The sequence below is a fragment of the Cryptomeria japonica genome, chromosome 9 (genome assembly GCF_030272615.1).
Source record: "Cryptomeria japonica chromosome 9, Sugi_1.0, whole genome shotgun sequence".
NCBI classification, from domain to species: domain Eukaryota; kingdom Viridiplantae; phylum Streptophyta; class Pinopsida; order Cupressales; family Cupressaceae; genus Cryptomeria; species Cryptomeria japonica.
The window spans coordinates 22,808,840-22,880,928 of record NC_081413.1 but is presented as its reverse complement, the minus strand read 5'-3'; the positions used below and the strand labels follow the sequence as shown (position 1 = coordinate 22,880,928).

At 35.8% G+C, this 72,089-nt stretch overlaps 1 protein-coding gene across 1 annotated transcript; it reads left to right on the top strand.

The window, feature by feature from the left end:
* The first annotated feature begins 11,635 nt into the window (after window positions 1-11,635).
* On the top strand, window positions 11,636-49,539 carry LOC131858250 (uncharacterized). The gene is made up of 8 exons (XM_059211432.1): window positions 11,636-12,778; window positions 46,941-46,991; window positions 47,149-47,409; window positions 47,583-47,917; window positions 48,143-48,704; window positions 48,788-49,015; window positions 49,172-49,273; window positions 49,423-49,539. The coding sequence occupies exons 1-8, from the start codon at window positions 11,636-11,638 to the stop codon at window positions 49,537-49,539; spliced, it is 2,799 nt and encodes a 932-aa protein (XP_059067415.1).
* The last annotated feature ends 22,550 nt before the right edge of the window (window positions 49,540-72,089 follow it).

The following is a 72,089-nucleotide window of genomic DNA, read 5'->3' as shown; positions in this document are numbered from 1 at the left end:
ACGTAATGTGTATGAATAGTGGCCAAAATTAGAGGCATATCCCCTTCTTAGGTTGCCTTAGGTACAAACAAATTTTGAAAAAATAGCAGTAGACCAAGGGTTCACTAAGAGAAATAGAAGGGTAACTAAAGGTAATTAAGTATGTTAACATTATGGGAATAATATATTACAATATTATTTCTCTTAAATTCTTTCTAGATTACATTAACCTTTAATTTTAACCCTAAATTGTACTTCACATTTTCGCCATGTTACATAGAGAAGCACTTGATACACATCGTTTGTATAAAAGAGTGGATAGACTCTTCTTATCAAAAAACCATAAAGTGCATTTTCTTAGCTTGTCATAAAGTGCATTTTCTTAGCTTGATTAAATGTCACATACATAATTCTTAGTGGTTCTAGTTTGTCTTATTTTAAAACTATGCCAGTTTATCTTGTTTTAAACCAAGTTCATATGTAAAGGTGGTTTGTTTTCTAAATTAGTTCAAGTTTGTTTCTCACAAAGAAGAATTGTATTTTTATTTGCTTTCCTTATAATTCCATGTGGAGGAAATAGGTCATGTCTCTCAATATTGATTATTTTTAATTTTGTTTTCATTTCCTTAACAAAAAATTAATTTAATAAGTGGGGCCCTCCTCCCAATTTAAATAAATTAAAAAGTAATTATAAGAAAATCCCATGAATTATTCTGAATTAATGATTTTAATTAAATAATTGTCATTATTGGGCTAGGAGTGTAGCTCGTTTGGCGAGAGTTTCCAAAGGTAGAGCAAGAGGTCATGAGGTCTAGTCTCCCTCCATTATATATTCTTCCATTATATAATTGCATTTATGTGTATATGCATTCATAATAAATGAAAGATTATTATATTAATGGTATGGTATTTAATAATTCGCTATTTCCTTCAAGAAGATAGGTTGGTGTGTGTAGGGAAAGGCGAATAAATCTTGACAAGATAGGTAAGCGTCCTCAAACCTTGAGGGAGCCTACTTGCAGACTGGTTTCCAAGTGCCTTATGACAACAAATCCTCATCCTCCTTCAAGGTTAGGAAAGTTCAGTAAGGATGAGATCTAAATTTAATAATTCTTAATTGTATTATGAATAATTAATTATTCTCTACTTTCAATAATCTAAATTAAGGAATGATAAGGGATGATAATGTATTTTTAATTATGGGAAACATGCTTACTCCTAGTAAGGGACATTGCATAGCATTAGCCACACTAAATATGTGACCTACATTTTCCCAATAGATTTCTCTTTGCAAATAGTTTATATTTATTTTATGTTTAAATGTATCTTATTGATGCAAGACAGGGTTCTTCCACTCTTCCTACCAACTTAGAAATTAAAAAACACACAAAATAAAACAAAGACTATTTCCATTCAATTGCTAATTGTAGACTAAAACAAAAAGTAGTTTATTTCCAAATCAATCACATGGACATGCACAAAAATTTTGTGATCACATGGCCTTTCAAAGGCCTCCCTCCCTCTACATTATTTACCTGTCTACTCTTCACATTCTTAGTTTTCAAACTTTATAGCTCCTCAAATCTCCCTTTACTGCAGCCCTTCTCTTCCTTTGGGATAATCCTTACTACATAGTCACAATGTTATCTACCATTTATTAATCAACTTCTTCAAATTTTTAGGTTTGATCTAAACAGAGGGGTCTTTTAATATGAATTCAATAGGTTAGTTGGGTCATCTATTTTATTATACATCACTCATTAATTAGCCAGTTGCTTGTATCTTTTTTGTTGGCCTTTTTAATCATACTTATATAATTTGTTTGCTTTTATTTGTTTCTACTTTTATTAAACTTTTAAAAAAATATTTGAATTCTAAGTTTTGCGCAGGGTGATCGAGGTTATATAATTGGCAAATGCAGATTTGGAGGAGGAGGGTTGCATCGTTTCGAAAAATTTTAATCCTTAATGAATGGTTTGAATATGGAAAGATTTTTAATTTTGACTATAAAATTTTGAATAATTTAAAAATTTAATATATATTTTGATATAAATATTATGATAAATTTGTTGAGATAGTTTTTTCAATTATATATAATGATTCCCTTAATTTATTATACCTTTTGATAATTTATTAATATAGTATTTAAAATTTATCATATATAATATTTAAAATGTGTCATATCAAATATTTTTATGTTGAAAGGGATTCACTAAAATATTATAATTCTTAGGATTTTAAAGTAGAGATAGGGAAATTTTCATACGTGGCTTTTTTTTAATTTGTTTTTAGGTTCATTTTTTACTTAGTTTGTCTTCTATAAACTAACTAATATAAAAGTAGTATACTTTTACATGTAAAAACAGCTAATATATAAGTGGTATACTTTTAAATTCAAAAGTTGATCATTAGACATAATGCATAATTATTTGTCATGGATTTGATCATTATTCAAAAGTTGTTAAATTGGACTCCTGAGGAGTTTGATTGAGGAGAAGATGACCCTCACATAGCAAGTTCCTTTAATGTGTTTGTGTTTGTCATCATTACTAGTCAATCAATATAGGTATAGGTCTAGATATCTACGTGAATAAGTAATATATCACATAACTCAAAAGTGAGATTTTGTAGACATAAGATTTTTTTTTTAGGAATTAAAGTTAGTTAAATGTGGTACAATGATATTGATATCAAATATAGAGCTAAGTGTCTTTATTTTTATTATAATTCTCCACATATATTTATAAATACCAACCTCATAGACATATCTATTAAAATATAACTTGATTAATGTCCTCTATGATCTTAATGTAAAGGATTACACTTATTTCTTCAAATTTTTTGTGAATATGACATCCCTACATCCACTAATTTTTTTCCCTTAGGGTTTTCCCCTTCTATATTACCAATTAATATCTAATTAAAGGTTGGATGCATCCCTCTCTATGTTCACTTGTATATCTTCCTCAATTTTTAACTTCTATTGTTATCATCTATTTGATTCCTATGGACTACTTACCCTTAGATTGTGTATTATAGCTAAAAAAATTCTCACCTTTAGCATCTATCCATGCTCATCTTGCTAATCCTAATGCATTTATAAATTATGTTACATCTTATGCTTCCATCATTGAGAATTTCATATTGTTTATCGTATAGTTTAAATTTTATATTTTATGGAGGCATTTTTTATTCTATATGTAATTTTTCATAGAGTGGGTTATTAATTTCCTTTCATTGCTTCAAGCACATATTATAGTCACACATGGATTTAAAAATGTGCATCCATTGATAAAAACTAGAAGCATTTAATTTGATGTGTTTGTGACAATAAAATGCATGACAAGCAAAAAAATAAATTATTATTATTATTATTTCAATTTAATTTAAATTAAAAATTAGAGAGGCGGTATGAAAATAATGATGACCGACTAGGGTTTTCTTGCTATCATTGTACTATTGGTATGCATATTGTGTTGTCTACTTTTATACCACATTTATTGTAGGAGTTTAAGCTTTTTTATTATGGCTTCAGCCATTCCCATCCCAGCAGTTGATGTTGGTGCCGGTGTTTTGGCATAGGGCACTTGGAAACCAATCTACAAGTAGGCTCCCTCAAGGTTTTAGGACTTCGTCCATACCCCATCTTGGGCTTACCTATCTTGTGAAGATTTACTCTACCTCTCCCTACACACAACAACCTATCTTCTTGAAGGAAATAGTGAATTATTAAATACCATACCATTAATATAATAATATTTCATTTATTATGAATGCGTATACACTGAAATACAATTAAGTATAAACATAATCTCCCTATTATTAACAAATGCAAATCTTATTAACAATACTTCTTTATACATCTTGATACTCAAATAAATATAATAATTTGTATGGTAGCTATATATATTTGATCGTTATTCCTAATAGATTGCAAACATAACATACCATAAATGTAAATAAGAACATGATCATAAGTAAGCTACAATATACCAATATGTTGTTATGATAATGATAGTATTTGAGTTTGATTTCTTCTTTGATGTGAACTTAACGTCCTTTTCCCTAATCTCCTTTAATGCTCGAAAATAGTTGTTATTATAAACTGAAGGTATATTTATCTAAGTTCCTTTTTATGATTCCCTCTTCTCAAATACATAACCATTATATATTCTTCCATTAAATTGTTAATTATTATTAATCTAATTATATCAATTTCATAATCATTCCTCTTTACTCAATTTTATTCCATGATTATTGTGTCAATATTTAGTAAATTAATGTTTGTTTCTTCCTAATAGACCATTGATCCTATGCACCTTCATTTGTCTATTTCAGTTTTACTAATCTTAATTGCTATTGTAATCATATTAGATCATTATCATAATGGTATCATTTCTTATAACACTTGTTGATATAATTACATGAGGTCAAGCTTATTTTTTTAATTAGTTCCTTAATCATGTGTATGCATCTCATCTTATCAATGAGTATATATTGCTCTAGCTATAGGTTTTGAATCAAGTTCTTAATATTTGAAGGAATAAATTTTTATTTTTTTCTATATTTACATGTCTAACAGAGGTTGTAAAAAATTATGAAATCTTAAAATTAAGATAATTTTGTGAGTATATCACCTAGTCAATGTCCTACTGGTGTTGGGAGTCCCACTAAGGGGATTCCTCATGCTCCCCCTTGTGTTGGTGTTCCAAATGATAGTATTGTGTGGATTGTTGTTCATCAATAAAGGAAAGATCGCTCTTCCTCTTCTTTCCAAACTCTTCCTTGAGTTGTGGGTGAAACTTTCACCCACCCTAGATATAGATTATTAGTTGCTCTACTAATTTGTTGTAAGTGGGTTGTTTTTGCCCTTGTTGTCAGAGGTTTGTTCTTGATTAGTTGTTTGTAGCCTTTTTGGTTTGTCTTTGTATAGGGTCAACACCCTTATTTGTTGCTTTATTATTAAAAAACACCTCTAAAATCAAATATTAGATAATTCATTCTAGTAACCCTCTCAATATCACCATTCCATAAGAGAATTATCATAAATATGATTTCTTAAATAATATCATCAAATAGTATTAGCTCATAGATGTATTACAAATGAAATGTTACTAATATTAATTATTTCTTTGCTAATTTTTTACCACTTTTCCAAGGGTGCACTATAATTTATTTTCTTAATCTTATCTATGATAAATATGATTATATGATTACTCTTTAGTAATATTGCTAAAAATATAATTTTAATTAATGAATAAGGTTAGAGGGAGTCACATCTGTATTGAAATAATGAAAGCAAGAAATTGAATGTAGAGCATCTAGGCACTATATAAGATAGACATTAAACCAATAAAACTATGACATGCAAGGCAATCATTTATACCTCATACATAGGCCATAAAACATTAGAGCCATTGTAACATAGGAAGGATAAAGCATATTGTCTAGATCAAAACCATATTTGATTGTGTCTATTTTTTTTCTTTTCTTTTCATAATAATCTATTGTGCTTTATTTCACTCATCATTAGGAGCTATAAGAGGTAGTTAGGATCTTTCTATTTCAAAGAGATTTGGCCCAAAATAACCCCCATAGAAGGTGAATTTGATTCACATTTAATAAGGGATGAATCTTTCTATATAGTAAGAGGTTATAACAAATTTCTTATAGTTCAATGATATAGAGTTAGCATTCAAACCATCAAGTAACTCAAAGAAGGAAACAGTAGACTATTAATAATAAAATTTTGGGGAACAACATCTTTTCCTCATTAATTTTGACTATCTAATTTTCATCTATACTTGTGCATTTTATAGTAATTTGTACTAAAATCTAATACTTCTAGTAATGCAATAGCATACAATTAGAATAAATACCATGTTTAGGTATGCTCTACTACTTTCAAAGAAATGTCAATGTAAAACTCATACAAAATATCAAAATCAACGAGGATGTAAGCAAATTTTTTATGTGTTAATTAGATGTATTTATGTTTGTAACTAGGAAGCATCCCAATAAATTAACAATTTCTAAACCATGAATAAATTGAAAACTAAAAAAGGAGATTTAAAAGTTGAACCTAAATATGCAAACAATAAAAGAATTCATACTATGATTGAAATCAAACTAACATAGATTGTACATAAAAAAATATTATTTGTATATCAAAAAAATCTATAAAGGACTACATCCAACCTTTGATAGAATTAAAAAACAAGAAATTTCTAGGTTATCTTTAGTAAGGGAGCACCAAGTTTTAAATAAATATTTATATTAATAAAAAATGGTATGTTAGCAGCTATAAAAATAATAGATTAAGCAAATAAGAAAATTATATTCTCAAAGCTCTTTATGGCCAATAATGAAAATTGGGGAAGTACACGTGTGTGAGGATTAATCTTTATCTTGGGTGATGCTTGCAATAAACCTAATTTGAAAGGTTTATTTTATTAATTTAATAATACTTAATAATTATTAATAATAATAAATGTATATATTTTAAAATATAAAGCACATTTTCGTTCAACAAGTGGGACAATCGGGTCCTCTCCCTTGCTGGCAGGAATCAAGTCTGGTAGAAAATCCTCTCCTCCTACATCATATACTATTCCTCTATGTGTATGTTCAACAACTACCAAGTTTTTGAAATCCAAAAGGCTATCAGACGATTCCTATGGTCTGATGGCAAGGGTTGAAGGAAAGCTCACACGGTCAAGTGGACCTGGTGCCACCTAGACAAAAAACTTGGTGGGCTACGCCTCAAGGATCTTAGGCTGCAAGGAATCTCCCTCATGGCCAAATGGATATTCCACGCACTGGAAGGACAAGAACCTTGGAAAATTCTCATTAGAAACAACATACAAAATGGTGTTCCCAAGACTACCAAATCCTGGAAAGCCCTATTGCTCAATGACTTGATTGCAGGCAGTTTCCCTATGTCTGTCCAAGGCATCTGGGTGTTTAAATCCATCTGGAAAGCCTAGGAGCATGTGCATAGACCTATGAACAACTCTAGCATTAACTTTGATAGTGCCCTCCATGGTGAAAGGTCAATATGGTGGAACCTATATCATAACTCTAAACCCCTTGCCTTAACCCAAGGTTGCTCTGCTAAGTACTGGCACAATAAAGGAATTAAGTATCTTATGGATATCCTACAACATGATAATCTTATCAGCTGGGAGAGTCTTAGCAATAAGTATGATCTCCCTGCTTCACATAAGAGGACCTACAAAATGATTAAAAATGTGTGCACTCCCTTTAATCTCCATAGGAGCACACATGTAGATGCTCATAGGTACCTTACATTCCTATGGAAAGATGGCTCCACCCTCCACAGATCAAAGCCAAATCTATCTATAGCCTGCTCAATAATGATACCTCGGTGATCGAGCATATTAATACTCTATGGTACATTGACCATAACCCCCACACTTGGAAAAAAACCTTTGAGAAGCTATGGTGATCCCCCATCCCCCCTAAGGTCAAATGCTTCAGGTGACAACTTATACTGGACAGACTACTTATTAGGAATAAATCGGCTGCATACGATCTATGCTCTATTTGCAAAAAACCTGAGACCGCGTGCCACATCTTTTTTGATTGCCCTTTTGCTAGAGAAATTTGGTTAATGTTTGGAATTTCTATCATAGAACATGTTTGTACTCTTGATATAATTACTGGTTTTATTCATGGATTGAGGAAAGATGCTAACCTAGTTTGGCAAATTCTATCTTCCTTCATACTTTGGTTTATTTGGAAACTTAGAAATGAGGAGAAGTTTCAAGGTAATGCAAGGGAACTTACTGGTTTTTTTTAAAAACTCACACATTACAAAATTGATGTGCAGGTTTGCTTTTTGATGAACATTGAGAGGAAAAAACTCTTGCGTTTCCTCAAAGACGACAAAGCAACCATGTTTGTCTATGAGATGCAAGATGGTTATGAATGGGCCAGGCTTGCAAAGAGTCAAACATCCTTTGATAAAGCAGTAAAGAAGCTGATAAAGGAACTGCAGGATAGCAGGCCTCCTCCCTTCAACAAGATAGAGATGTGCTCTCAGATCCTGGCGAGAAAGAAGGTGGTGTGGATGGAAGGAGCACAAGGATGGACCACATGGCTGGAGGATTAGGATGAGGTTCTGCAGTAGTGCCCCATGACAATAACCTATATACTCTTCAACGTCCCCATATTTTGTTGTGATTAGGAGATAACTGTATATGCTACTTGCTTAGTCTCTCTAGTTTCACAGTTTGGCCGTTGAGGCTTTGCCTCCCGTACTCTTTTTTTGTATAAACTCTCCGATTCCTTTTTGGACTCTCGATTTCTAATACAAAAAAAAATATAAAGCACATATATTTTAAATAATATAATTTATAATAAATTATAAAATTCTCTTTAATAAACTAGTCTCATCAAGCAATATTTTTTTTCATTTGAAAAAACTAAAATAAAACTATGTTAAGGGTTCTTTATAAATATGAAAATTTTACAAGAAAAACAATATTCCAAAAGATATTCCATAATTACATTATTGAGCAAACTATTTACAATTATCCTCTAATTCTTCCAGATCCGAAAAATAAAAAATAAATAAAAACGCTTGACAACAACCACAAAGAGTTTTCTTTATATGCAAAAGAAAGAAGGAACACAGAAAAAACTTAAATCTGTCAAACAGCTCACACATTTTGCATATATGTCTGCAACGACATTTTTACCTATATCTTCTTTAAAATAACTCTTACCGGTTATTGGGTGACGGATGTCTATACCCTGTTCCACAGCTCCCATTTTCGAACTGGCTGTGAGGATATTGACAAGGTTTTTTCACTGCCAATAGCATTTGCTTGAAAGTGTGTTTTAAATGCTTTTCAAAAGACGCATTTTGTGTATATCTTGCAATCATACGACATAAAGATCATAGCCCCAGTCACCGCTGAGTCTGCCGGATGTACTTCTCGATTCCATGTGATGGCAGCAAGATGCTCCCATTTGACACAAGCTGGGATCACGCTGGGAAAAATAAAATGACTACAAGCTGTGATCAAACATTTATGAACATCCACTAAGATTTGGGCGGGATAAATGTTTAAATTTGAAAATTCACGAAAACGGAAAGGGCAACGGACAGAAGCAGAACTTGTCAAAGGTAATGGGCCCACAATTGCCACGTAAGCAAGGTCAAAGGCTTAGTGTGCGATGTTTAAGCCGTCCCTTCGTTAAGGATTAAAATTTTCCGAAACGATGCAACCCTCCTCCCCCAAATCTGCAATCGCCAATTATATAACGTCCATCACCCTGCGCAAAATATAGAATTCTAATTATAACTGTTTAAAAAAACATTTATCTGTTTATCATCCGTGGAAAGGGCTATAAGTTGGAGACTTATTATAGTGTGCCAACCTTTGAAGATCTATTTTCTGTAAAAAAATTTGCTAAACAGCAGAAGTTCTCCAGTATTACATTTGGGTATGTGTTTCGAATAGCATTTCTATTATAAATTTTTCGAGGTTGAAACATCTTTATATAACAAAATAAAATTGAATCAATGTCAGTAAAATTTTACTGTTCATGAGTCTGAATGTGTAAAAACATAATTATTAATCTGTTATGGCTATAAAGATTATCAAATCTTCATCTTCATGGATCACAGTAAATATTGTATTGGGGTTAGGGTTCTCCTGATGGAAATGGCATGCCTATTCTAGAATGCTTTCAAATGTTTGAAAGACGTAGGTTTTAATATGCAAATGGGAATGGAATACTCTTGTGAATGGATCTGATCAAACTGATTTCTTTCTTGTTTACCACATGAATTTATTGACATATAGCTGGTTCTTTTATGGCAGGAATTATCGCAATATGACAAGAGGAAACGTAAAGAAAGGAAAACAAAATACCAAGCAGGTAAAAGCTGAACCTTAACTAATGAAAGAAATGTATAGAATAGCATGGAATGTAATAATAAGTCCATAATGGCATGATATATTTGCAGGGTCAAAAAGCACCAACAAAAGTAAATGCAAGTGATGATAGAGGTGATGAGGTGAAAAATTTGAAGAGATTGAATCAAACTTTACTTATTGCAATCACCAATGAAAGAAAACAAATAGATGAGTTGAAAAATACGTTGCAATTGAGTGATGCTGCTTCTAAGGAATTACTTGTAAAAATTAATAAAGACAAAAGTCAGTGTGAGGAAGCCATGAAAAACACAATTGAAGAGCTAAAGAATGAGCTTACCGAAACAAGAGTCAAGAGTGAGAGTCATGAAAAATTATGTACTCAATTGACACAAGAAAAGAATGAGCTAGAAAATAAATTGAAAGAACTGGAAAATAAGTTCAAAGAATGCAATGAAGAGATTAAAGAATTACAATATTTGAAAAATGAGCTTAATCAAACAAGAATTTTGAGTGAGAATCATGAAAAATTATGTACTCAATTAGCACAAGAAAAATATGAGCTGGAAAACAAGTTGAAAGAATGCAATGACGAGATTCAGAGATTACAGGTGGTGAAAAATGAGCTCAATCAAACAAGAATATTGTGTGAGTGTCATGAAAATCTATGCTCTCAATTAGGACAGGGAAAAATTGAGTTGGAAAATAAGGTGAAGGAATGCAACCATAGGATTGAGGAACTACAAGGAAATAGAAATGAAGATAGATGCTTGTGGGATGCTTGTAAGGCAGATATGCACACAGAAATTGTAAAGCTAAAAAATAAGCTTGATTCTGCAGTTAATGAGAAAAACTTGTTGAATAAGAAACATGAAGAATTGCGCGCCAAACATAGAAATGATAAAAACAAGTTGAGAAAATGCAATGAAGGGGCTAAGAAATTGAAAGTAAAGATGGTCGAGGATCAGAAATTTTGGGATTCTAGTAGGGTGAGTTTAAAAGGAAAAATTACAGAGCAGCAAAATGAGATTGATGAAGCAAGAAAATTGAGCAAGAAACATGAAGAATTGTGCACTCAGTTAATGCAAGAGAAAATTAAAATGGAAAAAGATTTGGAAAAAATAATTGATGGTTCTAAGAAATTGAATGCAAAGATGACCGAAGATAAGAAGATGTGGGATTCTTGTATGACAAAGTTGGAAGGCAGGGTTGCAGGGCTGCAAAATGAGGTTAATGAAAGACAAGTATTTAGCCAAGGACATGAAGAACTGTGCACAAAGTTAAGAAAAGAAAAAAATGATTTGGAAAACAAGTTGAAAGAGTTTACTGATATAAATAAGAAATTACAAAATAAAATAACTGAAGATGGATTCTATTTTGATTCTTGTAAGGTAGAGTTGAAAGGAAGAGTTGCACAGTTACAAGATGAGCTTAATGAAACAAGAAACTTATGGCAGAAACATGAAAATTTGAGCACAGAATTAAGACAAGAAAATATTGAGCTGGGAAATAAGTTAAAAGAGTCCAATGATGAGTCTATAGAATTGAAGGAAAAACTTATTGAAGACCGTTGGTTGTGGAATTTGTCTAAGGCAGAGTTAGAAGGCACAGTTGTAGGGCTGTAAAATGAGCTCAATGAAACAAGACTGAAGCATGAAGAATTCTGCATTCAAGTAAAAGATGAAAAGAAACATTTGGAAGAAAAGCTGAAAGAGTTCGATGATGAAACTAAGGAATTGAAGGTAAAAATGACTGAACATAGGTGCTTGTGGGAATCATCTAAGGCAGAGTTGGAAGGCACAGTTGCAGGGCTGGAAAATGAGCTCAATGAAACAAGACTGAAACATGATGAATATTGCATTCATCTAAGACATGAAAAAGAACACTTGGAAGAAAAGTTGAAAGGGTACGATTATAAGAATAATGAATCTGAAAATTCCTCTTTTTGGATTACTTGTAAGGCCGATTTAGAAGAAACAATTGCAGAGCTGCAAAATGAGCTTAATGAATCAAGAATTTTGTGCCAGAAGAACCAAGTATCTTGCAATGTAATAAGTAAAGAAAATATCGAATTGGAAAATAAGCTGAAAGAATCAGTTAATGAGGCTAAAGAGTTGAAGGAAAAAATGGCTGAAGATGGGTACTTGTGGGAGATTTGTCAGGGAGAATTAGAAAACAAAGTTGCAATATCAGAGAATGACGTTAAGGAGGCAATAATGTTGAGCCAGAAACATGAAAAATTGTGGTCTCAATCAAAACAAGAAAAAAATGAGTTTGAAAATAGGGTGAAGCAATGCAACCATATGATTGAGGAATTAGAAGGAAAGATGAATGAAGATAGATCCTTATGGGATGCTTGTAAGACAGATATGCAAGGTGAAATTGTAAAGCTACAAGATAGGCTTGATTTTGCAGTTAATGAAAGTAACGTTTTGGAGCAGAGATATGAGGAATTGGAATACAAGTTGAAAGGGTTTCATTATAAGAGCAAAGAATTGCAAAATGAGCTTATTAAGAAAAAACTTTTGTGCCAGAATCATGAAAAAAAGTGCACTGTAGTGAGAAAAGAAAAGAGAAGCTTGCAGAAAAAACTGAAAGAATGCGATGAAAGGATCAGAGAATTAAATGTAAAATTTGGCTTGTCGGATAATTGTAAGGAAAATTTGAAATGCAAAGTTAGAGGTCTGCTTGATGAAAATAGGATAATGAGTCAGGAACATGATGAATTGTGCAACCATTTAACAGATGAAAAATATATGCTGGAACATAAGTTGAATGAATGCAATGACAGGAAGAACAAATTGCATGCAAAGATGAATGAATGCAATGATAATAAATCTTCCAAGGCAGATTTTAACATCTCTGTTAAAATCTCTGTTACAAGGAGGAATGTTTGCAAACAAAAGTGCAACTGATTAGTATTGAACAAAAGAACTGAGCCAGAAACTCGAAGAACTGATTACATTCTTTTAGACAACAAGTCCAGAGAAAGCAGATGGATGTCCTTATGGTTGTGTGGAGGAATAGTATGAACAACCACTTATTCTGCCAACTTTGTGAAAATGTAATCATTTTACTTCTAGCTTTTGTTGAACACTCTTAATGAATATGAATTCAAAGCTATTAAAATCATAGTTAAATTTTATTTTCTGTGTGCTTTGAGCTTGTAATATGTACATAAAAATGTATGCTGGAGAGATAATTCAGTGCTAATAATATTCTTAATGGTATCAATTGTATTCGATGTCAATTTAAGTTTCTTTACTCTGCAGTAACTGTTTACAATGACAATATTAACGGACAACAAGACATCACACTGTAAATTCAAAGAGAATATTGTGTTGTCTGGCCTATGATAGTATGACGAAACTGATACTGCAACTTCACTCCACGGTAACTTTGAAGGATATTAAGTTTTCAATAAAAGTCAAAATCAAGAGTTTATTTTAATAAAATAAAATGGAGCCATGGATTCTATGTATTTAAAATAGATAGAGCATGTGTAGCCAATCATCATATCGGTTTAAACATAACCTTTTACAAGCACTCTTAGTATGTTCAAATGTATGGATTTGAATTTATATTATTCGTCTAATGTGGTTCAAGATAAACTCACAACTAGTGAGGTTCCGATGAATTCATGTGGTGTGAGTGTCATGGCACATGAGAGTAGTGGTGGATGCAAGGGTCACATAAAATAATATAGATAATGGTGGTAGCAACATAGGTCATTTAGATTGACTATTCTCAAGTGGATTATAATGCAAGAGAGGATTTGGGATCTAGTTGTAGAGGTTTAGAAGAAGACGTAAAAGAATGGATTGGTGGGGTGTCTAAGGTATTGCTAGTGGTTAGAGACCAGTGAGCTGGCTAATAATGTTCAATTACGTAGATCTATTTTAGTGTCTATGTCACCACCTCCATCTAGAGGGTCATGATCAAATATAGGGTCATAAGGGTAAATTGCTAGCCAGAACTGATCAGGGTAGATCTACGTTGATGTAGCATGATATATTTCATGTGTATCACTATTCTCTAGGGAGCTTTGATGTACTCTAGAAGAATTTTTTTGAAGATATATCACACTTAGTAGAAGATTGCTCTTAGGATAAAAGATATCCAAGGATAATAACAAATCACACTAATACCACTTTGAATTCAACTAAGATCAAAAGAAATGGGTCCTAGCAATAAGATAATGTTAGGTGCCTATGCACAATCTTAAATATCCACATAGAAAAAAGTGATTATAACCTCAGAAGCAAAATAGGAAAAAAACTTATTTGGAAAATCTCCATTTTAATTGAGATATGTGAAGCAAGGTAAGATATCCATCCCCTCCTCCAACCTCCCAATCTAAGTGTCTTGAAATCCTTACTAGATAAGGTGCATGTCCGCTTCCACAAAGAAGAGAAGGTAGAGAAATGTGTAATGGCTCACGATACCTATTGTAGTAGGACCCTTTACAACATATGATGAATCTTCCTTTTGGAAGAAAAACCATAAATTATCAAACTAATAATTTCACACTCAAGGGGAATGTAAAAAGGAATTGATATGTATGAATCTAGAAGTTTCTCATGTTTTAGAAATATTTGTGTTAAGAGAGTGGTGTAATTTGTGAAATAGGCGAGCTTTGATGTAATCTAGATGCCTTTTCTAATGATATATAAGAGGAGGTAGTTACACCATGATGTTTATGACCTATACTATTTGCACACTATTTATGACTTTTTTTTGATGGATGGATATGGATTCTTTATAGATTTGATGATCATTTATAGATTTTTATTATAATTTCATATGGCAATTGATTTGACTTATATGATATTGTGGATATGACATTTATTATTATGCAATGGTAATGATATATATTTATGATAATGGTTAATGGTTTTTATATGATGGATATATATTGCATTTATGATGACAATCCAATGACATAAGGATAGTGATGTATCTAATGGAATTGGTAAGCTAAAATGCAAATAGATGTGTGATATATGCAAAACACATATATTAGATGACGCATGTAATTGTAGCATAGATGAAGACTATCATAATTAAGAAAAAATGATGATGATGATGATAGATGTATAATGAACCTATTAGATAATATAACTAATAATTTGCTCAATTGAATCATGATTTAAATGACAATGTAGATAATTAACAATGATTTGAAAGACAATGTAGATAATTAATTGTGACTTGAATGACAATGTAGATTGTCAACCTAAAGCATGCTACTATATAGGTACAATTTGACAATTTTCATATTTACTAGTCAACTATTATATGGCATGTGACTTATCATACATGGGTACAATTTTCATTTCAAATTTGACAACCAAAAAAAGTATGGGTGAGAATTCCCTTCTCATGTCAGTCATCTTGTAAAATTCAAACATGTTTCATGAGGTGAGGTATAAAATCAAGTCTATCATCTCCGAAGAATTTTCCAAATCAATTTCTCAAGAGCAAGACAATTCAAATTAGAAAGCAATCAATCATTGCCAAGGTAGTAAATGAGGGGTCAAATATTCAGATTTCAATCATTTGAGATGACATCCATGATCAAGACATTATTAAGACATCCTACATTCCTACATGATATCATCAACCTTGTCATGAGGACTTGAAAGCAAGACTCATAAAGGTATAACATTCCAATTTCAACATTTTAATTTAGTTCTAGCCTCTGCTCTTTTAAAGGCATGCTTTACACTTCAACTCTATTTGAATTTCAATTAAATTCTAGGGTTAATTCAAAACCTGGGGTTTGACCTAGGAAAACCATAATCAATAATATATTTTTTCTTCTTCTATGTCTACGTGACAAGTTTGGAAGACACAATTGTAGAATGAAATAGACTAGACAGAGACAATCAGATCCAACTTTTGAAGAAGTGAAAAGTGGAGTTCAAGCTTGCCGCACACAACTATGTCCAAAAACATTTTGGAAAAACTCTAGGAGAACAATTTCCAAATACTTAGCATGAATCATTTGAATATTTTAAAACAAAAATAACAAATTCATCAAGACTAATAACAATTCTTCCAAACATATTGATACATAAGTAGTAGCTACAACTTTAGGTGTGGCTCGTTTATCATCAATCATTTTAGATATCATAATTTTACTCCTCTTTTGAAATCACTACATAGTATAATGCTTAGATTTATTAATGCTAATGTGATGAAGCTTCCTCCCATCAAACCTATAGACACCTCTAAGCCTTTGTTAGCTGCCTTTGATCCTAAAGCCTTTTTCCATTACCATCATCAAAATAGCCATGATACTAAAAAATATAACAGGTTGGAGGATGCAATTCAAGATCTTATTGATTCTAACACCATACCCATGGAGGGTATGAATGATAATGGATATAGATTTATTACACCTCCTAATAAAAACTTGAAGATCTTTATCAATCCCTTGGTTTCTCATTCTACCAATATCGTTGATAATAAACCTTCAAATAATATAGTTCCTACTAAGATGCATGTAGACACCATAGATATTCTGAATCTTATTGAGAAATCCAAGCCTAAACTTGAGCATCACATTACCTTTGATTCAAGAGTGACTATTCAAGCACCCAGGATGGATAATTACTTGAATTTGAATGCTTGATCGCTTGAATTGATTGACCAATATGATTTTAGGATATATATGTGTTCATCGAATGGAAGGGGAAATCCTCCTTTTATACTTGCTAGTCAAAAAATATATTAATTTTCTGACATGAGGTGACATGGGACTAAATTTCTTGCTCAATTTTTTAAATTGCCAAGGGGCCCGAAGTCCGGTCCTAATTGCGAGGACCAAGGAACTGTGCCCTAGTCCTATTGTTGGAAACATCTCTATCGTTACACCAAAACCTTGAGTTGTTAGTGAATGGGAGAGCAGCCAGAGGCAAGGATCCATGGGAGGAAGCCATGTCACAAATCCTAAGGAGGTGTTGACCGACTAGCCAACAATCCCCCCTCAGTGTCACAAATCTCAAGGAGGTGTTGACTGAGTAGCCAACACCTATGGTGTTGACCACAGGGTGACCTCCTAGGATTCAAACCCATAAATTAGTTCTCTAATATGAATATTTGGAATCACCTTTGACGTTACACCAAAATCTTGTTGGAATACTTCAAACCACTTAGAGGGGGAGGGTGGTGAATTAGTGGTCAATATATTCAACAGATTTAACAAATAAATTCTTAAAACAATAGCTCCAAAACATATATCACTTCATAGAAAAAAAAACAATAGCACCAAGGTATCTATCAGTCCATATAACCCAAGAATCACAGATGCATATCACATGACACAAATATTTGATTGGAAAACAATAGAAGGGTAAAAAATCACTATAATAGTGATTACTATTATGTCTAAATGGCTATGAATATCACTGATTACAGTCTCATTGAAAATGTATGAGGCAGTAAGAGAATCTACTCAATAGGAGTCACAACACTCCACTTATATCAGACTTAGAAGAAATGAAAACATAATACAGAGGGTGACTCTGTTTTCAATACAATTCTTTGATCACCTTGTTTTATCTACAACAATAAACATGGATACAAAGGGTTACCTTGTTTACAACAAAATTATTTGATTAATTTGTTTCATCCACAATAATAAACATGGTGTGCATACCACAATACTTCTTATAACCTTGCATATGCAACATTAATATTCCACTTTAATCTTCAACAAGTATTTGCAAAAGAAAAAAATGTCATTTCATTCTCATTACAACAACTACCATCAAGCAAAGTCTTTTTTGGTTTAAATCATCAAGTGCGTTGATGACTAAAAATTAGCAAAATATGCTATAGGCAAAACAGAACAGGTAACTACCCATCAAAATCTTGTCACAATAAATAACCATTAATATTTAAAAAACTAATATTAAACATTCATACTCACACCTTTGAAAGATGGAACATCAACCTTAAATATGACCTTAGAAGTCATTTCAATTGTTAATTTGATTTTCATTTGATTTTATGATGTTTATTGCATTTCTTAGAGTTCTCGTTGCTATTGACTAGTTCCTGTCCCCACTGACTATTTCTTGTTGTCATTGACTAGTTCATGTTGCCATTAAGATGGAATTTTAAAATCACATTATAAACCCTTAGTCACTAAACCCTAAATATCTTCTCAACATTATAACTACATCTTGCCAATTCTGATAAAGATGCTACTAATAAATAACAATTTCATATCTCAACCTTGCTACAATGTCTTCCTTGCCAACATCTACCTTTGACAAACAAGCTCACCATTTGACATCAATGATAAACATATGCCAACATAATTATGTAGTGAAATCTAGGTCATCTCTATTCATGCTCCTTCCACAATCTCTCAGAAAAGGATATGAAAAAGTGATTAGGGTTTCACCTAAGGCATTTGGGTGACACCTTTAATCTCTTTTTATTTATAAACTTAAGTTATTTCTCTTCCAAGATCCATGTAATGTGTCTGAATAGTGGCCAAAATTAGAGGCATATCCCCTTCTTAGGTTGCCTTAGGTATAAACAAATTTTGAAAAAATAGCAATAGACCAAGGGTTCGCTAAGAGAAATAGAAGGGTAACTAAAGGTAATTAAGTATCTTCACATTATGGGAATAATATATTACAATATTATTTCTCTTAAATTCTTTCTAGATTACATTAACCTTTAATTTTAACCCTAAATTGTACTTCACATTTTTGCCATGTTACATAAAGAAGCACTTGGTACACATCGTTTGTATAAAAGAGTGGATAGAATCTTCTTATCAAAAAATAATAAAGTGCATTTTCTTAGCTTGTCATAAAGTGTGTTTTCTTAGCCTGATTAAATGTCACATACATACTTCTTAGTGGTTCTAGTTTGTCTTGTTTTAAATCTATGCCAGTTTATCTTATTTTAAACCAAGTTCATATGTAGAGGTGGTTTGTTTTCTAAATTAGTTCAAGTTTGTTTCTCATAAAGAAGAATTGTATTTTTGTTTGCTTTCCTTATAATTCCATGTGGAGGACATAGGTCATGTCTCTCAATATTGATTTTTTTAAATTTTTTTCATTTCCTTAACAAAAAATTAATTTAATAAGTGGAGCCCTCTTCCAATTTAAAGAAATTAAAAAGTAATTATAAGAAAATCCCATGAATTATTATGAATTAATGATTTTAATTAAATAATAGTTATTATTGGGCTAGGAGCATAGCTCGTTTGGCGAGAGCTTCCAATGGTAGAGCACGAGATCATGAGGTCTAGCCTCCCCCCAAGCCACATGGTACCATAGGATGTGCCACTCTTGTGTCACCGACCATGTTAAAAAACTCTCTTAATGGTGTTCCACTTTAAGCTAAGAGTATAAGAAGGTTATTTTTTTTATTACGTTTTTTAATTAGCATTCTTGTTTGAGGAATTATATGCCAAGATCTAATTCAGTATTAGAATACTTCCACTAATTTAATCAATTTAAGAAAAAGGGGTGAGAATTATTCTCTAATCCATGCAAGCTTTAGAATTAAGTATTAACATGAACCTTGCATAATATAATTAAGGGAGATGAGTTTTTTAATCTATGAATTATTATTGCTAACTAAATCATCATTACGATTAGAAAATATATGATATTTCTCAATTTAAAAAAGAATAAAAAACTAGTTTTTCCCTAATGAACCATGTCATTCTTTTAATTACATTCTTAAGTATATGGGTATAGGTTTAATGAGAGACAAATAAGAAATCAAACTTCCACAATAAACACAAAAAAAAGAAGGTGCCCAAAAAACACTATTTTTGCTAATATAAATAGGTTTGTCTCCCAATACAACAAGAGATATACACAAATATAGTAGAGATAGATTCTCTTCTGAACACTAGAATATAAAATTATCTTCTGAGATGCACATATGCAAATTGCTTGGTTTAAATCTCCAAACACATACCACACACATCTATATCATAAAATGGGAATTTACTTGTTACAAGATTTTTTGTTTCACTTGTACTCTATTCAAATGTTCTCCCAATATGAAACAATATGTAAATTTTAGTGTAGAGTATGTAAATGTTAGCATAGAAGTATGTATATGCAAATGGCTAAGATCAGATTCCCACATACATGTCATGTTTACTTAAATTAGAAAAAGAAAAAATTACTTCGTATAATTTTTTTCTATACTTATATTATAGCTTTAACAAGGACATTATATTATATGTAGGATCAACTTCTTCCAATGTTGCATGTCTTAGTCATATTATATTGATGATTTGTACATATGTTACAATGCTCCTGTCTTGTGATTATTAGTATTTTTAATCAACACTTCTTGAATGCAGATCACGAACTCTTGCCACGATCAATCCTTATAAAAGAAGACCAAACCTAAAAGGAAAATCCTTAAAAGCAATTAATAATTAATAATAAGTTAATTATTAATATTCCTAAGTTTAGATTCCTAAATTTAGCTTAAGTGAAATAGAGAAGAGGTGAATTAATTATTTTTTTATTTTTTTGGTAAAAGTGGAAAATCCACTAAACTTATATTATTCATAAAAATGTTTACATCAGGTTCAAAAAAAGGCATACCGGCAGGAAAGAACCCGCAAGAAAACCTCTGGTTGTAGCCTTCAAAAAAATAAAAACTAGGCACTACCCTTACATCATTTGTTGCTTTCCAGACATATCACCCCACCCCCTACCTCTAGAAATTATACAAGGGTCCCATAGGACAATTACAAAAAACCAGACTACCGCCAAATGAAGGGATGAACAAAAATGCCATTAGGATTACATGAAGGACCACGAAGGAGATACTAGAGATGTAGAAGTTCCTGCCAAAACCATATTTAAACACTCGAACATAATAGTAGCCAAAGAACCTCCCAAATCTACATCAACAAAAACCATTCCACCAAATCCAAAAAATAGTTAGATATCCATAAACCAAGAGCTGGTGCTCTCTTCCGGAGGTTCATGAGCTGAGACTAGAGGAGGAATAATCCTTAGAGGAAAAGCCAAACAAGTAGGAGCAGAGAACAAAAATTCCAAAGTGATCAATGAGTGCAAGGCCTCAAAAATGACCCAAGCTTTATCCACATACTGATCAAGAGCCAAATACAACAGAAAATCCATAGAAGCCCGTGTGTCTTCCATGGAGTCACATATCAGTCTCATTCTTAATTAATGCAATAATTGACCAGACCAACCATTAACCATGAGCTCATGATGAGGAAGAAACCCACCGTAATAAAAAGACCCCACATCAAAGAGATAATCAACCAATGTAGAAGAAACCAAGGCCCAATTACATACTATCGAAAAAATGAACGTGGAAACCAAGAGGCAGACCAAAACATCATCGAGTAAAACATCATAGAAAATTGTAACAAAGCGAGACAAAAGCTTAGCATAAGAAATATGAGGGCAAACTTCCAACCATCGACACCCCAGAAGTCTACGGAATTCAAAATCCACCACAGGAGAAAACAAATTAAAGACTTTAACAAGCTTGACAGAATTGTCCACATTCTCTTCCTCCGCTATTCTAGCTTCTAAAGACACTCTGCATATCCCAATGGATAGAGAAGACAACATTTGCAGGAGGAAGAGCTCCAAAATAAACAACAGAAACATAAACATAAAATACTACATAACAAGATAATGTAAGTGAGATAATATAAATGAGAAAGCCACCCTTAACTTTCCATAATGACAATGCAAAATATCCATTGCAACCTTCCTTGATTTAAACATTTCACATGGATTACCAACCCTTAAATTGTCAATCATAAATGAACATCCAGACAGAGAGGACGCCACCCTCAAAAAATGATTATCGCATAAAACCAATTCTGCCATGGCCAAAACTCACACAAGGTGGCCAACGATGTAGTACAAAAACTTTAACAAATAATAATAGCCCAGGAATGTACTACACATTAAAGAGTTACAAGCATGCCACAACCTATGAAGGATTGAAAACAAAAGAACGCTAAAAAAAACACATGCCACCACCCTTTAAAAATATCATGAGCAGCCACATCCTCACCCTATAAATGACTTTATTCAATGACTGATACTTAAAGTAGAAATATGGTTTCTACATCAGATAGAGGGCCAATACAAGACATCCCATTTCCTTCCACATAGCCTTAAGGAATATCCCTTACCTTAGCATTATTTAAATTTGTCTTTAGAATGAATTGCACATTCGGCAAAAACTACAATTTACTAGCTAACCATACCTCATGGGATATACACACCATCATCTAGCCCAGAAACAAATTTTAAGAACACACCTTATGTAAACAAAAACATAATATATCCTATCATCCTCCTATCTACACATCTGTTGCAAATAAAATCTAAACAGAGTAAAGGATAACATTGATACCTCAAGAGATAATAGAAACAAATAGATCTAAATGAATTACCTTAAACCCATAGGTTAGATCAAATACCCGAGAAATCGTGCCTCAATAAAATTTGAATTGATCTTTAGAATAATTTGCAAACTGCAATTTACTTGCTAACCACACCTCATGAGATATACACACCATCATCTAGCCTAGATGTAGAATTGTAAGAATACACCATATGTAAACAAAAACATAATAGAGCCTATCATCCTCCTATCTACACATGTGGTACAAATAAAATCTGATCAGACTAGAGGATAATATGAATACCTCAAGAGATAATGGAAATAGGTAGCCCAAAACAATTACCTTAAACCCTTACGATTAGATCAAATACCCAAGAAGAATGTCTTGAGGAATGTCACTTGCCTCCACAGACTTAAGATGAGCACTGGTGTCAATTGCCATATTAGCCAAAAAATCTCCAAGCCTATTCAGTTCTCTAAAACAATGAGATAACGAGAATGCATCAAAGAATGACAACTTCTCCAAAATATGATCTAATATGTACTTCAAATACCAACAATTGCTCTTACTGCTCAAAAAACTTTGAATAATGACCATCAAATCCCCCTAAATTAATAGGTTTTTAATCCCTAAAGAGAGCCAGATCAATCCCTAGGGACAAGGCTTAGCGTTCAGCAAAATTGTTTGACTGGGAACCAAGGGCATGACACTGGGCATCTATTAAGACTGCATTTTGGTCAAAAATAGCCATACCAGCCCTAGCCAACCCCGGGGTACCCCTAGAAGCTCCATCAAAATGAATCTTGAACTAGCCCAAAGGAGGAGGATCCCATCTAGCAGCAAGTCTCTTATTAATAGTAACAAGACCTTTTGAGACAGACTCATGAGAAGGGATGGAAGAGAGATATTTCTAGGTCCTTGTAATCCTACCATCCCAATGAGAGAAGGATGTCAAATTCTCCAAATCCTTATGAATGTATGACAGAGCCACCTCCAAGATAGAATCCTCTATCTTGAATAAAATGTCAGAGAGATAAGCTGATAGCTTTCTAAAAATCCTATTATTTCTTTCTAACCATATGTTCCAAATGATAATCGAAGGAGAGATGAGCCAGAGATAAGTATAAAAGGATGAAGAAAACAAGATAGGCCTGACTCTAAAGTGGGAGAAGATCATAGCCAATAACAAAGGACAAACGTAGTTTCTCAAATAGCCATTGCCAATATCCAAACAAAAAATCACAGTGAAGAAACAGGTGAGAGGATGATTCCAAGTTCTTATTACACAAAATACAAGGGAAAACAACATTCAATCCCATCCTATCGAATCTCATCCCTATAAGAACCCTGTCTTGTATAGCAAGCCAAGCAAATACACCTGCCTTCGGAAGGCAAGCCGAATGCCACAACAATTTAAAGGGCCAGGAAGAAAAGTTCTTAGCCAGCATAAGGGAATTATATCCATCTTTCATAGAGTATTTGCTAGATGCACTCTTAGTCCAAATAGGCTCATATTCTCTCTCAGACAAGATGAAAACTCTATATTTGAGGATATTACAAAATTCTACTTTCAAACTAAGATCAATATTCAGACAGTCAATTGATTTCCATTTAGCCATCTTCACATGACCATTTTGTACAATATCAAAAAAATAAGACAAAAAAATCCCCCATCTAACCGAAAGAATTGATTTTAATGGGGTCCAATCCCTAATGGAATCCAAAGGACAATAATCATTCCAAGCATCATCCCAAAATCTAGATTTACTACCATTATGCACAATTGAAGAAAGATTGGGCAACAAGACACTTCTACATTTAACCAAAAAATTCTGAATACCTGACCCTTGGGGCAAACTCGAGGCATGAAAAAAAGACTCTCTTACCCCATTATTAAAATACTTAGAAAACATGATCTTAGCCCAAAGGGAATCTGGTTTATCATACAATTTCCAAACTAGCTTAGCCCCCAGGGCTAGATTTTGATTCTCCAAACTTCTAATCCCTGACCCCCCAAGTTCTTTAGGAAGAAAGACCTTATCCTAGGCTAGCAAGGGGATCCTACATTTCCCATCCTTACTATTATTCCAAAGAAAGGATCTCAGAGTATCCTTCAAACTGACAAGAATAGACTTTGGAGATTTGAGAATTGACATTAAGTAAATTGGTGCCACATTCAACACAGACTTAATCTGAACAATTTTCCCTACCATGGTAATCCATTTATGGTTCTAGGACAATATTTTCTTTGATACCCCTATAATTACTTTATCCCAAAAGCCCACCTTGTCCTTTTTAACAAAAAAGGGGATCCCAAGGTAGTTGCAAGGAAAATCCCCAAGTTGGAAACCCCAAAATTTATGAAGCCTACCCTGAATCAAGAAGTGAGTGTTTAAAAAGAATATCTTAGACTTGTCCTTATTAACCTTCTGTCCAGAAAATGAAACGTAATTCTTAATCACTTGATCAATAATTCTAGCCTCCTTCAAAGATGCACTGCCAAACAAAAGGGTGTCATCAGCAAAAAGGCAATGGGAAATCCTATAATCAAATTTTTGAATTTGGATCCCCCTCCATAGACCACTCAATTGAACTACTCTAATTTCTCAACTCAAAGTTTCTTAGGTATAATGACTATCAAGGTAGTATTCATTTCCTTAAGGATCGACCTATTTCGTCTAGCTTCCTCAAGAGCCAAAAAAACATTCGGACCCACAAAATCCCAACATTTCTCAAAGAATAAAGGAGTGAATCCATCAGGCTCGGGTGCCTTTTCCAAATTCATAGCAAAAATAGCCCCCCTAACCTCTTCCTATGAAAAAGGAGACATTAACATTCTATTGTCATTGAGAGAAATTAAAGAGGGAATGTGAGATGAGATATTGTTAGAGACATCATTATTCTCAGATGAAAGTAGATTCTTAAAAAACATTACTGCTTCACTAGAAATATTCTCTGACTCAGAAAGAATATTCCCATGACAGTCCTAAATACAAGTAATCCTACTCCTAGCCCTTTTCATCTTAGTGGAAGAATGGAAAAATTTTGTATTTTTATCCCCATCAACTAACCATAACGCCCTAGATTTTTGTCTCCAATATACTTCCTCTCTCGCCAAATTTTTTTCTAACTCACTCCTAAGAGACTTAATTTCATCAAACACTCTAGAACCCATACCATGCAGAATCACATGCCTATTCAATACATCAATCATATCCAAAATCCTTTTCTTTTCTTCAAAGATATTCTTAAAATGAAGAGAATTTCACTCCCTAATATTTTTCTTTAAAAATCTGATCTTCTTAACAATCTAAAACATTCTAGACCCTCTAATGAATGGAGCCTCACACCACCATTGTTGCAAGAGGGTTAGGAAAAAAGGATCCCTAAACCACACGGGTTCAAACTTAAAAGGCAATTTATGAGAAGATCTGTCTTTTAAAACAAAGAGGGAAACAGGAAAGTGGTCTGACCCTGTCAAAGGAAGGATAGAAGAAAAAAAATCAACATCTGAATCAAACCAATTGGGGGAAAGTAAAAATCTATCCAATCTCTCCATAATTTGAGAGAAATTCTTCCTCATGTTTGTCCATGTGAAAAGACCATTATTTGGCTTACAATAAAAAAGAGACATATCATAAATGAATGCATTAAAATCATCCATATAATTTCTTATTAAGACAAATACCCCTTGTCTTTGTATCCAAATCTAGAATTACATTGAAGTCCCCCCAAAAATAATGAAAGAATGATCCCTAAGGGGGGATGAAAACCTTATGAGTTCTCGCCAAAGGTTGCATTTAGCCAAGACACCCGGGGGGGCATAAATATTAAACAACCATACTTTGAATATAGAATTTTTGTAAGACCCTAATGATAACATCCAATTAGGAGCAAAAGAAACCAATTCTACATCAACCACAAAATCATTTCATAACAAGGCCAAACTCCCCGATGCCCCAGCAGTCGAGCACGACAAGAATTTCCACCTCTTCCAAGAGGAAAAAACAAACTCAGAATTCTCCAAAGAGAGCTTAGTCTCTTGAAGCATACCTATATTTCACTTAACCAAGTCCAATTGAGACTTGATCAAGCATCTCTTGTTAGGGGAATTTAAACCCCTAACATTCCATGAAATAATCCTCATTGCCCTCGAGGGGAGGTCGACAACTCCCCTCTTTTCATTCTTAGGGGAAGAGATATTCTCCCCAAAGCTTTTATGTAAGATCCTCTTAACCATCACAAATCTAGTGACCGGAGGACTAATTAGGCACTTCTTTTTCTTTTTGATGGAGCTCGAGCAATGACCAATGTTTTTTCCTTTGTCCAAAGACAAGGTTGATATCTTCTTAACCCCGGGAGAAGCAGACAATACTTGTTGAATACTTGCATCAATTTCCAATTGAGTTTTACGGTTTTTTGGAGGTCTACCCCTACCCGGAGACACAACAGGGTTAGGGAATTTCATCTCAACTTGGGCAATAGGAGGGCCAACAGGAGAGAATGGCATTTTAACTAAAGGTGACCAAGGATAAGACACTAGTCCCTAGGGTTCCACTTTATTTGAAACATCCTAGGCAATGTTATTATTGAGAACCTCAAAAGGATTAAAGGAAGGGGAAAGAGGCAAACTATTATGAGTTAAATTCAAATCATTTTCAATAGAACACACAATCCTATCTGAAACCTCCTCCTCTAACTAATCCTTGTTAGTATTGAGCAAATGCTCAACTTGCTGAACCATATGCTCATTTGGAGAAATATCTAGAGACTCCTGAGGCTTGTCAAACCCCAAATTAGGCTTACTATATGCTAACTCTTTTACCTTTTGAATTAGGATAGCATGATCATGACCTAAGGGAGTAGAATTAACATGGGCATTATCACCTACACCTCCATTATATTATGGAATATTCATCTGAACACCTAGCCCTTCTAAAGAACCAAAAATCTTATCACCTATATTGCCATCTAGCCCACCCTCCTAAACAAAATTACAATGATTGGGACCTTATGGGAGGGAGGACTTATCTGACTAGCTCACCAAGAAATGCCATCCTGATCCTGACAATCAAGCTTAGAATTAATAACCCCTTCTAGTCCAACCTGTTTTAAATTGTTCAAAGCACTCTCCACCTTGTTAGAGAAAGCATTATGGATAGATTGATCAAGATTGTTCCCTTGGGGACCCTCCTCTGACTGATAATCAGAATCAAAAGAGACATGGATAGAAGGAGCTTTAGCAAGAACATGGTTCACAGGAACATCAAAGCCACCCTTTAATTGATGAGAATATTTTTATCTATAAGACACAATCTAAGGGTAAGTAGTCCATAGGAATCAAATAGATGATAACAATAGAAGTTAAAAATTGAGTGAGATATACAAATGAACATAGAGAGGGGTACATCCAACCCTTAATTAGATATTAATTTGTAATATAGAAGGGGAAAACCCTAAGGGAAAAAAATTAGTGGATGTAGGGATGTCATATTCACAAAAACTGTGAAGAAATAAATGTAATCCTTTACATTAAGATTCTAGAGGATATTAATCAAGTTATAATTTCATAGATACATCTGCACTAATAGATAACTGACAAATTAAGGCCTTGCAAAGTTCTCTACTAGGAGCGAATCTTGTTAGAGATCGCAAGCTTGATTAGAAGCCTGTACCTTGTTAAGAGTAACCTTTTTGGAGGATTTGAGAATCTAAACTAATGGATCACCTTGTTAGAGGATTTGTACAATGAAGCTTGTTATAGATTACCCAGTTAAGGGATTTGATTCTGTTGTAATGATTAGAAAATAGAAAGAATAGATTGATCTATTCTGAGTAGCACAATATTTGCTTGATCAGATCCTTCTAAGTACATTCGACACTGCTCTTCATCTTAACACTTATCACTCTTCAACAAAAGATTTCACTCTTGAAGCATATCAGTATTTGCACACCATCATTCTCTATCTGTTTCAAATGATTCACTAAGATGTCTTTAAATAGACATTCAAATGTTATGTCGGCCTAAGGAAATCAAAACACAATTTCCTAGGTGCAGTGTATCTAGACAAGTAGTCATAACTCATCACAACAATTACTGTCAAGAAGTTGGTGCTAGTAACTCATCACAAAATCAATACCGATTGGAACAAAACATGTCATCCCTTGTCTTGGAATCTTCCTCTTGATCTCCATCTTCATCTTTATCTTCATTTTGATGCTGACTTAGTGTAGCCAAAAGCTATCTCTTAAGCACATACCGGTTGCACAAAGTACCAGTTAGAGATAAGCCTTAAACATACCGGTTGACAGTGTAAGCCAATCAAGTTACACCGGTAGTTAATGTAATCATATGTGTGTGAGAGTGTTTCATCAATGACAACAAGTGATTATTACATTACAATCATCATCATGCCAACATCGAAAAGGTAGAATACCATCTTTATCGGAGGCCACTTCAATCATATTAAAATCTCCACACATCACCCAAGTGGTTGGTGGCAGAGAGTCAGCAATCCACTGCTACAAATAGGATCGTTCCATAGAATCATTGGCATGGGGGCTTCACTTAGTGAGCCTAGGTTATATCATGTACGTTCATGGCATACTAAAGAATTCCCCTATTTTCAAAAACTATTTCCCTAAACTCCTTTGTTGTCACCCCTCCTAATACACAACCTAAATTAAAAACCCCGTATTTTCACCAGATGTATTTTTTTATAGCTTTAATTAAAAAGCACCTTATTTTAACTAGTAGGCAACATATTGTACCATAATTTTTGGGATATTAAACCAGCCAATATGAATTCACGTGATATAATATTGCCTAGCCAGTGAAACCCACATGATCACTGGGAGCATAAACATTAATGATCCCAAAAGAATGATTGTCAACTGACATGAGGACCCACACCAACCGCTGAGTGGGATCTAACCCATGATCAACTATAGGATAATTAAAATGTGGTGAGAGAATAGTAACAACACCTCGCAAGGCAGCTTCATGCTTTGAGGCAAAAACCAGGCCATCTGGCTAAATCAAAGACTAATATGAAAACTACAATTTTAACTTTTTGAATACAAAAAATATCAACACTAGGATACTTATATCTAATATCTCGCATGTAATATTTCCTGGTGATGTCAATAAGACCTCGAACATTCCATGACAGAAAACCCATCATTCAAAATCATTCATATTGTCTTCGTCCTCAAGAGAGGAGTACCTATTATGCAGAAAATCTAAAGCTAGTTAAAAACCAAGGTAGGAATCACCTAGAAGCACCCTGTGTTTATCATGAACTTCATCATTGTCACCAACCCCCCTAGAAGGGATGCAAGAATGATGCAATGAGATAGGCAGAGAATCTATAACCGAATCCACTTGATGGGTATGCACCCATGCAAAGTAGGAGCTCCCCTCAGCGAACCCCTTCCCCTTATCAATAGGGTTTGAAACATCCAATTGCAGAGTAGCTTGCACCTAAGAAGAAATCAGTTTTGTCAAAGAAATGACTTGTGAAGAGGGCTGGGAAGAAACAAAATCATCTTTCTTAGACTAATTTTTTTGGCCCACAATGGTCAACCCTTTATCAGATTTAGTCTCTGAAGGATGAGAGGGTGCAACTTGTTTAGGAGGGGACTTAGTGCGAGGAGCAACAAGAGAGCAATCCTTAATCTTATGATTAGAGGATTAGCACTGGTAACAAGTATTAGACAAGTTTAAATAAAGCACACATTGACAAAAACAATGTCCGCCAACCTAAATATCAATAGTTTCCTTAAGATCACGAGCTAAATCAACTTCAATGCAAACCCTCTTTTGATGATGAGAATAAAAAAATGGTTTGGATCCATGAAAATCACCTTGCGAAGGGATTGGGCAATAGTTTGCAGGAAGAACCAACAAGGTAGAGGAAGGCCAAGGAACTCAATCCTGACTGGGACCTTGAGCCTCTCTTCATTAGAGAGTGTAAAGTCTTTTGACTAAGGCTGAAATACAAGCAAAGATGACTGCACAAACCATGGCCCATTTTTGAGGACCCCCTCAACATGGGTGGGATTGGAAAAGTGAAACAAAAATAAACCCTTGGTGATATTTTGAGTACCCTCAAGATGGAACCAATGAGGGGCCCAAGATTTGGCAACCCAATCACACAACATGCTTTCAAGTGGAACCCTCCCCCAGAAAATATCCTATCAAAGTATACCTTTCAAGCCAATCCCAAGAACTATTAAAATCTTGCAATGACAAAATAACAATAGAGCTACAAGAAATAGTACCTTGTGAAACACTAGTAGGATGAAATTGCAAGGCAGTTTGTTTAGAGGAGCCATAGTCTCCAAATGCCAAAAAAAAAGCACCAACATCAACTCTTAGGATGGGAATGGCCGAAGCCATAATAAAAAAGCTTAAACTCCCATAATAAATGTGGTATGAAAGTAGATAACGCAAGATGCATACCAACAGTACAATGATAGCAAGAAAACCGTAGCCGTTTATCATTATTTTCATACTGCCTCTCTAATTTTTCATTTAAATTAAATTGAAGTAATAATAATAATAATTTTTTTTTTTGCTTGTCATGCATTTAATTGTCACAAAGGCATCAAATTAAATGCTTCTAGTTTTTATCAATTCATGGATGTTTTTAAATCCATATGTGACTATAATATGTGTTTGAAGTAATGAAAGAGAATTAATAACCCACTCTATGAAAAATTACATATATAATAAAAAAAATGCCTCCATAAAATATAAAAGTTAAACTATACGATAAAAAATATGAAATCCTCAATGATGGAAGCATAAGATGTAACATAATTTATAAATACATTAGGATTAGCAAGATGATAACAATAGAAGTTTTTAAATTGAGCAAGATATACAAGTGAACATAGAGAGGGGTACATCCAACCCCTAATTAGATATTAATTTATAATATAGAAGGGGAAAACCCTAAGTGAAAAAAATTAGTGGATATAGGGATGTCAAATTCACAAAAACTATGAAGAAATAAATGTAATCCTTTACATTGAGATTCTTGAGGACATTAATCAATTTATAATTTCATAGATACATCTATGAGGTTGGTATTTATAAATAAATGTGGAGAATTTAAATAAAAATAAAGACACTTGGCTGTATATTTGATTGCGATATCATTGCACCACATTTAACTAACTTCAATTCTTTCAAAACATTCTTATGTCTACAAAATCTCACTTTTGAGTAATGTGATATATTACTTATTCACCTAGATATCTAGACCTATACCTATATTGATTGACTAGTAATGATGACTCTAGACGTATAAAAATGACCATATTCCTAAATGAATATTTTATGTTCATTTCTCTATTTAATTAAATTATCCACATTCCTCTATTTAATTAAATAAATTACTCAATTTATTTAAATTAAATTCACTATACCCATTCAATGAATAAATCATTTTATTCAATTAAATCCCCCCCTATCCACTTTTAATTAAATTCAAATTTAATTAAATAGTTATCCTAAATTGAATAAATCTAATTTATTTAATCTCCCCAAATTGAAACCAAATTGAATTAAATTAACTTTATTTCAATTAAATCCTATTATCCCTCCATCCACTTGCATTTTCCTACATCTCCCACTTGCCTTCCAAAAACCCTTTCTAATCCCTTCTAGACTCTTCTAATCACTTCTAATTAGCCTAACCCATCTTCTAAACTTTGTCACATCCCTAAGAAAAGGGAAGTCACTTCTCAAATCCTCAAAGTCTTTGATAACCATTAAAGGCTTCAAGTCTTCAACCACTTAATTCCCCAAAGTCTTCAATAACCACTAATGGTTAACTCAAACCCTCTTACATGGTTAAAGAATTTCTTTTAACCCAACCTTCATCCAACCCAAGGGTCTCATCAAGCCTTTAATTCTTTGACCATGATTATCTCTTAATCATTTGCACAAGGGTTTATCCTTGGATTGACTCTTAATCCAGTGGGTAAGCCTAACTTAAGCTTAACCCTTATCTCTAGATAACCATAAGGTCTTTTCAGGCATTTAATGCCTCCAACCCCTTCTCTCAACCCAACCCTATGTTGACACTTGTCACCATTTCATTGGTGCAAATTGCAAACATGGATCCCCAACTTTCAAACTCAACCCTTGATCAACTCTTTCAATCCTAACCATCCATTGCCCTGTTTTTGCTATAAATAGAGCTCCCATTCCTTTATTTTGGGATATCCTTCAAATTTGTAGTATCACACTTATGCTCAAATACATTCAAGCTTTCATATATCATTTTTATGCTCATCATTTAGCCTCTTTTTAGAATAGGAATTAGTCTAAATATGCATGTTTAGAATACTTTCTTTATCATTTAGCTCAATCATAGACTAAATATATCATGTTAGGATAGTACTCATACTAACCTTGTCATCTTATCATCTAGTTTATTGCATTTCTAAGATCATGCATAGCTTAGGATGCATTTCATTCTAAAATCTATCAAAGCATCCCTCGTTCTTACATTTGCCATCCCTAAACCATTTTGCTCAGTGATCTGAGAGCAAAAACATTGGTTTGAGGGACATTGTAAGATAGAGAACCATGGGACCCACCTTGGGAAGTTGAGTGATACTTTACTACTCCATAGCTTGCATCAAGAAGTCCTGTGTGTGTGTGTGGACAAGTCTTTTGGAATATTTTCACATATTGAATTCGATCAACCCGCTTTTCCCACAAACATTTCTGGCACCCACTGTGGGGCTCAAACCCATGACCACAAGGTTCCAGATATCCTCAAGATATTCCCGAAAAGGAGAAAATGGAAATCTTCATCGATAACTTGAATAGTGAAATGAGTTATAGACTAAAACTTCAATGCATACCATCTTTCACTAAATTAATTGAGAATGGCATTCAAGTAGAGGAAGCATGTGTCAAAAAGGGAACACTCAAATTCTACAAGGAAGGAACAAACTCATCAAACTACAATAACCAGAACAACACCAACCTAGACAAATCTTGATTTTGGACTCGAAACAAAAATGAAGGCAACAATGAAACACATGATCTTAAATCTAAACAACCAGTGCTCGCATTGTCTGGAAATCCTCAAAACACGAAAAATCCTAAGAATGCTAATCCAAATGATAACACATATGCACCAAACACCGATCAAGGACAACTCAACACAAACAACACCAATGATACTCAAAGCAAAAACATGAATCCAAGACCTAACAACAATTCACACAACAACACAAACAATTTCCAAAAGCGTATCTTCACACCACTGGGGCAATCACTAGAATCAGCATTCAGAGAACTTTTGGCACACAAGATTCTTTCCTTGCCTCCAATCAGCAACTATGAACCTCAAATCAAACCACCTTGGTGGAATGATTCACACTATTGTGATTACCATCATAACAAGGGTCATCAGATGAATGATTGCATGAGGTTAAAGCATGTGGTGCAAGATATGATTGATCGAGGTGACTTAACAGTAGATGGTCTCAAAACGAATGGTGATCATGGAGCCTTTAAAAATCCTTTTCCAAATTACAACAAAGATGGTGCTTCAACCTTGGATAATACACGCAGAGCTCGTGTCAACCATATCTACAACAACACCATAAATCACATATCAGCTGAAGATCATCAAGTAAATGTCATCACCATCCGAGATCGGCATGATCATGAATCTGTCAATGTAACAACCCGAACTCAGAAATACGTCTTGAAAGGACATACTGCAACTACAACTACCACACCAAAAATCCAATATGACTTGGTTAGCCAACTACGTAAAACTCCAGCATAGATATCTGTACTAGAATTGCTGAAACTATCACCAAAGCACAAAGACATATTAGAACAAGCGCTAATGGAAACCAATGTACCTCAAAATTTGGATACAGACAGATTTCAAGCCATGGTCGCCCATATGACTGGACCTCATAACCTCACCTTCTCAGAACATGACGATGCTTCCTTAAGCCATCTGCGTAATACTCCTCTCCATATCGAAGTCATTGTTTGCAAACACCAAGTAAAAAGAGTCTTAATAGATGGAGGAGCCGAACTTAATATATGTAATTTAAAGCTTATCCGTGCATTAGGCTTCTCAGAAGAATCTATTGATCCCTGCAAGAAGATTACCATAAAGGCATATGATGATGAGGAAAGGTCCTCTAAAGGAGCTGTGATATTACCCATTCAAGTAGGACCAGTGCAAAAAGCTACTATATGACAGGTCTTAGATATAGATCTCACCTACAATATTTTGTTAGGGCGACCCTGGATACATGAAATGCAAGCAGTGCCTTCTACATATCACTAGTGTGTCAAATTTCCTTATGACGGACAAGAAGTTTCCATATCTACTGATCACAATCCATTTCAACATTGCAACGCAATGGGGGCAGCCCAAGACAGTTTGGTTCCTCATTATAGAGAAAAGCAGTGATCTTCAACATCAGATCGACAAACAGCAAAATCCAACTCCTTATTGGGAGACTTCAAATAGAAAATGCAAATCAAAGACCAAGGCATAGGAGAATACTCTTTGGAGCCTTTATGTTTGGCCAAATTGCCAACATAACCTAGATCTCATGGATTGCCTACTACATCAACACATCTGGTCACTCAGCCCATCACCAAATTTGATGGTACCTTCATCCAATTGGGCATTCTGGCACATGAATCAGAAGACAAGGATATTCTTAGTTGGTTATACAAAGATGAGAAAGAAGATAATAGAGCAACCGCTCTGGACATTATTCTACCTAGACACCTATAAGGAAAAGGATACTTAATCATGCAGCAAATGGGATATGATGGTAAAGGACCTATAGGGAAACGCAAGGAAGGAGTCACTAAACCTATAGATCTTCCTTCACAACCCAATGGAAACAAAGCAAGATTGGGTTGTGAGCTCACTTTCCTATTAAAAAGGCCACCCCACCTTACTACGAAACCTCAATGGAAAGTAAAGACAATGTACAAAGAAGAATCCTGGCAGGAAGCACTCTTTGAATCAACAGAAACAATCTGCAAGGCACGAGAACGTCAAGATCAGAAGTTACACCAAGAAAAGCTTCTAAAACACAAGAGGGCCATATCTACAGCAGTAGCTCATATTCAAACACCAATATCTCAAGAACAAATAATATCATCTCTGGATACCTTTGTTTCTCCCCGAGGCAGCACAGTCTATGAACAAATACAGAAAATAGAAGACGGATTTGACACAGAATTAACAAAAACTATCAAAATGGTATTTATCATCAAAGATTTGTTTTCACCATACAACTTCCCAATTTACAACACTGATAGAATCTAGGATGATGCCTCTGAGACTGATTCCAATGAATATGAATGGGGTACCTATTCCAATGCTACTACAGATATCCCTGATGATACTGCTTCCGTATCCCTTTCTCAAGAAGAACATAACGTAGAAGATAAACCTCTTGAATTTGGACCGCAGAATATCTATGACACTGGGGAAAGCGAACAGGAACATTATGAACAAGTCTATGTGGAAGATAATACCATCGAAGACCTCGACGAAATCCTAGACTTCTTTAAAACCAAGAACAATCACGATGAAAACTCTGTCCTAACACTCACAGTAGCTGAACTTGATCCACCTAACGATTCCTTACCGCTTGTCTTTCCTGACCTCATTGACTGGGATGAACCTGAAATCCATGATATACCAATTTTCCCAAATGATTAATCTATTATCCATTACCTATGTACCATAAATCCGGAAACAGGCTCTACCAATGAACAAAGTAACGATGTCTGCAAACCAAGGAGTGCCAAGTCTCTCAGTCGCAAAAATGGACCAAGTAAAAGATCTAATGCTGAAAACCAATCAATGACAGTTCTAGATCACAAAAAAGTAAAAATAAAGGATGCATCAGAGGATGAAAACCTTTTTAAGGCACCTAACGATGGGAGACTTGACACTCTTCCTGAGAACTTTCATGAGAAATCACCCATATTGATTGAGCCCACTCAATCAATCAACATTGGCACCACAGAAGCAGTCAGAAACCTACACCTTGCAGAATCTCTGACAGAGGAAGAAAGATCAGCATTCATCATTTTCTTTAAAGAACAACAAATTGACTTTGCTTGGTCATATGCTGATATGCCTGGAGTGGATCCACACTTAATCATGCATCACTTGTCCATCTCTTTAGGAGTTAAACCAGTCAAGCAAAAGTTACGAAAGATGAATCCACAGGTGGCACTCATGGTCAAAACTGAACTAAAGAAACTATTAGATGTCGGATTCATCCGACCCATTGACTATGCAGAATGGATTTCCAACATCGTTCTAGTATCAAAACTAGATGGTAGTATCAGAATATGCACTGACTTCAGAGACGTCAACAAAGCTTGTCCAAAAGACAACTTTCCTCTGCCCAGTATCGACATAATTGTAGATCTCACAGCAGGCCATGCAATGCTCTCACTAATGGACGGTTTCTCAGGCTATAATCAAATCAAAATCACTCTAGAGGATCAAGATAAAACCGCGTTCACTTGTCCTTCAGGAACGTACTATTGGAATGTTATGCCTTTTGGCTTAAAGAATGCAGGGGCCACTTATCAAAGAGCAATGACAACAATATTCCATGACATGATGCACACGTTTATGGAAGACTATGTGGATGATTTACTAGCTAAATCCTTCACCAGAGTAGAACATCTCAGCATCCTAACAAAGATCTTTGATCGATTGGAGAAATTCCAAGTTAGGCTCAACCCTAAGAAGTGTGTCTTCGGGGTTACATCAGGCAAGTTACTAGGCTACATTGTCTCAGCTAAAGGTATTGAAGTAGATCTAGCAAAGGTACAAGCCATTATGGACATGCCACCACCATAGAATATCAGTCAACTCAGATCTCTACAAGGACGACTTCAATCAATCAGGCGATTCATCACTCAACTAGCAGATAAAAGTCTACCATTTAACCATTTACTACACAAAATTGTACCATTCAGATGGGAGACTAAGTGTGCGGAATCTTTTTACCAAATCAAATAGTACCTGATGAATCCACTAGTTCCAGTACCACCAGTCACAGGAGAGCCACTTATCCTATATATCTCAACAACAGATATATCGCTAGGGGCACTATTGGCAAAAGATGATCAACAAGGAAAGGAACGCGCCATATATTATATCAGTAGGACATTGAATGGCTATGAACTCAACTATACATTCATTGAAAAGGCTTTCCTAATAGTGGTCTTCACATCTTAGAAGTTCCAACATTATATGCTAGCACACACCATTAAGCTAGTCGCAAAAATTGATCCTCTCAAATATCTACTTAGTAAAGCAGCTCTTACAGGCTGATTGGCTAAATGGGTCATGATTCTCAGTGAATTCGACATCCAATACACAGAAAGATGAACCATCAAAGGACAAGCAATTGCAGATCAGCTGGCTGAAGCACCGCTACTAGGCAAACACACCATGGAGATTGAATTTCCAGACAGGGACGTTCTTGCTCTTTCTACCAAACAATGGACCCTATACTTTGACGGATTCTATACACAACATGGTTCAGGTGCTGGCATTCTGTTCATCACTCCTGAAGGACACACTATACCAAGATCATATAGGCTTATGTTTCTCTGCACAAATAATGTGGCTGAATATGAGGCATTGGTTATAGGTATCAAAATGGCTATAGAATGGAAAATCACAGAGTTAAAAGTCTATGGGGACTCACAACTGGTCAACCATCAAATCAACAACAACTATCAGACAAAGGATGACAAGCTACTACCCTACAAGCGAATGGTGGATGACTTCAAACAGTATTTTGTGCACATCACCTTCAAACAAATACCAAGGTTAAACAACAAAGCAGCCGATGGAATGGCTACTATCGCTTCACTACTACAAATTCTAGAGCAACAGAGTCGTTACGAGTTCCTGGTAGAGCAATTGTTCTCCCCAGCCTATGACCACTTTGAATCCCAGGTTATCTATGCCTTGACTGGTTCAGATTCTCCGTTATATGGACCGATATACGACTACCTCAAGCACAATATCTTACCAATTGACCAATCCCGTAACCAAAAACGTAACTTTATCTGACAAGCTGCCCATTACACCCTTACCACTAATACTTTGTATCGTTGAGGTCTAGATGGTACTCTTCTTTGTTGCCTTGATCGTAATGATTCCGATTTTGCTTTACACGAGCTTGACGAAGGTATTTGTGGCACACATTCAAGTGGTACTACTCTTGCTAAAGAGCTTCTATGGATGGGATACTACTAGCCTACAATGGAGAAATACTCATATCACTTCGCCAAGAAATGTCCTAAATGCCAGATCCATGGCAATCTAATACATGCACCAGCACAGGAACTGCAGCCATTTACAACATCCTGGCCCTTTTGTCAGTGGGGACTAGACTTAGTTGGCAAAATTCATCCTTCATCTTCAAATGGACACAAGTTAATTATAACTGCAACAGAGTACTTTACCAAATGGATAGAAGCAGTTCCCACGACCACAGTGACTGGGAAACAAATTGCCTCTTTTATCCTCAATTATCTGATCTGTAGATATGGTATTCCAAGTTCAATCATCATAGATAATGGTTGGCCTTTCAAAAACCAAGATGTCCAAGAACTATGTGAAAAATTTAAAATCCAACATAGGTTCTCTACACCATACTACCCATAGGGAAATGGTCAAGTAGAAGCATCCAACAAGACAATCTTGAAAATCCTTAAGAAAATAGGAAATGATGCCGGCAAAGATTGGCACGTACAACTCAATCCAGCACTTTGGGCATACAGAACCAGCATCCGCACACCTACAGGAGCAACACCATACTCATTGGTATATGGATCAGAAGCCATTTTACCCCTGGAAGTAGAAATCCCATCTCTCAGAGTCTCTTTGAAAGGCTTAATCCCAGATGAAGAGTATCGAGTTAACCAACTGCAAGAACTTGAACTATTAGATGAAAGACATCATCATGCTTATACTCATCTCAAAACATATCAACAATGCATGTGCAGGAGCTATAATCACAAGGTCATCCCCCGCAACTTCAAAGTTGGTGACCTAGTCCTCAAAGAAAATCCAAGAAATTAGCAAGATCGAGAAAAGAAAGGGAAATTTGAACCTAACTGGTTGGGTCCCTATGTTATCATATCAGTCTATGGATTAGGTGCCTATCAGCTAACAACTTCAGAAGGAGATGTGCTTGACGAACCAACTAACAACATTCATCTGAAAAAGTACTACACTTAAGAAGCCTAGTGCACAGAAAAAGCCAAAACGAGCAAAAAAAAAAAAAAAAAAAAATCAAAAAATCCAGAAAAAGCAAAAACACAAAGTACAATAAAAACAAATGGTGAAAACCTGGTAAATAGGTGCTCTTGTGAAATAATGGCTCCTCTATCTATCTCCATACCATTTTATCCGTACAAACACTATCGGCCATCGCCCAACACTTAGCATATCCATTCATGACATACTTAGCATAGTCACTATCCTGGGTTATCCATATATATACTCTTACCACAAATCCACCATGGCTTGGAAATCACTGTACATAATCACATCAAGAGGCACACTCAGCTAAGGGCATTCAAAATCTTCTAAATATTGCAAAAATTCCAGACATCAAAGCTATTTAAAAAACTCAAAAGCATGACATCCAACAACCGAAAACTACGCTTCATCGCAAAACAAAACACAACAATTCATAGAAATACCAAGGATGGATGATTTTCTTAAGTACTAAATGTTGCATTATCGCATAAAAATCTTGACTAGTTTTGCATTTTGAACTTTTTAATTATTGGATTCTCTTCCTTTTCTCACTAAATGCTTCAAAGCTAGAGATCATGAGGAACTTCCAATATTTTCTTAGTCTTCTGTTTGGGAGGCGATCACTTGTACTGTGTGAATATTTTCCTCGAGACGTGATACATCGACTATCACTGAAGGCCTGGTTCCACTTCACGCATACAAATGATTTAATCTTGTCTGTTTACGCAATACGCACTCAGGTCGTCCTGGTTCAATTATACCTTGACGCTTGTGCTATCTTGCAAAATCAAACATCATGTAAATTTTTCTCAGGTCATTATGGTTCAACTATACCATTCTACTTGTATAAATTTTCAACATATCCTAAAAAAAAATCAATGCTCAATGATGATATCTACAAAGAAAGCAAACAACATATGGCTATATCGGATGACAAATACAGAATGAAGATGCTACCAAAAACATAGTTGCATATCATTTTACAAATAGTTGCATATCATTTTACAATTAGTTGCATATCATTTTACAATTAATTACATATCATTTTAACATATTTGCATATCATTTTACCTTTAGTTGCATCTCATTTTCAAGATACATCTCACAGCATATAAAAGCATACATCCTACATCATACATACATTTAAAGCATTGCGTCATCATGAAGAAATAACCCACATAACATGCATCCATATAAACACACCACATGATCAACGAAAATGGTGTCATATATATATATATATATATATATATCTCAAAATGATCAAAATGTACAAAATATATCATCACTTTGTCTAGTACAAAGAATACAATGATAAAAAATACAACAGAGACCCCGTCTCTCAAGTATGACTATCCCCTGATGGAGATGGTCTGGCTCTAGATGTACCCACCCCTGGATCTCGAGGAGGGTCCTGTCTCGGTGGCCCTATGACACCTCGGCTCTTAGATCACGACCCAGTATCTCGAGATCAACTGGATCTCGACTGTGCAAAGCTCTGTACTCGACGATCCTTGGGTACCGCCGCCTCATAGTGCCGCCGATAATACTCTGCCTCCTGAGCTCTCAATGCTAGCTCTCTCAGGGTGTCTCTCATCGGGCCACCCGCTGCTGCTCTCTGCATACTAGATACCAGCTCCTCCGCTCGCCCTCTCCGCTCTATCTCGGTATCTTGCTCAGTAGTCAACTGCGCAATCTGCCGCTGATATGTCAAAACTTGTGCCTACAGCTGCTATACGGTCACCTGTAGGGTCCGGATCTGTGCATCCTCAACATGTGTAGGGACCCAAACCCGTAGCGGTACTTGTACAGGGGCAACCCCTCCCACTCTGCCTGTCCTTGGTGCTGGGGGTGGGAGCACATTTGTCCTCCTCCTCTGCGCTGGTCGCCTCGCCTCATCAGTGCCCCCCACTACAGCTAACACCTCCCCCACTCTCCCCTCTCCACCAGCTCCAATAGCCAATCCACCTCTCCCCCTGTCTATCACCCCCTGTCTCATCGCTCTCTCCACACCCCTATCTCCTCTCCTCCCTCTGTCTCCCCATCTCCCTCTGACTGCTCTCCCTCATCCTCCTCTTCCATCCTCTCCATCATCATCATCATCTCCCTCTCCCTCCTCATCATCATAATCAAAGGCTGGCCGCATCTCCTCCGGATCTGATATCCTGGCCACCACCCACACAGCAAACAATCTGGCAAACTCATTGGTCATGCCCGCATCCAGAATCTCCGGGGCATAATCCCATATTTGCCCTACCAACTCGACAAACTCCTCCACCGCCACTACGCTAACAATGGTCGGGCCCCAATCGGCTACATCGTGCCTCCACCGTGCATATAGGCAAGCTCCTTGCAGAATGCCCTGCTGGCGACCAAACTGTCTCAAAACTCGGGTCACCACAAACCTCTCTATAACAAACGGGGTCCTCCCGATCGGGTATCTGGTCATAAAAACAAAGGGCATCTCCATCCTGTCCTCCGCCCACACCTCGCATCTTGTATACGGTCGCCATGTGACCGTATCAATATCATCGAGTACTCTCATCCAATGCTCTAGTTTGCCCAGCTTGCGCTGGACAACTAGACCCCTGTATCCATAGGCATATGCCGCTCCAACAGGCCTGTCTCTGTCTGCTAGTGGCCTCGCCGCTGGAATGTGCTCCCAGCACCATACTTGTAACAGTGCCACGCTAGTTGACAAACTACGGTAACCAAGGTATACCACCTCATGTAAGCCCCTGTACAGATGGGCCAGCATAGCTGATCCCCATGAAAACCTCCGGCCCTGTGTGACCATCTCCTCTAATACCAGCCCCCATCCCATAGAGAATCCCTTTAACCTACGATCAGGACAAAGGAATCCACCAATAAACCCTGCTAGTACAGATGGAAAGGGTGCGTAATCTAGGTCTAAGAACTCCTGCCATAGGATCTCATAACCGCAGACCATCTCATCATGGAAAGTATGACGAAGAGCCTCTATACCACCCTCCTTCGACTGCTCATACGGTAGTAGTGCACCTACTACGAGAATCCGCAGGATCCTGTAACAGTCCTCTAGTGTGACTGTCATCTCTCCAGTAGCAAAATGAAAGGTGTTCGTGTCGCTATGCCACCTCTCTGCCAATGCTGTCAGTAGCCCCCAGTTCATAGTGAACCGAGGCATATCTAATAGGGAGGTCAACCCACATCTCTCGATTATATCCAGATCAGCCTGGGTCAACCGCGGTATCAATGACCACGGTTTCAGAAATCTCTCTCACGACTGAACCACACCCAATCGCTCTTGTCAACAAGAACAACAAATCCAATATCAGTTTCCACATCAACACAATGATATCAAAATCAAACTCACATCAACAACATGAAACAATTTGCTCATCTACATCAAGTTCAAAATCCTATCATTTCATATCAACTTGTAAAATAACTCAAGTTCTCAAAACCCATATCAAAACTTGTAACACAATTCAAGTCTCCACAATCACATAAACTTGTAAAACAACTCAAGTTTCCCACCCATATCAACTTGTAACACAACTCAAGTTTCCAACCCATACAGCTTGTAACACAAATTAGGCTTCACACATTGAACTTGAAACAGGGTACGCAAATAAATCATATTTTGATCAAAACACCACATTGATATCTATACATAACTTGAAATATCGCAAATCAAAACAAGTAATATCGACACTCATATTGGACAAATCCATAAAATCATGATAGCACGACACAACAAATTTACAAACCACCTCATCTTGCAAAATTTTTCCTGATGCACTAAAAGAGACTCCCGCTGCGCTAAAATTCTCCCACACGCTAAGCTATTTTTCCTACGCTCTAATCTATTCACCCAATGTGCTAGACTGACTCTATGCGCTAAATCTTTCCCCCCATGTGCCACCTAAACTACCCTATACGCTAAACCCTACCCATGCACTAATCTATACCTCCTGGGTGCTACTTGTTTGACCCTATGCGCTAGGTTAACCCTATGCGCTACACCCCCTTACCCATGCGAACCCCTGTGACCCCTATGCGCTAGGCCTACCCTACGCGCTAACCTGCTAACCTGACGCGCTACTCGACTATCGCCATGCACTATTCTACGTCTATGTGCTAACCTATATTTCCTATGCGCTACCCTATTTATTTCGGACGGGACCCTAATAATCGACTTGATGGGCTACTTAAAACTTCGTATGCGCTAATCTATGGCTTTGACGCGCTAAAATGCTAAAACCAAGTTTTAAAAATCAAAAAACGACTAAAAATGACCAAATCAAAAATCAAAAGAGAGTCAAAAATGTTGACTTACTGGTGGTCCATACGCTGCAAGTCTCCGGTACCTCCGAACGTGCTCGAAACGGTGTCTGGAATACTGAATAGGCATTTTCTCTACAGACCAAATTCTCTTTCTCCAATGTCAACAATGAACAAATGAATCTAATTAAACCACTTTTCCCCTTTTATAGGAGGGAAAATGAAGTTAGGGTTAGCCAAACGGACATGGTCACGGTCTCCCCTATACCCTACATGCTGTACATTATCGGGAGATGAATCAATTTACACACATTTTACATCGACGAAATCCTACACACCACACACAACTCATCAAATTAAATCAAAATTTTTTAAAATATTGATTCATCTCCCGAGGGGGCATCACACATCAAATCAAATCTGGGGCACGACTTGCAAATCAAAAGAGCAACACATAAATGGCATTTGATCATAAATTACTATAATGCATCATTTGCTTTGAAATAACATGTGCACACACGTCACTTCAAAGAGGGGCAAATGTAGACGTATAAAAATGACCATATTCCTAAATGAATATTTTATGTTCATTTCTCTATTTAATTAAATCCAATTTTATTAAATTATCCACATTCCTCTATTTAATTAAATAAATTACTCAATTTATTTAAATTAAATTCACTATACCCATTTAGTGAATAAATCATTTTATTCAATTAAATCCCCCCCTATTCACTTTTAATTAAATTCAAATTTAATTAAATAGTTATCCTAAATTGAATAAATCTAATTTATTTAATCTCCCCAAATTGAAACCAAATTGAATTAAATTAATTTTATTTCAATTAAATCCTATTATCCCTCCATCCACTTGCATTTTCCTACATCTCCCACTTGCCTTCCAAAACCCCTTTCTAATCCCTTCTAGACTCTTCTAATCGCCTCTAATTAGCCTAACCCATCTTCTAAACTTTGTCACATCCCTAAGCAAAGAGAAATCACTTCTCAAATCCTCAAAGTCTCTGATAACCATTAAAGGCTTCAAGTCTTCAACCACTTAATTCCCCAAAGTCTTCAATAACCATTAATGGTTAACTCAAACCCTCTTACATGGTTAAAGAATTTCTTTTAACCCAACCTTCATCCAAGCCAAGGGTCTCATCAAGCCTTTGATGCTTTGACCATAATTATCTCTTAATCATTTGCACATGGGTTTATCCTTGGATTAACTCTTAATCCAGTGGATAAGCCTAACTTAAGCTTAACCCTTATCTCTAGATAACCATAAGGTCTTCTCAGGCATTTAATGCCTCCAACCCCTTCTCTCAACCCAACCCTATGTTGACACTTGTCACCATTTCATTGGTGCAAATTGCAAACATGGATCCCCAACTTTCAAACTCAACCCTTGATCAACTCTTTCAATCATAACCATCCATTGCCCTATTTTTGCTATAAATAGAGCTCACATTCCTCTATTTTGGGATATCCTCCAAATTTGTAGTATCACACTTATGCTCAAATACATTCAAGCTTTCATATATCATTTTTATACTCATCATTTAGCCTCTTTTTAGAATAGGAATTAGTCTAAATATGCATGTTTAGAATACTTTCTTTATCATTTAGCTCAATCATAGACTAAATATATCATGTTAGGATAGTACTAATACTAACCTTGTCATCTGATCATCTAGTTTATTGCATTTCTAAGATCATGCATAGATTAAGATGCATTTCATTCTAAAATCTATCAAAGCATCCCTCGTTCTTATATTTGCCATCCCTAAACCATTTTGCTCAGTGATCTGAGAGCAAAAACATTGGTTTGAGGGACATTGTAAGATAGAGAACCATGGGACCCACCTTGGAAAGCTGAGTGATACTTCATTACTCCATAGCTTGCACCAAGAAGTCCTGTGTGTGTGTGTGGACAAGTCTTTTGGAATATTTTCACATATTGAATTCTATCGACCCACTTTCCCCGCATACAATGGCAAACACATTTAAGGAGCTTTCTATGTGAGGGTCATGTTCTCCTCAATCATACTCCTCAGGAGTCCAATTTAACAACTTTTGAATAATAATCAAATGCATGACAAATAATTATGCATTATGTCTAATGATCAACTTTTGAATTTAAAAGTATACCACTTATATATTAGCTGTTTTTACATGTAAAAATATACCACTTTTATATTAATTAGTTTATAGAAGATAAACTAAGTCAAAAATGAACCTAAAAACAAATAAAAAAAAGAGCCACGTATGAAAATTTCCCTATCTCTACTTTAAAATCCTAAGAATTCCCTTTCAACATAGAAATATTATATATGACACATTTTAAATATTATAAGAAATTAATTAAAAGACATAATAAATTAATGGAATCATTATATATAATTTTAGAAAGAGTCTCAACAAATTTCTCATAATATTTATATCAAAATATATATTAAATTTTTTAATTATTCAAAATTTTAGTCAAAATTAAAAATATTCCCATATTCAAACCATTCGTTAAGGATTAAAATTTTCCGAAACGATGCAACCGTCCTCCCCAAATCTGCAGTTGCAGACTTATTATTATTGTGCCAACCTTTGAAGATCTAATTTCTGTAAAATAATTTGCTAAACAGCAGAAGTTCTATTTGGGTATGTATTTCGAATACCATTTCTATTATAAATTTTTCGAGGTTGAAACATCTTTATATAACAAAATAAAATTGAATCAATGTCAGTAAAATTTTACTGTTCATGAGTCTGAATGTGTAAAAACATAATTATTAATCTTCATCTTCTAAAATGCATAAATATTGATATGTATTGGGGTTAGGGTTCTCCTGATGGAAATGGCATGCCTATTCTAGAATGCTATCAAATGTTTGAAAGACGTAGGTTTTTATATGTAAATGGGAATGGAATACTCTTATGAATGGATCGCAAAATGACAAGAGGAAACGTAAATAAAGGAAAAAGCTGAACCTTAACTAATGAAAGAAATGTATAGAATAGCATGGAATGTAATAATAAGTCCATAATGGCATGATATATTTGCAGGGTCAAAAAACACCAACAAAAGTAAATGCAAGTGATGATAGAGGTGATGAGGTGAAGAATTTGAAGAGATTGAATCAAACTTTACTTGTTGAAAAATACGTTGCAATTGAGTGATGCTGCTTCTAAGGAATTACTTGTAAAAATTAATAAAGACAAAAGTCAGTGGGATTCTTGGAATTACTTGTAAAAGTGATGAGTTGAAAAATAGATGAGTGAGAGTCATGAAAAATTATGTACTCAATTGACACAAGAAAAGAATGAGCTAGAAAATAAGTTGAAAGAGCTGGAAAATAAGTTCAAAGAATGCAATGAAGAGATTAAAGAATTACAATATTTGAAAAATGAGCTTAATCAAACAAGTATATTGAGTGAGAATCATGAAATATTATGTACTGAATTGGCACAAGAAAAATATGAGCTGGAAAATAAGTTGAAAGAATGCAATGACGAGATTCAGAGATTACAGATGGTGAAAAATGAGCTCAATCAAACAAGAATATTGTGTGAGAGTCATGAAAATCTATGCTCTCAATTAGGACAGGAAAAAATTGAGTTGAAAATAAGGTGAAGGAATGCAACCATAGGATTGAGGAACTACAAGGAAATATAAATGAAGATAGATGCTTGTGGGATGCTTGTAAGGCAGATATGCACACAGAAATTGTAAAGCTAAAAAATAAGCTTGATTCTGCAGTTAATGAGAAAAACGTGTTGAATAAGAAACATGAAGAATTGTGCGCCAAACATAGAAATGATAAAAACGAGTTGAGAAAATGCAATGAAGGGGCTAAGAAATTGAAAGTAAAGATGGTCGAGGATCAGAAATTTTGGGATTCTAGTAGGGTGAGTTTAGAAGGAAAAATTACAGAGCAGCAAAATGAGATTGATGAAGCAAGAAAATTGAGCAAGAAACATGAAGAATTGTGCACTGAGTTAATGAAAGAAAAAATTAAAATGGAAAAAAAGATTTGGAAAAAGTAATTGATGGTTCTAAGAAATTGAATGCAAAGATGACCGAAGATAAGGAGATGTGGAATTCTTGTATGACAAAGTATTTAGCCAAGGACATGAATAATTGTGCACGAAGTTAAGAAAAGAAAAAAATGATTTGGAAAACAAGTTGAAAGAGTTTACTGATATAAATAAGAAATTACAAAATAGAATAACTGAAGATGGATTCTATTTTGATTCTTGTAAGGTAGAGTTGCACAGTTACAAGATGAGCTCAATGAAACAAGAAACTTATGGCAGAAACATGAAAATTTGAGCACAGAATTAAGACAAGAAAATATTGAGCTGGGAAATAAGTTAAAAGAGTCCAATGATGAGTCTAAAAAATTGAAGGAAAAACTTATTGAAGACCGTTGCTTGTGGAATTTGTCTAAGGCAGAGTTAGAAGGCACAGTTGTAGGGCTGCAAAATGAGCTCAATGAAACAAGACTGAAGCATGAAGAATTCTGCATTCAACTAACAGATGAAAAGAAACATTTGGAAGAAAAGTCGAAAGAGTTCGATGATGAAACTAAGGAATTGAAGGCAAAAATGACTGAACATAGGTGCTTGTGGGAATCATCTAAGGCAGAGTTGGAAGGCACAGTTGCAGGGCTGCAAAATGAGCTCAATGAAACAAGACTGAAACATGATGAATATTACATTCATCTAGGACATGAAAAAGAACACTTGGAAGAAAAGTTGAAAGGGTACGAGTATAAGAATAAAGAATTGCATTTAAAAATGACTGAAAATCCTCTTTTTGGAATACTTGTAAGGCCAATTTAGAAGAAGCAATTGCAGAGCTACAAAATGAGCTTAATGAATCAAGAATTTTGTGCCAGAAATAAGTAAAGAAAGAAAAGATCGAATTGGAAAATAAGCTGAAAGAATCAGTTAATGAGGCTAAAGAATTGAAGGAAAAAATGGCTGAAGATGGGTGCTTGTGGGAGATTTGTAAGGGAGAATTAGAAAACAAAGTTGCAAAATCAGAGAATGACGTTAAGGAAGCAATAATGTTGAGCCAGAAACATGAAAAATTGTGGTCTCAATCAAGACAAGAAAACAACGAGTTTGAAAAAAGGGTGTAGCAATGCAACGATATGATTGAGGAATTACAAGGAAAGATGAATGAAGACAGATCCTCATGGGATGCTTGTAAGACAGATATGCAAGGTGAAATTGTAAAGCTACAAGATAAGATTGATTTTTCAGTTAATGAATGAAAAGTGTTGGAGCAGAGATATGAGGAATTGGCAAACAAGTTGAAAGAGTTTAATGATATAAATAAGGAATTACAAAATAAAATTATTGAAGATGGATTTCTGTTTGATGCTTGTAAGGTAGAGGTGAAAAGAAGAGTTGCAGAGCTCAATGCAACAAGATTAATCTAAGAGATGAGAAAAAACACTTGCAAGAAAAGTTGAAAGGGTTTCATTATAACAAGAAAGAATTGCAAATTGAGCTTATTAAGAAAATACTTTTGTGCCAGAATCATGAAAAAAAGTGCACTGTACTGAGAGAAGAAAAGAGAAGCTTGCAGAAAAAACTTAAAGAATGCGATGAAAGGATCAGAGAATTAAATGTAAAATTTGGCTTGTCTGGTTGATGAAAATAGGATAATGAGTCAGGAGCATGATGAATTGTGCAACCATTTAACAGATGAAAAATATATGCTGGAACATAAGTTGAATGAATGCAATGACAGGAAGAACAAATTGCATGCAAAGATCAATGAATGCAATGATAATAAAACTTCTAAGGCAGATTTTAACATATCTGTTAAAATCTCTGTTACAAAGAGTAATGTTTGCAAACAAAAGTGCAACTGATTAGTATTGAACAAAAGGAAAGCAGATGTTTATCTTTGGCACAATAGTATGAACAACCACTTATTCTGCCAACTTTTTGAAAATCTAATCATTTTATTTCTAGCTTTTGTTAAACACTCTTAATGAATATGAATTCAAAGCTATAAAATATCATAATTAAATTTTATTCTGTGAGCTGTGAGCTTGTAATATGTACATAAAAATGTATGCTGGAGAGATAATTCAGTGTTAATAATATTCTTTATTATGCAGTAACTGTTTACCATGACAAATTAACGAACAACAAGATATCAAACTGTAAATAAGAGTAATTAGATTTATACAATTCAAAATTTAATGAGTAGTGGTGGATGACCTATATGATTTGCACATTATTTATGATTTTTTTTTTGTGATTCTGTATAGATTTGATGATCATTTATAGCTTTTTATTATGATTTCATATGGTAATGATATATGTTTATGATGATGGTTAATGGTTTTGTATGATGGATATATGTTGCATTTATAATGACAATCTAATGAGGCAAGGATAGTGATGTATCTAATGGAACTGGTAAATTAAAATGCAAATAGATGTGTGCTATATGCAAAACACATATTTTAGATGACACATATGATGGTAATAATTTGCACAATTGAATCATGATTTGAATGACAATGTAGATAATTAACAGTGATTTGAATGACAATGTAGATTGTCAAGCTAAAGCATGCAACTATATAGGTAAAATTTTACTTTTTCATATTTCCTAGTCAACTATGATATGACATGTGACTTAGCATATGGGTACAGTTTTTGTTTCAAATTTTCTATCTTCTAATGCCCTAGGTGCTCAACAATATACAACAAGGTACTGTAATGATTTAGAAAATCTAAAATTTCATTCGTTGATTAAATGACATGAAATTGTCCATATCCTAATTGGCCCTAACACAAAGGCATATGAATGTGTACATTAGCTCCTCTACAACTTTTATAAAATTAAGAAAATAGATTTGACATATAAATATAGTGCCATATGTTTTTTGAAATATATAATTGAAGATTTAGTTTATTGTTAACCCTAGAATCTAAAGATAGAACTCAAAAGAAATACAAAAGGTATATTTAACCTAATTATCTAGTTAACTTGTTTCTTGCATCTAAAATTCTAAGGAAATCTAAAGCTACTTGTTCATGTCAATTTGTGTCAATTTTACACCTTACATGTTCATGTCAATTTGTTTCATTTTTACACCTTTAGTGCTAGATCTTGCATTTAACTCACATATTTCTATAGTTTATTTTTAACTCAAACAAAAAGACTTGAATTCAACTTGTACTTAGTCCCTTTCAATAATATTTGTGATTGAACCAAGTAAACTCACTCCTTTTCTTAAATGTAAACATATTTGTAAGTAGGTCTAGTTCATAGTTTGCATGCATACAATTTTGGATCCTATTTCCATTATATTTTTTTATGATTGTGACCTAGTTCTTGCATTAATTCTAATTCTCATTTTCATATCTGATTAGTATGCATTTAATTACTTCACATTTGCAATCATTTATTAAATACATCATTTATGCACTTAAATTACATAAATTTAGAGGTACAATTCACAAAAACCTTAAATATTTTGATGAAATTGACTTGTACATAATTTTTTATTTATATGCTCAAGTGTGATTGATATTTTCTATTATTTATATATTTAGGAGAAATTTTTGTTCACAATTGTCATTTCTTTAGTGTATTTTGTTGGTCAATCAATCATTCTATTATGAAATTGAGTTGTTTAATTAAATAGCTTTTCTTACATTATTAATTGCATGAGAGGTATTGTGCATACAAATTCATTCATTTAGCTTTGTCCTCTTTCTATATGAACTTCACTACCTTTTCCCACAACTAATATCCTAGAGAGAAGAAGTTATATACTTAAGGCTTCCCAAATTCTACATACTAAGGGGTGTGAGCCTGTTAGGATTCCCACAAATACTGAGAGGGGGGGTGAATTAGTATCTGACCGGTAAAGGGATTTTCTTAACTTAAAACATGTGAAGCATATTAATATTGTGTACCGGTAAACAGAAAGTAATGCAATAAACAGAGATAACAGCAACCACATGAAAAACACACCATAACACAGTAGTTTAACGAGGAAACCCGGTGTGGGAAAAACCTCAGTGGGATTTGTGACCCACAATATTTACTTACTAGCCAATAAGAGAATATTACTGCTACAATAGGGGTTTGCACATGTAGGAAGGCCAAGTGCCTAAAGCTCACTGCTCAATTACAAAATGGGAAGTCTCACTGACTTAAAAAATGGATTATATAAATCCAATGTCTCGTACTTCTTCAAAATAGCATCTACTATGCCAGATCCAGTACCGATTTATAGCTCTGCTTCATACATAAACCCTTAACCTATAATTTGCATAATAGGTCTGCCTTATTTCGCCTAATTACATTCCTCCATTGTTTATTCATTATTGCTACTATGTTCTACAATGAACTCTTATATATATATGAGTCATTTTACAACTTGCCAAGTTGGCTTACAATGATTTTACAATAATTAACAAAATAAATTACAAACAAAATTCTTGTCGGCTTCTATGCCGGTATGCTTCCTTTCACCGTCGGGGCTAGTGGTATGTGTGCCAGTGTAAAGTCTGACCTTGCTAGTGCCGGTGGATTGCCTTGCTGGCGTCATAGGATTGTAAGGTTGCCATCAATGACAAAACCTTCAATCACCTACAATGTCTCATTGGAGTGTGCATTTGCCAACAATCTCCCCCTTTGGCATTGATGGCAACACCCATGAGAAAAACGCAAAAACAGTCATCCAAAAAGAATCTGCCGGTATTGTCTTACCAAAAATTGTGTACCAAAAGAATGTGTACTCCCCATGAGTTGATGAGTCATTTACTAATTATTTCTCTCATTCTACTACTCCCCCTTTGGCATCAATGAAAAAGGTTGTCAAAGTGTCAATTGAGTGTGGTTTCCAGCTTCATCCTTGTAATCGGTTGGTTACAATTTGAAAAAGATCTGCCAAAACTAGATTCAGACTTTCAATGAACTGTTTTTTGTCTTTTATTGTGGCCTCTGTCCTCTGAACTATACCGGTGAGGTGTTGCATTTTCTCTGCTGGTGTTTTCTGTCCTTGAATCAAAGCATTAGATATTTATTTCCTTAAGGAGGTGAGGTAGTCCAATTTTGGACTTAGTCTCCATTTAAGATCTTTAGCCTTACCTTTTATTCTTTCTTTTTCTCTTTCCAACTTTAATGGTTCTTCCTCAAAACCTATTATTTTCTTCTCAAAAACTTATAATGAATCAGATGAATTATTGAAATTCTCAGCTAGTTGATTTATTTCTTCTTGTATCTTGCTGATCTTCTGGTCTATATCAACTGTCAAAAAGTTAGTTTTACATGTATCCCTGTACAAGGTTTTGAATTCCTTCAATGTACTACATAGTTCTGGTAGAAGTGTGTCAAATTGTCTTGTACACTTCTTTATTTCTTCCTCAAAGAATTTATGTTTTTCCTTGTCTAATCTCTTCTTGAATGCTTCCTCTTTTATTTGTTCAACTGTCACAGTGTTTTTAGTAATAGACTTAGACAAAGTGTCAAGTTGACTCAAAGAATCTTTATTATCTAAATTACATTTAGGTGCTATCATTTTCAAAATTGTAATGGTATCATCTATTGCCTTGTATGCTTGTGAGCTACAATCTGTTATCTTATTTATGGAATCCAAAATAACTTTTGTCACATTAGTTGGTTTGAATTCTGCATTTGAAGAGCCAACACTCTGTATCGTGCCGGTGGGAGCAATTTCGTTGCTTGTGGTGACCTTTGGTAGGTCAGTTTGTGTTTCCATTTCTTTAAGAAAAGGTTTGTATTGCTTGGCTATTGCCGGTGGCACTATCTCTGTGTGAACCTGTTATTATGATGGAGCCTGTTGCTCTGTCTGTTGCTCAGCTTGTTACTCACTGTTATCATTTGTCGGTTTACCTTCTATACCATCTATTACCGGTGGCTCATTAGCCATATCTATTTTCCCAGTTGAATCCTTATCTACCACAATATTGACTTTCTGAGTGTCAATGTCAACTGTATATAACACCTTGAAATTGGGATTTGTGTCCTCTTGTGGTATGTCCATACTCTCACTAGCCGTTTGACTGTCAGTGGTAACTACCCATGGAGTATCTAGAGGTGGTGGGGATAGATTATCTGTTACTTTTATGCTAGGTGGTCCACCAACCTTGCCTTTTCCCTTATCCTTATCCTTTTGGTATACTACGATAGGTTTAGGATTTCTATATTCTTCCCGCTTTTCCTTCTCTACAAGGAGTATGTCCATTGCATTAGCAGTTTCCTATGCTACCTCATTTACTCTACCAACCATAAGTGCTATATGCCAGTGTGTAGTTGAGAATACTGACTGGTTAGCCTCAGAGATCAGATCATCTATCTATTTTGGTGAGTTGATAGGATAAACAACAAGTAGTTTTTCAATTTTTATTTTCTTATCAAGCTCTATAATAGCTTGCATTCTAGCTTCAAGTCTTTTAAACAGTTCTGTCAGTAATTCATCTACAACTTGCATTAGAAATTTCTTGTAAATGTCCAAGTGTAGGATTACACTATTTTCAACTTTTTCTTTGTCATCAACTAATAATGAATCATATAATTTATTGATGTTTTTCATCTTTCCATCCTCTATTATTTCATCTAGAAGTTTGTCAATTGGAGCAATGTTTTGTTGAGTCCTCTTTTTGGGTGTTAACTTCTTCTTCTTTTGACTTATCTTCTTAGCCGGGGGCCTTACTGCCTATTGTTTCTATCTGGTTCTTCTAGGAGAAGGTGTAGATACTAGTGAAGGATATCTTTTCCTCACAACTCTTTTAAATGAAGCTGGCATATCACTTTTTGAAGAGGTTACAACAGGTGAAAGGCGAGTTTCTGGTTGTAGTGCTTCTAACTCATCTTCAATAATAACAATTTGTTTGAGTACATCTTCCTTGATGGCTTTAGCTTGTCTAGATCCTCTTCTAACTGTTGCTTCTACCTTCTTTACCCTTTTCTTAGATTGGATTTGATTTTCAATAGTCTCAGCACTACCAAATACCTCTTCTTCAAGTTCCTTGGGTGCTTCCAAGAGGGCTTTTGCATATGTTTCAATTATGTGGTCATCAGTTTCATAACCCATTTTAGTAACCCAAATGGTTCTTAGGATAACTGCCTCCATCCAAATCTCATCCTTCTTAATAACAAAGCATATTTGATCCTTATACTTATTTACAATTGCTTGTGATAATTTGACTTTGGTCTTCATTCGGGCCTTTAATGCATGAAAGTACTCATTTATAATCTTATCTCTGCTATCTCCCATGTTATTTAGTAAATCAGGCAATTGTTTGCCTACTGGTATATCAAAAACAAGATTTTTATTACCGATACCGGGCACTTGTTTTGTTATCTATAGCATTAAACAAACAAGTAGGTTTCCAAATCTAAATGTCCCCTTTTTGTCTTTCTTTATCTTTCCAAGATTGTCAATGAGTTCATCTTTCAACCATTCACACACATCTATTTTTGCATTATCTTTAATCATATCATAGGCACTCTTTATGTATAAGCTAGAGACTGAGTTTAACCTATTTGCATATGTTGTTTTGAAAACTAAGATCATGCTAATGAATTTGACATTGATGTCCGTTACATCATTTACTCTTAAAGATCTTTTATTAGATGTTGCACCAGTTAGATTAATCACTAGGTCATTTGAGACCTTCTTTGTTTTCTCAGGTCTGTTACCGATGGAAGGTAACCCTGTCACTACTTTTACTACCTCTTTAGTGATTTTCTGAACTTAATCCAACTAGAAGAATGCATCATGTACCCTACTTAGAACTATCCTTATAACATCCTTAGGGAAATCCATAATACTAAGAATTTTAGTGAATCCTAGGGTTTCAACTATTTTGTGTTCAGGTTTCACATTACCGGAATCATCACAAATTATAGTCTTATACATGCTCTTGATTTTCTCATCACCTAATTCTTCTATGTGATAATGTATGTACATCCTAGGGTCTTCTACAAAAACCACTCCTTTGGGAATTTGAGATAATACACCAACATTATCATCCTTCTTAGCAATTTCGGGAACTAACTAAAATATGGGTCTAGGGTGCTTAATCACTTCGACTATAGTAGGGTTTTCTATGAATTCAGGAATAGATGAAGAAGCCATGATTATAAATACCTTTATCTATCTTAGGAATGATTGCTTGCTGAATTGCTTCACTTCTTTGCTCAAAATGCATTTGCTCAGGAATTTCCGCGCTCTTTGAATGTTTGAATGCTTGGTGAAATGAAAATGGAGCCAAAACATTGATTTAAAATGTAGACGTATAAAAATGACCATATTCCTAAATGAATATTTTATGTTCATTTCTCTATTTGATTAAATCCAATTTAATTAAATTATCCACATTCCTCTATTTAATTAAGTAAATTACTCAATTTATTTAAATTAAATTCACTTTATTCATTTAATGAATAAATCATTTTATTCAATAAAACCCCCCTATCCACTTTTAATTAAATTCAAATTTAATTAAATAGTTATCCTAAATTGAATAAATCTAATTTATTTAATTTCTCCAAATTGCAACCAAATTGAATTAAATTACTTTATTTCAATTAAATCCTATTATCCCTCCATCCACTTGCAAAATCCCAAACCCCTTTCTAATCCCTTCTAGAATCTTCTAATCACTTCTAATTAACCTAAACCCTCCTCTAAACTTTGTCACATCCCTAAGCAAAGGGAAGTCACTTCTCAAAACCTCAAAGTCTTTGATAACCATTAAAGGCTTCAAGTCTTCAACCACTTAATTCCTCAAAGTCTTTGATAACCATTAAAGGCTTCCAACTTTCAACCACTTAATCCCCCAAAGTCTCCAATAACCATTAATGGTTAACTCAAACACTCTTACATGGTTAAAGAATTTGTTTTAACTCAACCTTCACCCAACCCAAGGGTCTCATCAGGCCTTTAATGCTTTGACCATGATTATCTCTCAATCATTTGCACAAAGGTTTATCGTTGGACTAACTCTTAATCCAGTGGGTAATCCTAACTTAAGCTTGACCCTTACCCTCTAGATAACCATGAGGTCTTCTCAGGCATTTAATGCCTCCAACCCCTTCTCTCAACCCAACCCTATGTTGACACTTGTCACCATTTCATTGGTGCCAATTACAAACATGGATCCCCACCTTTCAAACTCAACCCTTGATTAAACCATTCAATCTTGACCATCGATTGCCCTATTTTTGCTATAAATAGAGCTCTTATTCCTCCATTTTCAAGAATAATCCCTCAAATTTGTAGTATCACACTTATGCTCAAATACATTCAAGCTTTCATATATCATTTTTATGCTCATCATTTAGCCTCTCTTTAGAATAAAAACTAGTCTAAATATGCATGTTTAGAATAATTTCTTTATCATTTAGCTCAATCATAGACTAAATATATCATGTTAGGATAATACTCATACTAACCTTGTCATCTTATCATCTAGTTTATTGCATTTTAAAATCATGCATAGCTTAGAATGCATCTCATACTAAAATCCATCAAAGCATCCCTTGTTCTTGCATTTGCCATCCCTAAACCATTTTTCTCAGTGATCTGAGAGCAAAAACATTGGTTTGAGGGACATTGTGAGATAGAGAACCATGGGACCCACCTTGGGAAGCTGAGTAATACTTTGTTACTCCATAGCTTGCATCAAAAAGTCCTGTGTGTGTGTGTGGACTAGTATTTAGCAATATTTTCACATATTGAGTTTTATCAGCCCACTTTTCCCGCATACATTTCTGGCGCCCACCATGGGGCACAACCCCAAATATCAAATCGGTATTTGAAACTAATCACTTTTGTAGGTCCACGGGAAACAAGAATCAGCACGTGGGAAATATTCCCTAGCGCATCTGGTTAATAGCCTAGCGCATTCCGCTTACTGTTTAGCGCGTGGGGTCTATACTCTAACGTGTGAAGACCTTTCCTCAGCGCGTGACTCCCTCTAATATTTTCCTATAGGCCTTAGTGCGGAAGAAAACCAGAATAGTGCCTTCGGCGCACAGAGTAGCGCATCCAGTAAACAGTATAGCGCATCTGGTCCACTACTTAGCGCTTGGAGTCCATCATCTAACGCGTGCCGTGAATAGATTAGTGCGTCAAATCACTAATTTTTGGAAGAGAACCAGAGTAGCACCTTCGGTGCAAAGAGTAGTGCATCCAGCAAACAGTGTACTGTGTTGATCCTTTATTTTAGCGCATCAAGAATATATTGTAGCGCATCGAAGACAGAAAAAAAAAAAAAAATTTGTAACCGAAAATGAAAGTTTAGACTTGTGGAAGTCTACCAAATCATCTAACATTTTTTTCTCTGGTTTGCTTGTAGGATGCTAACCAAATTTGTTGCAGAAGGGAGCGTAATCTTAGATGGTTAAGATTTTCTCTAACTTAGTTAAAGTTCGTTTAAAATTTTCAAACATTTTTTTTTATTCTTAAAATTGAACTCACTTACTTCTTTGGGGCTATAAAAAAACTACTATCGGAAACCTTCTTGCTTTTATAGGAGAAAAACATTTCATTTTGGGAAGCTATAAAAAGAACCAACAAATCTTTACTTTGGCAAAGGGATTTAAAAAAAAGAACTTCACCATCCTTTGGTGCATAAAAGGATTCACTTCAAAATTTTGCAAAGTCAAAGAATCACACATATCCAGAGTCATTTACAACTAAAGAGGGAAGATCTTCCCCTTTCGATCGATTTCTTTTGTTGACAAAACATCGAATTTACTTTGTTGACCAATTCTTTTTCATAGATCAAAAAATCATTGCCTTGAAAGGATAAAATAAACACCATGTTTTTTGTGGAGCAACATCTCCACATAGATTTTTAGCAAATCACTGAATTGAAAGGCTAAAAAGAACCAACTTGATTGCTTTATCTTGAAAGTGGAAGGAATATGCTCTCCTCTTAACTGGGTGATCAAAAATCCAGACCACTCTTATAGCTTTCTTTACTTCAAGTAATAAAACCTTTAGCAGGCCTGCGTTCCTGAGGAGTTGGAATCAACTCTTAAAGCCGTTTATGGCCGGTGTGAAGGGAACGACCTAAGTGGGGAACGACTTTGATGCCAAGAATTCCAACCCACTATAATCAAATGTGGAAAGTGACGAAAGTCCTTTTCAACGGTTGCGCGCAACAATTAGCCTTCCCCCAGTATCCTTGAGATACGTAAAGCCTTTGTTCTAAAGGTTGGGAAGCCTCCTGAGGGAGTTTATCACTAACGGCCGAACGGGAAGCCTGATTACGAACCATAGAAATATAAACTTTAAACTGAGTCAGTAACCAAACATTTATAACATCATAGTGCAAAGGTGGGGAAGAATCCGCCCCCAAGATTACTCACCATATATCTCCCAAGATAACTACTCAACTATGAAGCAATTCACTTTGAGTTAATTTCTGGCAAAAGGCAAAAAAATGGGCGCCCTCTAGATGGTGACACAGTTGTTTGAGCTAATGGAGTATCGAGACTAGTGGGCTATGCTGTTATTTATGACCCTTGACTAAAGAGTCTTTTTGAAGTGTATTATTTGTATCCAAACCTATTAAAACATTGAGGATTTGAACACATCCTCGACGAACATACACTTTTTGTTAGATTAAGCAAAATGGTTGTACTTTTTGTGCCGTGTTTGCATTTATTACTTCAAAAAATCATCCATCAAACTTGAAAAATTTGCAACAAAAATTCAAAATTCACAAAAACCAAACCAAAGAAAAAAAAAATCAGGGTAGTTTAGTGCATAAGAGCAACTTCTTAGCGCGTAGAGTACTTTTGTTAGCGCATCCAAACTTCAAGTTAGCACGTCGGTTCCAAACAATAGCATTTTATCCCAAGACAAAATAGTGTTGAAATGTTTTAGCGCATCAGGAAAATAGTCTAACGCGTGGAAGCAACGGCTTAGCCTATGGAAACCAAGAATTAGCGCATAAAGTACAAAAGATAGCGCGTGACAGACCCAGAATAGCGCATAGGTTTTTCAACTGCTAGACAATATTTTTTTAAACAGTCAAAACTTTAGCGTGTGTTTGGGGGCAGCCTAGCACATGTGGTTATTATTTTAGCGCATAGAGGAATTTCAGTAGCGCATTTAGACTCTGTTCTAGCACGTGATCCAAAATAGAAAAACAGAGCAAAAACCGGGAAAAATTTTGAAATTTTTAAAAACATTTGTTTAAGCCTTTTTCCATCACCACCATTTTTCATCAAACCAGAGTGACAAACAAACCATTATAACCATTTCTCAAGCTAAATTTGTGTCAAAACAAACGTTGTCTGAATCCTAAATGAATCGCGCGATAGAGGATGTCTCTCCTATCATAATCCGGAAACTTCATCATCAGTATCAACAGAATCCTTTACTATCTTATAGATTTTTATCTAAAAACACTTGTTTAAAATTTTCAAATTGTCAAATCAAGTTTCCAGATCAGGAGGCTTTTATCCATATCATTTGACACGCTTTGTCATGAAGGGGCATCTAAACCTTCAGGGGCATCTAAACCTTCACTCTGATAGAGTAAGATTTGAAATTTTCAAAAATAAGAAACAACTGAATCCAAACTAATCAAAGGAAACCATTGATCACTCATGCATGACTAATCCCTTTATTCTGAGAAGAAAGAACCTTTATTGTAACATCACGTTGAAGAAACAACAACCTAGTTTTTCCAAATTCATCAAGAGAAATAAGTTTTTATACATCAATCGTCAACTCTTCAAATCTCATTGGGTATTCCTTCATCACGTCAAACGGTATATCCAAAACAAGTCTAGCAAATTTGATAAAGAACCCTTGAAGACAAGAGCATACTGTCAAAAGTCTGCTTTTAATCAAACCATAAACCGTAGCAGAAAAATCAATCCCGCATTCTTGCCCGACGAGTGTATCACTTATACCACATCTCGACCAGAACCACCCACCCCCGAACAACATATCAACGAGGCTTTTGTCCCTTTCATCACTGAGAGTTTCTACAAAAATGCCTGTTACTCACTCTCAAAGAGACAAACAAAGCGAGGCACACGCTGAGTCTAGTATGAATCGAAGATTATCAAATCCTTTTGAAGTTCCACCCGTAGAAGAACCTGAAATTACTGAAGCACTTCTTCGGGAATGTCAAGAAAACCCTTCATTCCAAAAACTTGTAGAAAAGCTTATGAAAAATGACAAAGAAAAATATCTGCTCATGCTTACAAGTAAAGGCGTTAAACTTCCCAAAGATTTAGACCCAAACATCTTTAAAACTAGATATCGACAATATGCATACCAAGAAAAACAAAGAGAAGAAGAAACCCATAACTTTGAACAACATATACCTAAGCAACACATTCCAGAACAACACATACCAGAAATGCATATACTTGAGCTAGAAACACCAGAGCAAAATATCCCATTTACCACACCTTTTCAGCTAAGAACCAATACAAGGCAAGAACTTTTCCCTCAACAAGACAATATACCTTTGGCAGCCCTTACTCAACAAATGCAAATGTTGCAAAGGCAAATACAGGATATGCAACAAGGGACAACAGTGCGGTACTCTTTAAATGAAATCTGTCCTTACCCATTTGACAGAAGATTGAACATGGTGCCTTTTCCTCCAAACTCAGACGTTCCCAAATTTGATAAATATGATGGGAAGAGTGATCCCGGAGATCATGTTCGAGAATTTTGCACACTAAGCCTTGAATTTGCTCATGATGACACCTATCTGATGAGGTTATTCCCTAGAAGCTTGGGAGGGCAAACCATGGAATGGTTATCCAAAATTTCACCACCTGTGAGATCATTTGATGAGTTGGTTAACAAATTCATAACCCACTATTCCTACAACATCCAACATGCCATAACCATGCTAGATGTTTGCAACACCAAACAAAAGAACAATGAAACATTCATGGTGTTCCTCCAACGCTGGCGACGCATGGTATCACGATATCCTCGAGATATTCTTGAAAAGGAGAAAATGGAAATCTTCATCGATAACTTGATTGGCGAAATGAGTTATAGACTGAAACTTCAATGCATACCATCTTTCGCTAAATTGATTGAAAATGGCATTCAAGTAGAAGAAGCATGTGTCAAAAAGGGCACACTCAAATTTTACAAAGAGGGAACAAACTCATCAAACTACAATAACCAGAACAACACCAACCTTGACAAATCTTGATTTTGGACTCGAAACAAAAATGAAGGCAACAATGAAACACATGATCCCAAATCTAAACAACCAGTACTCGCATTGTCTAGAAATCCTCAAAACATGAAAAATGCTAAAAATGCTAATACAAATGCTAACACATATGCGCAAAACAGAGCAAGGACAACTCAACACAAAAAACACCAACGATACTCAAAACAAAAACATGAATCCAGGACCTAACAACACTTCACACAACAACATGAACAATTCTAAAAGTGCATCTTCACACCACTGGGACAATCATTAGAATCCGCATTCAGAGAACTTTTGGCAAACAAGATTCTTTCTTTGCCTCCAATCAGCAACTATGAACCCCCAATCAAACCACCTTGGTGGAATGATTCACACTATTGTGATTTCCATCGCAACAAGGGTCATAGAACAAATGAGTGCATGAGATTGAAACACATAGTACAGGACATGATTGATCGAGGTGACTTAACAGTGGATGGTCTCAAAACAAATGGTGATCATGGAGCCTTCAAAAATCCTCTCCCAAATTACAACAAAGATGGAGCATCAACTTCGGATGATACACGCAGAGCTCATATTAATCACATCTACAACAACACCATCAACCACATATCAGCTGAAAATCATCAAGTCAATGTCATCACCATTCGAGATCGGCATGATCATGGATCTGTCAATGTAACAACCCAAACTCAGAAAATGTCTTGAAGGGACATACTGCACCTACAACTATCACACCAAAAATCCAATATGACTTGGTTAGCCAACTACACAAGACTCCAGCTCAGATATCTATCTTGGAATTATTGAAACTATCACCAAAGCACAAAGACATATTGGAACAAGCGCTATTGGAAACCAATGTACCTCAAAATTTGGATACAGACCGATTTCAAGCCATGGTCACCCATATGACAAGACCTTATAACCTCACCTTCTCAGAACATGACAATACTTCATTGAGTCATCCACATAATACTCCTCTCCATATTGAAGTCATTGTTTGCAAACACCGAGTAAAAAGAGTCCTAATAGATGGAGGAGCCGGACTTAATATATGTACTTTAAAGCTTATCCGTGCATTAGGCTTCTCAGAGGAATCTATTGATCCTTGCAAGAAGATTACCATAAAAGCATATGATGATGAGGAAAGGTCCTCTAAAGGAACATTGATATTACCTATTCAAGTAGGACCAGTACAAAAGGATACTATATGTCAGGTCTTAGACATAGACCTTACCTATAATATTTTATTAGGGCGACCCTGGATACATGAAATGCAAGCAGTACCTTCCACATATCACTAGTGTGTAAAATTTCCTTATGACAGACAAGAAGTATCCATATCTGCTGACCATAATCCATTTCAACATTGCAACGCAATGGGGGCAGCTCAAGATAGTTTGGTTCCTCATAATAGAGAAAAGCGGTGATCTTTAACATTAGATCCACAAATAGCAAAGCCCAACTCCTTATGGGGAGACTTCAAGCAGAAGATGCAAATCAAAGACCAAGACATGGGAGAATACTCTTTGGAGCCTTTATGTTTGGCCAAATTACCAACATCACCTAGATCTCATGGATTGCCTACTACATCAACACATCTGGTCACTCAGCCCATCACTAAATTTGATGGTACCTTCATCCAATTGGGTACTCTAGCACATGAATCAGAAGACAAGGACATTCTTAGCTGGTTATACAAAGATGAGGAAGAAGATCATAGAGCAGCCACTCTGGACATTGTTCTACCAACACACCTGTATGGCAAAGGCTACTTAATCATGAAGCAAATGGGATATGGCGGTAAAGGACCTATTGGGAAACACAAAGAAGGAGTCACTGAACCTATAGATCTTCCTTCACAACCTAGTAGAAACAAAGCTGGATTGGGTTCTAAACTCATGCTCCTATTAAAACGGCCACCACACACGACCACAAAGCCTCAATGGAAGGTAAAGAAGAAGTACAAAGAAGAATCCTGGCAGGAAGCACTCTTTGAATCAGTAGAAACCATCCGCAAGGCACGGGAATGTCAAGATCAGAAGTTGCATCAGGGAAAGCTTCTAAGTCATAAGAAGGCCCTATTTGTAGAAGTAGCTCATATTCAAAAACCAATGTCTCAAAAACAAATCATGTTATCTCCAGATACCGTTATTCCTCCATGAGGAAGCACAGTCTATGAACAAATCCAGAAAGTAGAAGATGGATCTGATACAGAATCAACAAAAACCATCTAAATGGTATCCATCATCAAAGATTTGTTTTCACCATACAACATACCAGTTTGCAGCACAGATAGAATCTGTGATGATGCCTATGAGATAGACTCCAATGAATATGAATGGGGTACCTGCTCCAATGCTACTACAGATATCCCTAATGATACTGATTCTATATCTCTTTCTCAAGAAGAACATAACACAGAAGATAGACCTCTTGAATTTGGATCGCAGAATATCTATGATGCCACAGAAAGCAAATAGAAACATTATGAACAAGTCTATGTAGAAGATAATACCATTGAAGACCTCGATGAAATCTTGAACTTATTTAAAAACAAAAACAATCACGATGAAAACTCTGTCCTAACACTTACAGTAGCAGAGCTTGATCCACCCAACGATTCCTTACCGCTTGTCTTTCCTGACCTCATCAACTGGGATGAACCTAAAATCCATCATATACCAATTTTTCCAGATGATGAATCTATTAGCCATTACCTATGTATCATAAATCCAGAAACAGGCTCTACCAGTGAACAAAATAACGATGTCTATCAATCAGGGAGTGCCAAGTCTCTTAGTCGCAAAAATGAACTAAATAAAGGATCTGATGCTGAAAACCAATCAATGGTAGCTCTAGATCACAAAAAAGTAAAAATAAAGGATGCATCTGAAGGTGAAAACCTTTTTAAGGCACCTAACGATGGGAGACTTGACACTCTTCCTGAGCACTTTCATGAGCGATTTCCCATATTGATTGAGCCCACTCAATCAATCAACATTGGTACCACAGAAGTAGCCAGAAACATACACCTTGCAGAATCTCTAACAGAGGCAGAAAGATCAGCCTTCATCATCTTCCTTAAAGGACAGCAAATTAACTTTGCTTGGTCATATGCTGATATGCCTGGAGTGGATCCACACTTAATCATGCATCACTTGTCCATTTCTACAGGAGTTAAGCCAGTCAAGCAAAAGCTACGAAAGATGAATCCACAGGTGACACTCATGGTCAAAACTAAACTAAAGAAACTATTAGACGTCGGATTCATTTGACCCATTGACTATGCAGAATGGATTTCCAACATCGTTCCAGTATCAAAACCAAATGGTAGTATCAGAATCTGCACTGATTTCAGAGATGTCAACAAAGCTTGTCCAAAGGACGACTTTCCTCTGTCCAGTATCGACATAATTGTCGATCTCACACCAGGCCATGCAATGCTCTCACTAATGGATGGTTTCTCAGGCTATAATCAAATCAAAATAGCCCCAGAAGATCAAGATAAAATAGCGTTCACCTGTCCTTGGGGAACATACTGTTGGAATGTTATGCCTTTTGGCTTAAAGAATGCAGGGGCCACCTATCAAAGAGCAATGACAACAATCTTCCATGACATGATGCACACATTTATGGAAGACTATGTGGATGATTTACTAGCTAAATCCTTCACTAGAGCTGAACATCATGGCATCCTAACAAAGATCTTTGATCGATTGGAGAAATTCCAAATCAGGCTCAACCCTAAGAAGTGTGTCTTTGAGGTTACATCAGGCAAGTTACTAGGCTACATTGTCTCAGCTAAAGGTATTGAAGTAGATCTAGCAAAGGTACAAGCCATTATGGACATGCCACCACCAGAGAATATCAGTTAACTCAGATCTCTACAAGGACGACTTCAATCAATCAGACGATTCATCGCTCAGCTAGCAAATAAAAGTCTACCATTTAGCCATTTACTACACAAAAATGTACCCTTCAAATGGGAGACCAAGTGTGCCGAATCTTTTTACCAAATCAAATAGTACCTGATGAATCCACCAATTCTGGTACCAGCAGTCCCTGGGAAAGCCTCTTATCTTATATATCTCAACAACAGATATATTGTTGGGGGCACTATTAGCACAAGAAGATCAACAAGGAAGGGAACGAGCCATATATTATATCAGTAGGACATTGAATGGCTATGAACTCAACTATACATTTATTGAAAAGGCTTGCCTAACAGTGGTCTTCGCATCTTAGAAGTTCCGACATTATATGCTAGCACACACCATCAAGCTAGTTGCAAAAATTGATCCTCTCAAATATCTACTCAGTAAGGCAACTCTTACAGGCCGATTGGTTAATGGGTCATGATTCTCAGTGAATTTGACATCCAATACATAGAAAGACGAGCCATCAAGGGACAAGCAATTGCAGATCAGTTGGCTGAAGCACCGCTACCAGGCAAACACACCATGGAGATTGAATTTCCAGACAGGGACGTTCTTGCTCTTTCTACTAAACAATGGATCCTATACTTTGACGGATCCTATACACAACATGGTTCAGGTGTTGGCATTCTGTTCATTACTCCTGAAGGACACACTATACCAAAATCATATAGGCTTATGTTTCCATGCACAAATAATGTGGCTGAATATGAGGCATTGGTCATAGGCATCAAAATGGCCGTTGAATGGAAAATCATAGAGTTAAAAGTCTATGGAGACTCACAACTAGTCATCAATCAAATCAACAACAACTATCAGACAAAGGATGACAAGCTACTACCCTACAAGCGAATGGTGGATGACTTCAAACAGTATTTTGTGCACATCACCTTCGAACAAATACCAAGATTAAACAACAAAGCAACCGATTCAATGGCTACAATCGCTTCACTACTACAAATTCCAGAGCAACAGAGTCGTTACGAGTTCCTGGTAGAGCAACTGTTCTCCCCCACCTATGATCACTCTGAATCCCAGGTTATCTATGCCTTGACTGGTTCAGATTCTCCGTCATATGGACCAATATACGACTACCTCAAGCACAATATCTTACCCATTGACCAATCCCGTAACCAAAAACGTAACTTTATCTGACAAGCTGCCCGTTACACCCTTACCGCTGATACTTTGTATCGTCGAGGTCTAGATGGTACTCTTCTTCGTTGCCTTGATCGTAATGATTCCGATTCTGCTTTACACAAACTTGACGAAGGTATTTGTGGCACACATTCAAGTGGTACTACTCTTGCTAAAAAGCTTCTAAGGATGGGATACTACTAGCCTACAATGGAAAATACTTTTATCACTTCGCTAAGAAATGTCCTAAATGCCAGATCCATGGTAATCTGATACATGCACCAGCACAGGAACTGCAGCCATTTACAAGATCTTGGCCCTTTTGTCAGTCGGGACTAGACTTAGTAGGCAAAATTCATCCTTCATCTTCAAATGGATACAAGTTCATTATAACAGCAACATAATACTTTACCAAATGGATAGAAGTAGTTTCCATGACCACAGTGACTGGGAAACAAATTGCCTCTTTTATCCTCAATTATCTGATCTGCAGATATGGTATTCCAAGTTCAATCATCATAGATAATGGATGGCCCTTCAAGAATCAAGATGTCCACGAACTATGTGAAAAATTCAAAATCCAACATAGGTTTTCTACACCATACTACCCGTAGGGAAATGGTCAAGTAGAGGCATCTTACAAGACAATACTGAAAATCCTCAAGAAAACAGTGAATGATGTAGGCAAATATTGGCACGTACAACTCAATCCAGCACTTTGGGCATACAGAACCAGCATCCGCACACCTACAGGAGAAACACCATACTCATTGGTATATGGATCAGAAGCCATTTTACCCCTGGAGGTAGAAATCCCATCTCTCAGAGTCTCTTTGAAAGGCTTAATCCCAGATGAAGAGTATCGAGTTAACCGACTGCAAGAGCTTGAACTATTAGATGAAAGATGTCAGCATGCTTATACTCATCTCAAAGCCTATCAACAACGCATGTGCAGGAGCTACAATCACAAGGTTGTTCCCCGCAACTTCAAGGTTGGTGACCTAGTCCTCAAAGAAAATCCAAGAAATCAGCAAGATCGAGAAAAGAAAGGGAAATTTGAACCTAACTGGTTGGGTCCCTATGTTATCATATCAGTCTATGGATTAGGTGCCTATCAGCTAACAAATTTTGAAGGAGATGTGCTCGACAAACCAACTAACAACATCCATCTAAGAGGTACTACACTTAAGTGGCCTAGTGCACGGAAAAAACCAAAATAAGCAAAAAAATCAAAAAATCCAGAAAAAGCAAAAACATAAAGTACAAATAAAAACAAATGGTGAAAACCTGGTAAATGAGCACTCTTGTGAAAGAATGGCTCCTCCATCTATGTCAATACCATTTTATCTATACAAATACTATCGGCCATCGCCCAACACTTAGCAAATATCCATTCAGGACATACTTAGCGTAGTCACTATCCTGATTTGTCTATATATATCCTCTTACCACTAATCCACCATGGCTTGGAAATCATTATTCACATCAAGAGGCACACTCAGCTAGGGGCATTCCAATCATCTAAAATTGGTAAATATTCAAGACATCAAGGCTATTTGCAAAACTCCAGAGCATGACATCCAACAACCAAAACTACGCTTCATCACAACACAAAACAATTCACAAAAATACCAAGGATGGATGATTTTCTGAAGTACTAAATGTTGCATTCTTGCATAAAAATCTTCACTATTTTTGCATTTTGAATTTTTTTCAAAATTGGATTTTCTTTCTTATCTCACAAAACGCTTCAAAGCTAGAGATGAAGGGGAACTTCCAATATTTTCTTAGTCTTTCGTCTGGGAGGCGATCACTTGTACTGTGCGAATACATGCTTTGGGACGTGATACATCGAATATCATTGAAGGCTTGATTCCACTTCACGCATACAAATGATCTAATCTTGTCTATTTACGCAATGCGCACTCAGGTTGTCCTGGTTCAATTATACCTTGACGCTTGTGCTATCTTGCAAAATCAAATATCATGTAAATTTTTCTCAGGTCATTATGGTTCAATTATACCATTATGCTTGTATAAATTTTCAACATATCCTAACCAAATCAATGCTCAATGATGATATCTACAAAGAAAGCAAACAAATGGCTATATCGGATGACAAATACAGAATGAGGATGCTACCAAAAAAAAAAAAATAGTTGCATATCATTTTACAATTAATTTTACAATTAGTTGCATATCATTTTCCAATTAATTGCTTATAATTTTAACAATTAGTTGCATATCATTTAACATGTTTGCATTACATTTTAACAATTAGTTGCATATCGTTTTCACATCATTGCATATCATTTAACCATAGTTGCATATCAAATCATACATCTCATTTTCAAGATACATCTCACAGTATATAAAAGCATACATCCTGCATCATACATTATATCATCTATTTAAAGCATTGCATCACATAAACAAAATAACCAAAATAAATGCATCCATATAAACACCCCACATGATCAACAAAAATGGTGCCATAGATATATATATCTCAAAAATGATCAAAATGTACAAAATGTGTCAACACTGTGTCCAGTACAAAGAATAACAATGATCCAAAAATACAACGGAGACCATGTCTCTCAAGTATGACTATCCCCTGTCAGAGATGGTCTCGCTCCAGCTGTCCCTGCTCCTAGATCTCCAGGAGGGTCCTGTCTCGGTGGCCCCGTAACACCTCGGCTCTCAGCTCGCGACCCAGTATCTCGAGATCGACTAGATCTCGACTGTGCAAAGCTCTGTACTCGGCGATCTCTGGGTACTGCAGCTTCATAGTGCCACTGATAGTATTCTGCCTCCTGGGCTCTCAACGCCAGCTCTCTCAGGGTGTCTCTCATCGGACCACCCGCCGCTACTCTATGCATACTCGACCCCACCTCCTCCACTTGTCCCCTCCGCTCTATCTCGGTATCTCGCTCAGTGGTCAACTAAGAAATCTGCCGCTGATAGGTCAAAATCTGTGCCTGTAGCTGCTGAATAGTAATCTGTAGAGTCCGCATCTGAACATCCTCCATATGACCTGGGACTCGAACCCGTAGCGGTACCTGTGCTGGAGGAACCCCTCCCACTCGACGTGTCCTTGGTGTTGGAGGTGGGAGCACATCTGTCCTCCTCCTTTGAGCTGGTCGCCTCACCTCATCATCACCCCCCACCGCAGCTAGCACCTCCCCCACTCTCCCCTCTCCACTAGCTCCACTAGCCAATCCACCTCTCCCCCTATCTATCACCGCCTGTCTCACCGCCCTATCCACACCTCTATCCCCTCTCCTCCCTCTATCTCCCCACCTCCTTCTAGCTCCTCTCCCTCGTCCTCCTCCTCCATCATCCCCATCATCTCCATCATCTCCCGCATCTCCCTCCTCCTCATTTGAATCAAAATCTTGCCTCATCTCATTAGGATCAGATATCCTGGCCACCGCCCGCGCAGCAAACAATCGATCAAACTCATCTGTCATGCCCGCATCCTGAATCTGTGGGGCGTAATCCCATATCTGCCCTGCTAACCCCACAAACTCCTCCACCACCATTGCACTATCAATGGTCGGCCCCCAATCAGCAACATCCTGCCTCCACCGTGCATACAGGAAAGCTCCCTACGATATACCCTGCTGGCACCCAAACTGCCTCAAAACTCGGGTCACCACAAACCTCTCTATAACAAACGGGGTCCTACCGATTAGATGTCTAGTCATAAAAATAAAGGGCATCTCCAGCCCATCCTCAGCCCACACCTCACATCCTGTGTATGGTCGTCAGGTGACCATATCAATGTCATCTAGTACCCTCCTCCAATGCTCTAGTTTGCCCAGCTTACACTGGACAACTAGACCCCTATATCTGTAAGCATATGCGCATCCCACAGGACTGTCTCTGTCTGCTAGTGGCCTCGCTGCTGGAATGTGCTTCTACCACCATACCTATAATAAAGTCACGCCAGCTGACAAACTGTCATAACTGAGGTATACTACCTCATGCAGGCCCCTGTATAGATGGGCTAGCATAGCTGACCCCCATGAAAACCTCCGGCCCTGTGTAACCATCTCCTCCAACACTAGCCCCCATCCCATAGAAAATACCACCAATGAAACCTGCTAGTACGGATGGTAGTGGTGCATAATCCAGGTCTAGAAACTCCTGCCATGGGATCTCATAGCCACAGACTGTATCATCCTAGAAAATGCGATGGAGTGCCTCTGTCCCACCCTCCTCCGACTGTTCATATGGTAGTAGTGCACCTACTATAGGAATGCACAAGATCCTGTAACAGTCCTTTGGTGTGACTGTCATCTCTCCAGTGGCAAAATGGAAGGTGTTGGTGTCGCTATGCCACCTCTCTGCCAAAGCTGTCAGTATCCCTCGATTCACAGTGAACCGAGGCATATCCAAGAGGGAAGTCAAACCACATCTCTCGATGATATCGAGATCAGCCTGTGACAACCGCGGTATCAATGTCCACGGCCTCGGAAATCTCTCCCATGACTGGACCACACCCAATCACTCCTGTTAAACAAGCAAAATAAATCCAATATCAATTTCCACATTAAAACAAACATATCAAAATCAAACTCACATCAACAACATGAATCCATTTGCTCATCTACATCAAGTTCAAAATCCTCTCATTTCATATCAACTTGTAAAACAACTCAAGTTATCAAAAACCATATCAAAACTTGTAACACAACTCAAGTCTCCACAATCACATAAACTTGTAAAACAACTCAAGTTTCCCACCCATATCAGCTTGTAAAACAAATCAAGTTTCCAACCCATATCAGCTTGTAACACAAATCAGGCTTCACACATTGAACTTGAAACACGGTAAGCACACAAATCATATTTTGATCAAAACACCACATTGATATCTATACATAACTTGAAAAATCGCAAA

Excerpts from the sequence above, each read along its gene's own strand:
- LOC131858250 (XM_059211432.1), top strand. The coding sequence starts at position 11,636 with ATGACTGAACATAGGTGCTTGTGGGAATCATCTAAGGCAGAGTTGGAA. Across the intron at positions 46,992-47,148 it reads GTGATGATAGAGGTGATGAG|ATGAGTGAGAGTCATGAAAA; the intron begins GTGAAGAATTTG and ends GTTGAAAAATAG. Across the intron at positions 49,274-49,422 it reads TTCTGTTTGATGCTTGTAAG|AATCATGAAAAAAAGTGCAC; the intron begins GTAGAGGTGAAA and ends CTTTTGTGCCAG.